Below are 72089 nucleotides of genomic sequence, written 5' to 3' on the forward strand. Positions count from 1 at the left end.
ATTTATTTAACGTTAGCAATTTATTTTGTTTTACTCATTGGTAGGTGTACCCGTGCTACAAAGTATTTTTATTCTTTTCCTCTGATAATCAAATGTTGACCAAGATGATTCAGCAAAAAAAGTAGATGGGGGAAACCCAAAACACATGGGCGGGTGTTCTGAGCTGTTACCCTATTATTAATCTTGCATAAAATGTTGGAATTGTTGGTCAGCTGGTCTGTATGCCAACTGGCTCCGTTAAAAAAATTGATAAGTTATTTATGGATAAAAATCAACCGGTACAATTGACCAGCTAACGGTCGAAATTTGTCAGCTAGCAACCACAAAAACACATAAAAAGCATAAAAAGCACCTGCTTGTGAACTCTGACCTTTCGCGTTTCACAACACCATTCCACAGTTGACCCCGGCAGACCTCGGCATACGACTGGGCGTTCGTGTGTATTTTCCTCTCCATGGCAACGTGGCAGAATTTTAGCGCGAATAGGAGCAGCCGGAAAACCGTCAGAGCTACTTTGAAAATTGTGACAGTAAGCGTCCTGCAAAAAGTGAATGGAGACTACACTTTTAGATTGGTCTTTAAGATAAGCAAAAACAGAATGTTTTCCTTGGCAACGGTTGAGATTCAAAAAAAAAAATGAGTGATAAAGAACAAAACACGTAAAGTTTTTTTGCGAGATACAGGCATTCTTGAAAATCGGGTTTGTGCCAAATATTCAAATTCTGCGCTCCTGTTGGTTCAGGAATTATCACGATTCCCATGAAAAAAGGTGTAACCAACAAACAAACACATTTCAAAGTGCACTTTGCACTTGCACACTTATGTTGTTTATATTTCTCAGTAGTATAGACAAACTATCAAATTTGAAGAACGATAATTCTTTGTCCTCCATGTCCTGTTTTTTGTTTGTTTGTTTGTTTGTTTGATTAATGAAGCATGAATTTTTCTCAAGGTACGCTTTAAATATTCTCAGGTATCTCCGTTATTTAATTGTAGCTATAGGAGTTTGCTGTCCACCCTAGACTGAAGGAGGGGCTTATTTCTTCTGACATTTTAAAACGTCGACCCTGGGAACTATAATCTCTGTGTTGGATCGATTAAATTCAATGTTTGGGATGTTTTGACGGTTACCTTGACAACATCAGATAATGCATTTTAATCCAAGATAATTCGTGACTGAGATGACGGTATCTGAATGACGTCATAAATTGTGACATGTCAAAGGTCATTTTGTAGGTATGTCGATTGCAGACACTTTATCGTGAAAGATTCTCACGCGAAAGAGCCTTGTACGAATTTTAACATATCTGAAGCCTGCAAAGGAACAGAGTTTTGCAGCAATTACAGTAGATATCCTTGAAATAAACGTTGTTATACAAGTTCGAACACAGAAACATGAACCTTACATGTGATCGCGCAGCGATATATTCAATCCTGATTCCTCTAACCTGTTCACCCCAAATTCCCTGTAAACAGGTCCACGATCACCAATGATAACGATGGGTTTTAGGCCAAACCACGGTGGTGAGAGGGTGAAACAAGTATAACGTGACCCAGGGACAAGCAGACAGACAGACACACAGACAGAGAGTTATTTCAGTGTGACTGTGCTGCCTTTAGTACGCTTGCTAAAATCGGAAATAATCATGCATAAGAAAAGAAAGTAGGAGGTTCATCGTCTGCTCATGCTACGCATCAGAAATCATAGATACTACTATATATAAAGCTCTCGATAAACGGGAAAATGACACGACACGTTCATATGCTGCGACACAGAAAAATTATCTCAGAGACGATTTTCCACTTCTGATTTTTTTTCATTAGTTTGTTTGTTCCAGGAGGGAGGTTTATTTTACTGAAATCTTTGTAAATATTCATATGTAATGTTTTTGTTTTTGTTTTTGCATTGAATCAAAAAAATATGTGATAGCCATTTTGAATGTCAAATATGAAGATGTTTGTTTCTCTTTGAAAATCATACAATTGTGCAATTGCCCATCTGTTTATCAACTTTGAGCGAGATAACGTACAAAGTTTGCCTAAGCGAAGAATTTACAAAAGCTGTCATTCGCGAGATGCTTGTTCTGTATAAACACCATGATATTTAAAATATGAAGAGTCCATTGACTATCGTGAAAGACTCTTCATTAACAACAGTGACCTTTGAAATATCTCAGTAGATTGACGAGGTTTAAAACAGGCACTGGCAGACATCGTAATCTCACAAATCACTTTGTTATCTCTAGTTGAAGAAACATAAATCAAAATTATCGATTTCATTCAACAAAATTGATAACACAAACACTTCAAAGACCAGCGTGCTTTATTTTTATACGATTAAAGTGTCATGCGGTTTTTAGTTTCGTTTGTTTGTTTTGTTTGGGGTTTATTTGGTAGTTTTGTGGGTGTTTTTGCAATTCCAATATTGTCGATGTGGCGTGGACTTGGCCCGACTCCCAACAACACATTCAAGCATTTTCAACTTTAATGTTTGATAACTGTCTGTTCGCGTTCCCGTTATGCTTTGTTGACCTGGATTCCATTCACTTCCATATTCATGCCTCGCGTCTCTTCGTAAGACAATGTGTATATTAGAAAGCGGAACTTACTCGACACAAAACAGGAAATGTAGAAATATCCAATTAATTATTGGAAACCAGTTCAATTGTAATGAACAGTGCTCATTGATTTTGTTCAAGAACATTGAGAATAGTATATATCTTTCCAGAAAGGTATTATAGTGTTTTCTCTTTTTGTTCACTGTGCTTTCTTACGGTCACAGTTGCTTTGCAAAGAGCCACTTTACTCATTATGCAGGAAGGGATAACTAGCAAAAAAGGTCACTGTCCTTGCTGACTCTCAAACATAGCCACGGACATAGTCACAGGTTTCTTACGAAGGAATTGACAGAGCACTATCTGGCTAATGGGGAGGACGTGTCAGTTAACTCACTCAATATGCCGTCGAATGTGTTGACTTAACTTGCCTCTTCAATGTTCAATAACAGCATTACAGAAAGGAACCCGGGTAAATGTCTTACACCAGAGCATATTTAGATATTTATACGGCAACGAGTTCGACCTCGAGCAGCCCTTGTGTATTGCAAGACAAACACATGTTGGAATTTATAGGATCAGTATGAGCTAGCCATGGGAATGACGTTGTGGTCCCGTCACAATTTAACGAAGTTCTGTACAAAACAAAGCATTCTTCAAGCAAAGGCAAACATATAGAGTAGCGCAGAGAGAACACAAAAGCACTTTCCTTTAAGTTTTGATTTTTATATTTATTTTTATATTTATTTATTTATTTCGAGAGCCAGTTCATACACCAAAAAATGTACAGAAAAAGGGGGACACAAACTATAAAAAAACTAATTCTAACGTACGACCGCAATAAAGTACATTCAACCATGCAGAAACGCGAATATTTTAAATGGGAATTACTGTGGGGTGTTTCAAGAGATAAAAACAGTCAATTCTGTTATTTTTAAAGCCTACCAGGCTAAAGTATGTGAAGCTAAAGGCACGTGATTCGTGGAGGAAGACGCCATTTTCAAAATTTACCGTTTGGTTAACCTTTGACCGTTCATTGTGAGGTGAGGTGAGGACGGCGGGCACACAGCGAAACGCGTTTAGTGGTATGATGACATTTCGTTTGCTTCCATGACAACATCACACTCACCTAGTCGGTCAGTGAACAACTGATATGCTTCAAACATTTTTTTCAACTTTATTCAGTCCATAAAAACATAGTCACTTATATAAATGTATGCATAAACTACAAAGGTGAGTCTTGCTGTCCTGAAGTTGTTGTAAAGCTCTTGTCGGCGTTGTGCTCAACGCAGTGGTAGCGAAAAGTTCATCACAGTACAGAATGAATATACAATTTCCTTTAAAGCAAAAACAGATTTTAGACTAATCAATAGTCTCCATGGAAAATGAGTCAATTAAAATTGGCAGATTCCCTAGACTTTGTTCATAAATTAATTAACTACATTCGAACTTTTCCTTGCCTGCTAGTACCCCCTCCCCCGTTTTCTGTACATCTTCTCAGTTGTCATTCTAAATCAATAATGATGGAATTTTGATTAGATTATAAATCGAATCTGCTTGACCAGAAACCAATCAATGAAAGCTTAGTTACCTTTGCAGATTCGACAGCGGATGCATGTTGCGACTTGTTACCATGGCAGCAAGCCAACAGATTTGGACGACCTGTAGGTGCATGCTCGAATTCTTAAAAATCCAACTGTCCTGTGCGCGACATTTATGGTATTCGGTTTTGATTCATATCAGGACAGAACCCGATGCGATACAACATTGAGCGTCGACTCGAATACGATTTGTTCTTTGGCAGAAGCACTGGCTTATTTTTAGCGATTAAATTGTGTCGATCAATACTTCGGGAAAATTTCAGCACATAATCAATACCATATAATCATAACGAAGTGATTAAAATACCTTTGCAAATGTGTTTAAGTGCGTGCTTTGTGTTTTTCTCAAAGGACACAAAAGCAGAACATATACATTTCGCATGTTGAGGCTTGTTCCTTGATTATATTTAAGCAATAAAGCACACCCAGCGATGGTATACCACGAGATTTTGACCAGTTCACGACATATATGCACGAGCGATAGCGAGTGCATATATAAAGTGAACTGGTCAAAATCGAGTATGCCAGCCGTGGTATATCGCCAATATACCACTGTTCTCTTCATGTCTCGACCAATCAGATCGCTGTATTTGCACCATCAATATACTGGTATGATGTAATATCGTTTATTTCACTCCCGCTGTTTTACAAAACGAGCATGAGATATGGTTTACTTCTTCATGCAGAAGTTATAGATTTAGAATTTGATTTACAAAGAGATTAAAATCCTGGTTAGCAAATTGTCAAAACTTGTTTTGGAAAAATCGCTATAGCTCGTGACAGTGTGGTCTGAAAAGTGGAGATTTCTCGACGACGAAGCAGGCGACCACTGGTGAGACCGTACGCGTTTTCACTACAATGACGTCTACATTTCATGGACCGTTAGGCTGACCTTTGTACCTCGAACGGACATAGCCAGGAACCTGCCCCGGGATCAAAGCGGTGTAGCATATTGATGGTTTCCATAGCAATTGCACACAGCTTTAGGTCAGTCAGCAGTCATACAACACCAGCTACAATCTGCCTGCGTATCAAGCTTTCGTCACCAACATGTATTTGGTTCAATTTTCTTACACACGTACGCAATTCTTTCTTTCGCCAAATTATAAAATTACAAGCGATCGCTGAGCGAGTTCCGCACTGTACAGATGGAATATTAGATATTCCTTAGATTTTTTATAGACTTTGACGTCGATGAGGTAATTGCCTTACGAAATTTTCACAACTTGTACAAAAGTTGTCGACATTTTATTGTCATCCTGTCTCAATCTTTTATGATTTAAAAAAATACCTGGTTTTCTGAGCTTTTCCTGGTTTGTATAATTCATTTCTGATTCCTTTAACAAAGGGTGGATAATGGCTTCCTTTATTCGTCAAAGCTGCACTACAATTTCAGAAAACTATACAGCATTGCGTAGATTTTAAAACAAATAACTTCTACTGCTTATAAACGCCAATAAAAACCATAAAAATAAAACGGTTTACGTATCGGGGATACAGGTAATTGTCGAAAAGTCAAAGCTTGTTTTCACGAAACCTCTGAGGCTTGCTGCTTTGCTTTGCAAGTAAAAGATGCGTGGTGTATTTAGGAAGACGCCATTTCAGACTTACCCTTCGGTTAACCTTTGACAATTCAGTATCAGATGGTAGACACCAGAAAGATATTTAAACTCTTTGAACTATATAAAAATAATAGAGTTAAGATTCTCGATGAAAAAATTAACTATTGGAAATAAAATATTTATTGGACTTCACTGTAAAGGACGTGTGAACCTTTCCTGTTAATCTGCGGCGCTTAATTTAAATATTCTCGATTGCCGTTTTTAAATCAAATATCATGCAATTTTTCACATCACAGCCCGAATGAATTCTGAACTGTTTGTGCAGAAACGACCCCATGGACAATCCTCGGCGATTTACGCCTGCGCATATTCTACAGCTGGTGCTTGTTGTAGCTTGTTTCTATGGCAGCAAGTCAACAGATTTGGTCAACCTTACGACGCATGCTCAAACGCCCCTGTATTCCAACTTTCCTGCGCGTGATACTTTCGCATGCCCTTTTTGAGGTAGCATAACTTTGTTATGTAAATTCAATGTAGAGAAATAAACATGGGCATATTAAAGACAATTGTTAAAACATTTTTCAGAACCAACGAATAATTCCCCTCGATCACATTGTTACTTGTTTGAAATTTATGAAAAAAAAATCAACACACAAGGAGGAAATCGTTATGAAATGACAAGATCTGCAGAAGTCACAGTTTGGCTGTGCAGCAACTTCCCTTTTAAAGTATTGCACATGAATTATGCTAATACTTACCTCAACGACAATATTGACCTGACATGTGCGTCGAGGCAGTAATGCTTGAGGTATTGCAAGATATTTTTTAAACGCAGTAGATAGTGTTTTGAATTGAAACAGAAAACAATATGCTCAAGAATATGGAGAAAGACGTCATGGGGTCTTGTAGGATATGTGGCAAGTTGCAGTTAGTGTCATGTGTGACCCTTGTTCGGATGCAGCAGCTAGTGCGTGTTGTTGTTACGGTGACCTGCTGTATATTCCAGTCAGGTCAAGCGTTATTGACGGAAGCAATAGTGTTTATTCAAGAAAAAAGACTTGATGAAAAAAGTAATAATTTTGCCAGTGTTCTAGAAACATGATATGTTATTTTGGAGGTGATTCGTCCGGTTTCATGACGTGCTAATTTTTCCATGTTTGATGTAATATGTTGGCAGTTTGCTAAATTGTGGGCAAACATGCTTCCAGCTTTCACAACATTACGCAAATACTCACAGACATTTTTAGATCTACACTCTAAGAGTCCCAAATGATACAAATTACAAATAGACAGCTGGCTCTTGTTTTTTGTGCAACCGGGTCAGTCTGTTGTCTACCTGTTCTACACCTCGGTGACAACAGTTTAGAGATGCAGGCTGTGATAAGATGATCTGTGATGTTTAAGTCATATCAATATGAAAGTGATACACTTCTCTAGCGATGCAATCATGCAAACTTCTGGCAATAAGTATGCTAGCTTATCTTGAGCTGACTCAACTTATGTTCTCATGGCATTGCACAGATTAAACTTATATTTGAACGTGGTTAGTTAGGAAGGAAGTACAGAAGCCCTTCCTTACACATATTTGGCGGTCAGACGGCCTAACATATATAGTTATTTTTTTCCATGGATATGCATTTTAAACTCGTGCTCCATATCTCCCTCTCCCTCGGCTTGGATGTTGACTCTCTCTCTCTCTCTCTCTCTCTCTCTCTCTCTCTCTCTCTCTCTCTCTCTCTCTCTCTCTCTCTCTCTCTCTCTCTCTCTCTCTCTCTCTCTCTCTCCTAAATAACGCTCTATCCTAAACACCATTTGTCGTTGAAATTTTGGAAAATGTATTTTAAAAAATACCATGACGGAGGAATGACTGCTTGTGTTTGAACCCTACCTGCGAACACCACTTGGTGATTATTCTATGGTAATTGAACCTTGAAAATACAAACTAGATTTTCATGAACATTTAAAGTACTGTTTATTTGGAGATAGAAATATTAACAAACAGCTAAAACCTTTTCAAACAAAACTACCGTGGCTGCTGGCTGTAAAATCTAGCGACGAATGGTATGAGGATGAAGACGACACTCTAAAACCGATCAGCCCGTGTCGACTAATACGTTATGTACTTGAGGCGATCACGTTAACTGTTTCATGACATTTGACCTTTACCACTTGAGGAGACACAGCCAGAAACACCGGCGTGGTCATAGGCCGGTAGACAGTAGACAATTTGAGCTGGTCTCTATGACAATACGATGCAGTCAGGTCATTCAGCTTCACAAACCGGACACTGTTACACCTGAATCCAAGTCAACAACATGTTGTGTTCATGTCTTTTCATGAAGTTGTATAAAACAGTCCTCGTCGATTGTTCCTCTCAATGGCAAAATGAAAACATATTCCTACCGTGCACCTTGTGGCAAGAGCCATAACACCCGCACTTAATACTACACATGATACTTTTCTTATGTAAGATAACTTCCATTTATATAAATTTATTTGTCTACAGGATTTTCGTTCGTCGGTGTAAATGAGACAAGCAAAAATCGATTATATAAAACATAAAAATTCATTTCATGCTTAAAGGGCCATTATTTGTAACTTTTGACCAATTTTTACGTCGGAAAATTCCATGTTGGAGGCTCATATTTGTTGCAAAATGTTGTTTTACGAAGAAACAAACATGATTAGTGATGTTATAGCCACATAAAACTGCTAATAGTCAAACGTGTTTGCCCTTCAGAGCTCGTTTGTTGACGTCTGGCATGCTCAGCGTGCAGTGGAGAACGCAGATATGGTGACGCCGCGATCACGCGAGATGTACAAGTTCACCTTTATTGCGGGATCAAAACAACATTTCGTCGTGGATTGACATCTGGCTACGCAACGTGTTCGGACAATGGACTACGACGTAAGTACCGGGCATAAGTAATGAATATTTATTTTTAAATTGCTGTAAATGGCTCGCGCAGGTGCAGAAGAATGCCTACGTTGGAATTCGCGTGTCAACAGAGTTTGTATTTCTGTCCGGACAAAAATTGAAATTTTCGTTGTAAAATCACATGTTATTTAGTTGTCGGGCACGTAATGTTTCCGAATAATATGCGATTCTCTGTTATTTGACAGACTCTTCAACATGAGCCAGTGATCATTTCAATCAAAACTAACGGAAAAATCGCCAGAAGATACAGCTAATGGAACTTTAAAATTTCATTCTCTCTCTGTCTCTGTCTCTCTGTTTCTCTGTCTCTCTCTCCATCTAAATAACGCATTATCCAAAATATCATTTGTCGTTGAACTTTTTGAAAATGTGATATTTCGCATTATCCAAAATATCATTTGTCGTTGAACTTTTTAAAAATGTGACATTTCGACTTTAGATGCTATTTGAATTTTCTTAAATATCTACTTCTTTTCTTTTTCTGTTAGCAAAGAATGAAAAAGTAATTTTCAGTTACAGATAATGGTTGCACGCAATTGCATTAAATCATGCTATACGGCAAAGACTTCGCGGTCTTCTTCACACTTGTTGGAGCCGAAATATTTGTCGCATATTCACAATTCATTTTGGTGAATCCGCTGCATCAAAATACCATTGATTTATGGTAACAACCATTCCGAAATTGACCAGGTTATGATCGAATAGTATTTACTGTACATTCATAGTGTGGGCATCTGTAATTGACCTAGAGGTCGACACTTGACCTGTGAGCCTGGAGCTTAGATAGGCAGACACCTGCAGGCTAACACCTGCAAATGTATACAATGTGGAATTACTTAGACCAGCAGAGACTCATAACAACGGTGTTTGTTGTGGCTTGTAGCTATAGAAACACGCAAACAAATTTGGCAGACCATAAGGCACAAGCTCAAACGCTCGATTCCGCCATTCAAACCATTCTGTCTGTTGTAATGTCATTATCTCTACATAAGTTAATTTAGGTGTTGAAGAATATTATAGCAAGGCGTTCCGTCGTCCATGCTGTAAAAAGGACAAGAAAACCTAAGATTTTCTAAGAAGGATGAAAATGATGTCACTTCATCTACTTCAAAAAAGTGGTCGCGAAAAATAAACAGATCAGGCTTAATTTGAAAAAAGACAATTGTCTGGGTTTATAGGAGAACTCGAAAGGTATTTGGAAGCGGTGTAGACAAAGAGTAGACAGGCTTACCCGTACTCTAGTCTTTAACCTCTCACGTTTTCTGAGATAATTTCAAACCGTCAGACCCCGCATGTCGCAAATCATCAGGTTGTTTGTGCTTGTTGGGGAAAACGACAAAACAGATGAAAACAACTATTCCCATGTATGCGATTAACACAAAGCGTCAAAGTTTGAAAAAAACATGTTGCTGTACTTCACTTATTGTCACATAGTTAAAACAAAAACATCATTATTTTCTTCCAGTCCGAGAATATCATAAATAAGGTGTGGTGGATGAAGCGATATGACTAAAATTACATAGACAAAATCTTATTTTGGCCATGTATTCCCTTGTTATCTATCTGCAAATGCTTTAGCACCCAAGTAAAATTTGGAAAACCGGAAAATTTATCATATGATAATTCACAGAGACACTGTAGTCGACGGGGCGCTGATCAGCAGCTAGCACACCATATGAAATCGAATCCCCAAAATATCGTGTCGTTTTGACCGCATTCACGGATTTTGTATCAATGAACGTTTGCAAACGTGACCCTAGATATCATCATTAAGTCAGTAGTTGAATGCGTGCCGTGAGTAAATTTAATATGTTGATAGGTTGGACAAATTATCACTGTCTTCAGAGACAAGTTGCACATACTGTAGCACTATGAATTTCGGCGAGGGGAGAATATACTTGGGGTCGGGAGTTCTCTTAACACTCATATGTTTACAATGGTTTTCACTGGTCCGATTAAGTAAACCCACACGAACAAACAAACATACAGGAAGGGATTTTGGGTGAGCAGTCCTCCAACTTGTACAGTGGTAGTCTAAATGGCTCCTGTGCTTTTCTGCTAGTCTTTATCCCACAACAGCAGCATTTGAAGTATGAGAGCTGATCACTGCATTCGGTCACGTTCTTCCACTTCAAATTATTTAAAGGAAGGTTTATTTACTCACACAGACGTTAATCGACAACTGGATAGCAACAGAACGTTTCTCTCGCGAATGAAAATGGTGACATCTAAAACTCAACAGATTATCAAAAGGAAACATCTAGAAAAAATATACAGGATGACGGTTATTTTTATCTAACAAACAAACAACACAATGGTAGTGAAACTTCATCTCAAAAAGACAACAATATGCTCATGAATATGGAGAAAGATTTCATGATGTCTTGTAGGATATGTGGCGAGTTGAAATTAGTGTCAAGTGTGACCCTTGCTCGTATGCAGCAGCCAGTGCGTGTTGTGGTGAAGTTGACACGTTTCGACAAGAGTCTATATATTTGCCATCTTTCCATTTAAGGTAGTATGCGCCTCGAAAGTGAAAGACTTAAACTTTTGCTCAAACTTTCCTCAAGGAATATTTCGAATATTTCATCGTACATTTGTAGAAAATCAAGCATGATGACCCCCGTCTTTTTTTCTCTAATATTTAACTATTCTCCATATGCCATAATTCAAAAATTCCCTGGGGACTGTTGCTCTCTAGCCTGATCTTGTGTACATGCATGTTTCACGGTCAATTGAGGGTCCTATGACCAAAACTCTTCTTCAACTACATCAGAGTCAGAGCTATCACTGTCACTGCCAGTATGCAGTGAAAGTGACACTACCCGTAGCAGTAGCGAGGCAGTAGCTATATTAACTTTGTATTTTTTGACAATATTTTTGCCAACACAGTCTGTGTATGTGAACCGTGCATTTGCATCATTGACAAATAATTTTCAGTCTGGACTCTAATTAAATTATCACCAATATCTAGATATATAGATATATAGGCTTTGTTCACAAACTGAATATTGTGTGTTTCAGCATGCTGTAGAGAGGCACCAAGAAGCTGATGCATTGCATAGAAATATTGAAAAAAAGTAATTGCAGCTTCTGCCCCTTACAAGGCAAACTTGTTGTTTTTTCGAAAAACACGATTTGAACCAATTAGGATAATTGGATAGGTAGAATTTCTCAGGAGTTTTAGAAATTTCTCTAATTTACACCATATTTGCTTACCATCTTTAAAATTTCATTCAAAATTTACGATGCTGTTGAAATGTTATGAGTAAGAATCAATGCATGATAGTATCTAATGCAATATTGTTCAAAACATATGAACAATATTCATATTTGAATGAAAATATGAGAGTTTGTCAGTAGTTTCTTCTTTACTGAAACACAAGTAATAATCTCAGTTTGTCATTTTTCCTCGACCAAAATGAAGCTTTTCGATTGATTTACAGTTAAGTCAGTCAGGGTCTTTTAAAATGTGCCCTGACTCAATTTAATGTTTATGAAGCCTTAAATTCATGAAAAAGTCAGGGACATTTCAAAAGTGCCCTGACACAAAAGTCGTCAATTAGAGGAATTTTAAGCATTTTGTCTCGTTTCTTCAGTACATTTACACAAAAATGAACTTATTTTCATTTAAATGAATCCGATGAAAGAGGTATGCAATAATCGTTGTGTTTTCGTTGTTTTGTCCGATGAGAACATATTTCAAATTTTACACTATTCTATCATTTTGTAAAATTTCAGCTGTAAAAATTTCGATTTCGTTACATTTTCCTAATAAGGAGATTGAAACCATGGCCGGGTGGTGGCCGTTGCCTGGCTTGATCTGCATCAACGTTTTATTATGACGTGTACAGTGTGGGTGATGTTCTTCCAGTTATCAAGCCCAGGCTTCACTACATCCTGTTATCAGCTCTTCTCAGTCTACTGCAGCTGCCCCCGACTTGGGACGGGCGGCGGTGGGTTGAGCGCTTTGGTCCCGGGAACCCTCCCTCTCCAGCTGCAGATACTGTCTTGGCATTCAAAAGGTGTTTAAATTACCATCTACAGGTTGACTTCATATATTTGTTTTGAAGCTAGGAACTGTTGGTGAGGTGTAGCAAACACCAACGTGCCAGATTAATGCCCCTACTTGTCATCTACAGTCTCTTGGAATGGAGACCATAGAGACGGTCTTGCAAGGTGGAACCCTTGAAGAAAGTGCAAGTACCATTCAGGGTAACTAATCGACACAGGAACCTAGACTTCAGATAATTACTATCATCCAATTTTCCCTAATTAGTTCCAATCGTGTTGAAAATATAATGGCATTCATAATTTTAAGAATGTTTTCGAGATGAAAGTCATAAAATGCGACAGAGCGGTTCTAGGTTTTGCCTAATTACAACTAACATTAGAACCATTGGAAGGCATCAAAGTTGGGAGCGAAAATATTTTCAGATCCCTTATAGGCAGAGCAAGGCTTTCGAGTCCCCCATCGACAACCCCAAAATTTTCGAATCCCCCTTGAATTCCTCCAGCACCCCTCACAAATTTTAACGCGGCCTTATATCACCTGGAAAATACAAACTACATATTCATAAAGCTTTAAAATACAGCTTACATAGAGATGTAAATATCAACAAACAGCAAAACCGCCTTAAGCAAAACTGCCATGGCTGCTAGCTGTAAATTCTAGGGACAAGTTGTATGTCGGTAAGGACGACACTCTATTAAAAACTGATCAGACCGTGTCGGCTAATATGTTGTGTACTTTGAGACCATCACAATACCTGTCTGATAACATCATGTCCTTTAACACTCGAGAAAGAACGGCCAGAAACGTCGGCGTGGTCATAGGCCGACGGACATTTTAGCTGGTCTCTATAGCAACACGATGTATTTAGGTCCTTCAGCTGCCCCGCTGCACAAACGGGACAGTCTTTCATTTGAATCCAAGTCAACGATACTATGTTCATGTCTTTCCATGAACTTGCATTCGCAGTCGTACGTCGTTGTGGATTGTTCCTCTTAATGGGAAAATGAAAACATATAATCTTACGACCTCATTGCAAAGGCTTTAACACCCGTACTTAATACGACACGCGAAACCATTCTGATATGAGATAACTTCTTTCGTCAGTGTAAATGACACAAGCAAAAAGTGATTGTAAATATAAGTTGAAAAATCCATCGCATGCTTAAAATTCCTCTCTCTCTCTCTCTCTCTCTCTCTCTCTCTCTCTCTCTCTCTCTCTCTCTCTCTCTCTCTCTCTCTCTCTCTCTCTCTTCCCCCTAAATATCGCTTTATCCAAAATAAAACTTGTCGTTTAAATTTTAGAAAATGTATGGATATTTCAACTTTAGATGCCATTTGCGTTTTCTTATCTGTCTACTTCTCTTCTTTTTCTGTCAGCAAAGAATTAGATAAGAGGTTACTTTAGGGTACAGATAATGGCTGCAAGGAATCACATGAAATCATGCTATGCGGTAAAGACTTCTGCTTCATATTTGTCAAACCTTCACAGTCCGCTTTGTTAAATCCGCGGCATCAAAATACCATTGATATATGGGTTAAGACGCCACCCGAAATTGACAGGTTGTGTGACCAGGCTGTGTTCGAAGAATATAATATTTACCCTACGCTGATAGCGTCGACATCGCCAAATCGACCGAGAGGTCAACCTTTGACCTTTTATCTTGTAGCTTTGATAGGGGCAGACACTGATTTTGTGTATTCGAGAATTGGGCACAGTATTTTGGTCACAGCAGATAGCGGACAGCGTGAGACACTTTTGACATTTAGATCTAAGCGAGCAACAACGTCACTTCCCGGCATTCTATGTAATGGTGTAATGGCAACGCGTTCTGTTGTGAAATTTCTGTCAGTTTGTCCATGTCATCAAGTTTAATTTCTGTGTACATTGGAATTGTTGATGGATACAACATTTTGCCGTACTTTATATCTGGCGAGAATAATGTCTTTTTAGTTCATAAAAATATCAAGTTAAAGATGTTGAATAAAGAAACAGTTTATGAATTACATACATTTTCTTGGTACTGACTTGACCGCTGTGGACACACAAGAATTGTCGCCACTCTATTGGTCATTTTTTCATGAAAAATCGCCGCTAACCAGATATTACAAATCTCAGATCAATTCAGATCAATACTTGTGAAGAAAGAATCTCGAATAAACTAACAAATGTATACGATTAGGAGTTATTTGGACCCGCAGTAACTCAAGACAACTGTGTTTGTTGTGGCTTGTAGCTATAGAAATACGCAAACAAATTTGGCCGACGTGCAGGCACAAACTCCAAAGTTCAACGCAGCCGTTCAAACTTTTCTTTTTGCGTATTGTCATTATCTCTCTACTTCACTTAATTTAGGGTTTGAAGAATATTATAGCAAGGCGTTTAGTCATCGATGCTGTAAAACGACAAGAGAAACCTACATTTTCAACAAAGAGTAAAAATGAATCAGAAGTAACTTCATCTCTTTCAAAAACGTAGGTAGCGAGCAATAAACAGATCAGGCTTAATTGAACTCAACAAATTGAAAAAAAGGCAGTTGTCTGGGTTTACAGGTGAAGTGAAAAGGTATTTGGAAGCGGTGTAGACAAAGAGTCGACAGGCTTACCCGTACTCTAGTCTTTGACCTCTCACGTTTTCTGAGATAATTTCAAACTGTAAGACTCAGCATGTCGCAAATCATCAGGTTGTTTTTTCTTAGCGGGGAAAACATCCAAACAGATTAAAACGGCGGTTCACATGTATGCGATTAACGCAAAAAATCGGTGTTATAAATTTGAAAGAAAATATGTTTCCAAAAGGTAGCTATATACACATCGTCAAGCTGACACACACACATACATACACACACATTTTTTGCAGTTTGAGAATATCATAAATAATTTGTGGTGGAAGGAGCGATGTGATTAAAAATACACGGACAATATGTTATTTGGGTCCTGCATTCCACTGTTATCCTTCTCCAATAATTATCTACAAAGCAAACATTTTCAAAACTGGATCACATTTACTTATAGAAATTCACGGAGACGCGGTTCTATGGAAGCGGACCAGCTGCTAGCAGTGTGTCCCAGAATTATCTTGTCATTGTGACTGCATTCACAGATTTTGCGTTTCAAAATATTCACCAGAGTTAATTATTAAGTTAGTGGTTAAATGTACACCGTGTGTGAATGTGTCGCTAGGGTTTGACAATTGTCACTGTTTTCAGAGGCAACATACACATATAGTAGCAGTCTAAATTTCGGCGAAGGAAAAAAGCACTGGGGTTGGGTTCTTTGTACACTCATATGTTAACAATACTTTGCTCGTCTGATTGAGTAAACCCACACAATCAAACAAACAAGCAAACAAAAACAGACGGGACTAGACATTCGGTCTTCTCTACTCCAACTTTTGCAGTGGTTGTTGAAACCCTACCCGTACTTCTGTACCAGCTTTAATTGCTCAATGACAGCATTTGAAATATGAGAGGTAGTTACTGCATTCAGTCACGTTGTTCCCTTCAAATTATTTGAAGGAAGGCTTCTGACCGACATTTTTCGACAACTGGGTAAAAACTGAATTTTCTGTCATGAATGAAAATGTTGGCATTTAGAATAAACATGCAGGATGACTGGCTTTTTTTCACATCGACAAGAGTCTGTGTATTTGCCATCTTCTCCATTTCATTTCGGTCTGTAATGACACAAAAACAAAAAGACAGCCGAAGAAAATCAACTTTTCCTTTTGGGAAGCATTGTCCATGCAAGCAAAATTGTATACTCATAAAGAAATTAGAAAGAGTCCAAATAAAATTTATCAAGTATCTTTGTTTCCGTTCATCGATGGCTTACTCAAGGGCTCTGTATAGTAACCTATGTTATGAATTTCGCCTTCCCACATTGGAGAACAGGCGAAAATTTTTAGACACTCTTTTTCTTTATAAAATCCTTCACTCAGTTTATAGTGTACCAGATGTTCTTGCACAGATTCATTTTAACGTTCCTGCTTTTACCTTGCGTCGTGCTGTTCTTTTTAGACCAGTGTCAGCACGTACAAATATCTTGAAACACTCATTTTTATCACGATCTCAGACATATTTTAATTCTATCTGTAACTAGCAAAATTTAGATATTTTTAATAATTTCAGTAATTTTCGTCATGGATTATGTAAGATCCTTTTTTCTGAATGATTACTTTTATCTGGATGTTTTTCTGTGTATCTTTCGCTGTGTTGCTGTTTTTTGGTTATTTCTAAAGTGAATTCTCCTGTCTGTTTGTTTACGTTGTAACTGTTATATATTTTTCGTTTTTGTATTATATTTTTATTTTCAAACGAACCTGTTATTGGGGCAACCTGTTGGTTCGAGATTAATAAAATAAAATAAAAATAAAGACGCCATCCCGAAATTGACAAGATTATGTTGGAATAGTATTTACTGTACGTTCATAGCGTGGCGTCAGTAAATTGACCAAGAGGCCGACCTTTGACATTTCAACCTGGAGCTTAGATAGGCAGACACCCACCTGCATATGATAAGAGTCTTGTTGACACTGATTTTGTTTCTTTAATAATTGAGCAGAGTATTTTCGTCAGCAGACAGAGGACACTGTGAGACACTTTTTTTATATTTAGATCTAAGCGAGCAACAACGTCACTTCCCGGCATTCTCTGTAATGGCAACGCGTTCTGTTTTTAAATTTCTCTCGATGTCATCAAGTTCGCTATGTACCTTAAAAATGCTGTTGAATATATCTTACAAGAATGGAGTGTCTTATTATTTCATAAAAATATCAAGTTAAAAGATGTTGAATGAGGAAATAATTTCATGAATTATACACAGTGCCTTGGTATTGACTTTGATCGCTATGGAGACATAGGAATTTTTGCCCCTAAATCGTTTACTTGACTCAGATTCAATAGCTTTTCTTATCAAGAAGAATCAACGCCAACCAATTGCAGATCCACTAAGATCAACGCTTTTAAAGTGAAATTCAAGAATAAACAAACAAATGTACACAACGTTAACGTGGAGTAATTTACACTCCGGGAGATTCAAAATCCCGAGGTGTGTCGTGGCTTTTCGATATGGAAACATGCAAAAGAATCTGGGCGACCTCAAGACACACACTCCAACTCTCGATGCTACCGTTATAATTTTTCTCAGTATTCTGTTTGTAGTATTGTTATTATCTATATTAAAGCTAATTTCGATTTTGAAAAAAAAATATCGCAAGACTCTCCGTTATCCACGCTGTAAATCAACCAGAAAACTTAGATTTTATTGCCTTCAAAAATGTGGTCGCAAATAATAAACAGACCAGGTTTAATTGAACTCAATGAATTAAAAAAGGCAGTTGTCTTGGTTTTCAGGTGAAGTGAAAAGGTATTTGGAAGCGGTGTAGACAAAGAGTCGACAGGCTTACCCGTACTCTAGTCTTTGACCTCTCACGTTTTCTGAGATAATTTCAAACTGTAAGACTCAGCATGTCGCAAATCATCAGGTTGTTTTTGCTTGGCGGGGAAAACATCAAAACGGATTAAAACAATGGTTAACATGTATGCGATTGATACAAGCGTTGATGTTCTAAATTTGAAAGAAAAAAAGTTCTTTTGAGGTAGCTATTGTCACATGGTCAAGCTGAAACAAAAGAATCGCAGTTTGAGAATATATTAATAAGGTGAAGTGGATGAAACGATATGTCTAAAATCACACACACAAATGTCAATAGGGCCCAGTATTCCCCTGTTATGTATCTCAAATGTTTAACCACCAAGCAAACATTTTCAAAACCCTAACCCGTTTACCCTAGTATAAATCATAGAGACGCTGTTCTATATTTGGCGCGGACCACTATGCAGATGTTAGTGTGTCCTAGAATTATCGTGACATTGCGACTGCATTCACAGATTTTGTATGAATGAATCGTTTGCAAATGTGACCCTAGATTTCACCATCAAGTCAATACTCGAATGTGTACCGAGTGTAAATGTATCGATAAGTTTGACAATTTCATGATTTCCTTTGGCAACTCGCATCAAGTAGCATTCTTAATTTCGGCGAACGGACAATGCACTTCGGGAAGGGAGTTTCTTGATACACTCAAATGTTTACAATACGTAGCTGGTCCGATTGAGTAAACCTACACGAACAAACAAACACTCAAGCGAGGCATTGGGTGTGCCCTACTCCAACGTGTGCAACGGTCATTTAAATGACACCTGTGCTGCTTTGTCAGTCTTAATCCCACAAAACCAACATTGGAAATATGACAACTGATCACTGCATTCGGTCACGTTCTTCCACTTCAAATTACTTAAAGGGAGTTTTTTTATTGACTCGGAAAGACATTAATCGACAACTCTCGTGAATGAAAAGGCTGAATCCCAATTTCAACAGATTATCAAAGGGAAATATCTGGGACAAAGTTTGACGAGCAAATTGCGAGATGACAGTATTTTTTTATTTAACAAAGGTAGAGAAAAATCGTTCCGACAGTCAAACGTAGGGATATTGGTACAGTGGAATGATAAGAAAGTATTTTTCTCTGAAATAAAATGCGGCTATGAACCGCTTTCTAGGCAATAGACGAAGGGTTATGTGTTAATTTCCTAATCACAGAGTACTTGCTTGAAAACCTTTGATTCAACATTTCACCCTTCGACCAACGAAACTGACAAGAAAAGAATATCTTTTTAACATGACACTAAATTGTAGATTCGTCGCTGCAGAAACAAACATTTCGATTTATCTCATTTTGTCGATGTTATTTTCACCTGTCGGATTCCTAAACGAGATGAAATTAAAACGTGTCATTTCTGTGAATTTAGGTAATTGTTCATTGCATTGGATAAGCATTGCACAAAACGACACAGCGTAATAGTGCAATATTCTGTAGTTCAGTGCGATTAGTTTTAATATGAAGAGTGTCACCGATAGTGTAATATAGTCAAGTATAATCGTATGTTAAAGCAAAAATCGTATTTTCAGCTTACTTGAATTAAAAACCTCGCAAAAAATAATGTGATGCCATGCAACGAACAAACAAACAACGAGTTCAGGCGCAAACAGGTCACTCTGCCAAAAGTTTATTGCCATGGTGACTAATCGTAGGTGTATGCATGGTACTTTGTGAAGAGCGGAAACGAAATCTGAGGTTTTTAAAACTTCGTATTTACGTAATCCTGCCATTAATCACCAGCCCCTTACTTCGAGTAAAGGCAGGGATGTACCAGACGCTGGACTGTATAATGAAATTTGTTGAATATAGACAAGCAGGCGCCAACAGCTTAAGCAAATGCACCTCGGAAAAAAGAATGCAAAAGTACCGAAAAATGTTTTAAGATGTCTTCTCCCAGGCTATATAGCACTTATACCAGTTGATCAATGCAGTATACACTGCAAAAACTATTAAGGTAATATGTCATTGAAATTTAAACATAAACTTTTGATCAAACTGTTCTCAGGGAAACTTTCTTCGATGCTCTTGCCAAATCAAGAATAAAAATACTTGGTCACAATGCAAGTTTTTTTGTACTAGATAAACTATTTACATGTCATTTACTGATATTTTGAATTTCAAGATGGCCGCCATCCCTGTGTTAACTCTGCCTGGTAAAAATACATTTTCGATTTTCACGAAACTCAAAATGTAAACACATTACTTTCTCTAAGAGTTTCGAGATGAGCCTCAAACAGCGGTAGATAAAAAAAATGGACAGTTCACCAATCTGATAATATTTCCAGGCGCATTTTACCTTTAACTAAGACATTGTCAAGCGTCACTTGCATCAATTCACGTACGAATTTGGTATTATTTTACATCGATTAAATTTACTCCACCTCGCCTGTATTTTCACTACGGTTGATATTTTAAGTGAGCGGCAAAACATTCGATCTTTTATTAACTGCATCAGCAAGCGTCACGTAAAGGGAAGCTCTCTGCTTGGTACATCAAAGCACGACGCGTTGATGTAGACAGGGCTAGGGGTTAGAGGTCATAAAGTCTTATCATAATACCATGGCAATTCATCCAAACATGTCAAAACAAATCAAACGAATGCAACAGACAATGACGTCACCTACATTTGTAAAAGGGTGGATCACTGTATCGGAAAGATTAAGGAAATCTAGGGATTAAGGAAATTGGGGAAACACGATTCTGTGCTTGCTCTTTCAAATCATGGTTAGATCAATGTTGACTTTGCACGAGTGTTGTTAGCAGGATATTGAAAATCGTCTGACTTTGATAAATTCGATTTAGGCCAATGTGATTATGTAAATCCATGCTTGTCAGTACAACGAAAAGCTGCTATTAATAATATCTCGAGTTTTTATTGCGGGAGCGAGATGCTCATTTAAAGGCATAGTGTATGCAAATGTTGTCTTGATTGTGTAAAGTTAACAACACTTGTTGCCTTATATCGTCATGCGTCTTCCGCTGGAAGTATATGCTGTTGCAGCCTTGCGATCAAATGAGGGGTCTAGCATTGTTCTATTTGCGTGTTTTAGCCTATTCCTTCTTTAAGGTAGATCGCGCCTCGGGACAGATATTCGGACTCTCAAACTTTTACAATTCTTTTCTGATCTACCACTTGTACGGGTTCATTTTAAAGCTCTTGGAGAAAGAACAATTCTCACCGTCTTAGTTTTACGAAAATCGAAAACGTAATTTTTTCCCATAGAGTTAACACTGGGATGGCGGTCATTTTGAATTTTAAAAATCGCCAAATGTTGGGTAATTTGTTTCGCATGTTCCAAACTTTGCAAGGTGACCTCTGATTTTTATTGTTGGTTTGGTAAGAGAATGATTAGAAGTTTCGTTTAAGAAAGTTTGAGCAAAAGTTTCAGTCTTTCACCATCGAGGCGCATACATTTAGAAAAGTTCCGTTAAACTTGATCATTCTCTTACAATAGGTTGATGTAAACATTATCTTCCAAGAGGAATCCCTGATCAAATTTTAATCATCACTCATAGGTTAGTTGACGTTCTACTTTAGTTCATTTAGTTTTTACATGGGACACACCTTTACCAATCATCTGGTGTCCCTTTAAATAATTTCTATGAATTTTAATTTTAAAGTACAGCAGCGACACTACTGCTATGTCACGCTTTAATGCTTCCACAGTAAGTAACATGTGGTTAAATGTTGTAATTGTAATGCCCTGTCTTGTAAACATTTTACCTCGAAGCGTTCCTAACGTGGCCAAGTTGTGATCCAAGTTGTGACCTCAACTCTTTTTCTCCAAACTATGAGCGCGATATAATTTATCGCATATTTTCACACTATCGGAAAGTGCAAACAAACCTAGTAGAGTAAAACTCTGTCGCGAAAATTATCTTTTTGATATATGAAGTAACATTTGCAAAGCCACCATCTCTTTTCTTTTTTCCACAACTCCGTGATTTTTATTTATTTTTACTATTAATCATATGCTCTTTGCATAGATATATTATGACAGAAAATACTCTGTGCTTATCTTTGTTTGATTGTAAACTTGTCATCCCGACAGACTTATGATAACGTTCGATTTGAACTCATTTCAAAGAGGTTAAGCAAGTCTTTTGAATCGACATATCGAGAGTTGCTATTATGAATCCTATTTTCTATGGTAGATATCTCTGCTGTAAATGTGTAGAGAAACTGGCATATCTTGTTGTTCAGTCATAGATGGCAAATTAAATCATCAGTTAGAGCCGCGCCCTCTACATTGTAAACAATATGGGCGCCATACTTTTGATAAGTTGACGTTTCGATCGAATGACAGGGAGGTAAATTGTAGCAGTGAATGACAAATAGAAACAGAACGATTTGACACCTTTTCCGATAACCAATCAGTGACGTTATTACCGAATATGTTAATTATATCCCAGCCAATCACAAGCGCCACGAGTGTATAAATAGTGGCGATGGTAGAGCTAACTCAATTCAACTGGAAAATCCACCAGTGAGAATGGCACGGTAAGAATATTTCCATTGAAAAATTCTAGTTTGACAAAACCAGTATAGGAAATACTGCACGTGGATTAGTAAATTGCAACGAATCATACTCGACGAATGACCAGTATCAAGAAGAGATGCTCTCTTTCGAAAATATCATTTTACAATACAATTTTAGGCGTTGCCCTCGTTTTTGTCACATTGTTCGCTAACCGTTCACTACGATATCTTAACGTGATATAACCGATTTGGTGTCTGTTCATGTTTTAGATTCGAGGCGTTCATTTTTGTATTGTCGGGAGTACTACTACTAACGGATCTTTGTCAAACGTCAGGTATTAATGTTTTATAAATATATATTACAGTTGTTTGACCGACAACATTATCCAATGTATAACTGCTAATTGTTAATGGTTTGCGATGCCAGCAAATATACCATGGAACGATTCCATCTGCGGTGTCTTTACTGTGAGACTCGCCTTTGTCATATTAATTTATTTCATTTTATTTTGAGACGTGGTTATGTTTAATTATGACTTCGGATTGTCAAAAAGGGAATTAAGCAAATTACTTCAAGTACAAAGAAATAGTAACCTTTTCTTCAGTTTCATGCATCTAAAAGTCAAAGTTTTCCTTAGGTCTGCACTCTAATCTCTCCCAATCATATAAATGAAAATGAAGCGATTGCGGGATAGTTATTTCATATCCTACCGTTTCGTCTAGTCGACTGATTAACTATGTTCAGTGGTTCAACGATACACAAACATTCAATAACAATGTTTTGAGTTCTTTGCAGATGTCACCTTAGACGGTTTCGAAATTACCAGTCCGACCGGGGAAAATGCAATCGTGTACAACATAGTGCAGGACATGTCGATTACATTCGATGTCACCGTGAAATCAGAAGGCGCTGCGGGAGATGTAACAAAAATTGAAGTTTTCTTTGAAAATGCAAATGGCAATACTGTTGGAACGCCTGTTGAGGTAGAAGGCTTAGTTACTACACCTGTAGGCGCTGGAGCTACAGTGAAAATTGACGGAAATGTTGTCGATTTGAAATTCGACGACAAGGACGACTGTGCTGCTGCTGAAACGTTGTGCGTGCAAATTACTGGGACAGGAGTGGACACAAACGACGATAAAGACTGCGAAGACCTTAAAGCTGGCGAGAAAAACTGTGCAGGTATAGTTCAAAATGTGAGATTGTGATAGAGTAGCCATTTGAAACCATGGTGTGCTCCATAAGAATCACCAGTATTTATATATTCAGTGTATACAAATTTCTCAAATCAACTTTGCAAGGCCAAATAGTAGCCGAAACCATACAAAGTCCATCTCGTTGTTCGTAAATTATGAAAACCTAAAAAAGTCTGAATAATATACTCAGCAAGACTCTGAATTAATCATTGGAATTAATCTCTGCCGCAACATTAAATTTCAGCCGTATATTTCGTAAACTAGTGAAATGACTATTCGAAAAAGCAAAATGTTATTTAATATGGATCGAAAAAAACTGCGTTTCTTTGGTTTACAAAACCAGAAACTAAAAGACATATTCTTCGTGACTTTATAAGAAATTAAACAACGTTACATTATTCATTTTCCCGTTTAAAAGAATCACTCTATGATTTCACGGTATGCTGAACGTGGTTTGTTGTTAGCGTGCACTTTCGATCTTACTGTTTTATATATTGAATTAAAAGTAGACTGTCCACTTGCGTTCTATCAACTTTTCGGAAGTTTCTTTGTATTTTTGTTGTTTTTTTTTCTGAATCCAGTACTTTAAAACACTAATAGCATGTACATTTTTTGTTTTCTAGTTGTCACAATCGCTGCGGATTCATTTAAGGTAACGGGACCACAAGGTATTCTCTACACGCGTACAGACGAGACGGAAATCGTGTTTACGTTGACAGCATCGCTATCAGATGTTGCTAACCCTGGACAAGTAGACGCTGTTAAGGTTTACTTCTCTAAGTCTGACGACGACACGAAGAAGAGCGAGCCCGTGTCCGGTACTTGGCAAGGCGAAGATCCAATCCCCGTTGCCGCTGAAACAACTCCATTAGGGGACATAACTGCCTCTCTCACAATGGACGCAGATTGCGTCCACTATGACCAACTCTGCGTGGAAATCTCAGATGGAATTATCGTATGGGATGACGATTGCATCGATCTCGGTACAGAAAAGGTCAGGCTGGCGAAAGTGACTGCTCTGGTAAGTGTGAGAACAGATATTGACCAGTTATCGCCTTGGTTTGTTACGCTCTACAAGCTACAATGGGTCGATGTTTTGATAATGGATTGGTCGATAGTTTTACCCACAGATTACTTAACAGATTAAATTGTGTATATTTTGCATCAAATGTAAATTATTAAGGAGTCACTGGAAACTGGAATTATCAGTCGGTAAACAAGACGCGCATAAGCTTATATTTCAATGTGTTTCAGACATATTAATAGTGCAGTAAGGACATAAATACTTCTTCTCTTCAATGAAGGGGTTTGACCTTATATGACCTTGCCCATATCGATGACCTTAAAGATAACAGAAGGATTGAATGAATTTCCTCGCATGTTGATGTTTTCGAAAGCACAGATAAATAGGCCTGTCACTGGCATGATCTCACTGAAGATAAATTGTTTGTTTATTATCTTTTATTAGTTGTGAGTATAGAGACGGGTTCTTTGGTTATCACCGAACCAAAGCCCTCAGAGATCACATACACCACACACGGGGATACCAAAATCATTAATCACACGACAAACGACGCCCACGCAGAAGTGAATTGCGTGACCATCTACTTCACAAACAACAAAAATGATGACACTAGAGTGGCATCAGAGCCTGCTGTCGTCGCTGAGGGCGATGCACCAACACCAGAGGACCCGGAAAAAATAGGTCATAATGACGATGATCCTACGGACATCACAGGTTGCGTGGCAACGCTGAAGTTGGACGAAGAGAGCTGCGCTGACTACACCCATCTCTGCGCATCACTGTCTGCCGTTGGTGGCGTCGAAGGAGAAGAGTGTATTGAATTCGGATCAGAAGACACTGAGGCTGGAGAAAAGGATTGTGGTAAGTCTTAAATGGCAATAATCTACATGGGTAGGGTCATTAAAATTCAAATTAAGGATATCATGGTTTTTTTGCATTGCTTTTACTATTTTCTGAAACACGATTGTTGCGTAAAACATCAGTCGTACAACAGCGAATTTGATATACAAAGTCTTACAAATTTTCCACCTGGGCAAATCGTTGATTAAATGTTCTGCTCCGAACATTTCGGTTGCTGACAACTCAATAAATAAAAAGAGCGCGAAAGTACTTGTAAGAATGATTGGTGTTGGCCAACAGTATTTAGGTCTGTCATACAAGTCTGCACGCGGATATATTTTGCCATAATGATCATTTAAGGTAGCATACGCCTCGGGGTTTCGGACTTTCAACTTTTCCAATTCTTTTCTTTTAAAGCTCTTGGTGTAAGAAATTTTTTTACCGGCATGGTTTCTCGAAAATCGAAAAATGTTTTTTTTTTCCTCATAGAGTTAACACAGGCATGATGGCCATTTAGAATTTCAAATGTCAGTAAATCTTTGGTCATTTGTTTCTCTGGTACCAAACTTTGTACGATGATCGCCTGATTTGTATTCTTGAATGTTGAAGAGAATGGTTGAAAGTTTCCTGGAGGAAAGTGTGAGAAAATGTTTATGTCTTTCACGTTCGAGGCGCGAACAACGGCGTAAAGTGAAACTACATGCAGACCTTTATAACATTCAAAATGTAACTGTAAATGAAATGAAAAACTTCGATATTATTACGTTTCTTGTCGATGCTTTCTAACTTTTTGGATTTAAAAGAGTTGTAATCGTTTATGGATTTTTGCGGTATATTCGTTTTATGATTATACATTTCGCTTGTTTCGGCAAAAGAGATTATAGTTGGACACAGACAGCGTTTTACGTTAATCTCCAATGATTCAGTGAAAAGTCAAGGGTAAAGTTAGAAGGTAGATATAGCTTTCAGGAAACTCTGTTTGTAATTTAAAGGTTTGTGTTCATTTATCCTGATCCTTGACCTTGTCACATTGCTTAGCTGTGGTTAGTCGTATAGAGACCTGCACTATTATGAGACAATGTAATACTACACATACATGTCACGTTGTCTGAATAGTTTACAGAAATAATCATTTTGTCTTCCTGTATGACAGAGAGCGCTGGTGTACGAGTTGCCATCGTTCACTACCACGTCCTTGCAGGCATGCTGGCTGTGTGTACCACTCGGCCTTGGTAAACTGGTAAGTAACCCTAAGTAATGTATTCTTGGCAAATGTGAATATTTCATGTAAAAAATTTGCCTACGGGGGATATCGGTGCTCTCAAAATATTAAAATAACATAGCATTTGTAAAGAGATTGTTATTATATTATCTATCTTTAAACTTGCTAAAGTGCAAATAATTCCTTGTCTTTAGTTTTGTTTGTTTTTTAATATATTTTCCCTAAAAGGTTGATAGGCAAAGATTTTGTGGCTATATTTTATTTTGAATTTTTGGTTAAAAAGACACGTTTGCTACCCTGAATCATAAAAATGCCCGGTGGCCTCATATTTATTCGCCATCACGAAAGGTAATTATTTAAATTTTCATTCATTGAATCCAGGCACTATCAAAATTTATATTTAAATTAAATACTTTACAATACTGGCATATCTATGACAGGGATTATGTGAAACTTTGCCAACAACAGCTGCATCTGGCTTTCTATGAAATGAATACTTTCAAAACTTATATGTAAGTAAAATGTCAAGAATTTCATTTCAGGTCTCGTTACATTGAATGAGCTGAAGGCACGCTGTTGGACCATCTTGACACGCGCAATATAAAAATCCCGCGTTACGTTGGCTTCTTGTAGCGTGGGGATTTGCTTATTATGTGATTTTCAAATTTTATGGCGTCTTTTGGTCTCTGTATGGATATCGGTGTTTACAGTTCCTGACTCAAAATTTTGTTTTCTTTCAGTCAATCTTTCCAGACACGGCAAGAAAGTAGCGATTTCATATCTACAGTGGCAAAATTCAACTTCTCCACGTTACAATTTCACAGTACTTACCGAATACAGGTGGCTTCACATTGGTCAACTTGAAACCGTGGCTATGGCTCATCATCCAGTGTTGAGATTGCACCTGCCAATCACTTAATCGATTACTCCAGCAACTCGACTAAGATTTTCATTAACTTAAATATCCAAAGAGTCTTTTCACTTGCCAAAAGAAGTAAATTTGTGATAGTGACAGTTTCTGACAAAACATTTTGGATCAAATCGAGGCTATGACCGTTTTTGTTGACCTCAGCGGTTTGCAAATGGCCAGTCTTACATGTGTTTCTTACGAAAATAAATGCTGCGCATGTGAATTCAAAGAACAGCACTAGCGAAAAGTTGCAACTTACTTGTCTGCAAAAAATTGTAAATGATCATACTCAGGATAAAAAGGCTGTTATCTTCAGTCGATCTGTGGTTTTCAAGCAGCGAACATTCACTGACGATATGCACTTAGGGTCACAGCCTCGATTTCGTAAAATATTCGGCAATATTTGCATGATTTCCTACACGTGCAGAGCTAGTTTGTCAGAACTATAACAACTATCTTCATGCAGACTGAGTTTCAATACTAATTAACAGTAGTCTTCAACCCACATTTGCAGTTAGCATGTCTAGAAATCCGTTCATTTCAGTCTTTGTGTATTCAAAGGATAGATGGCAGAAAGTCAGCTAAAACTGCTACAAAAATCCTAGCAGTGCTTTTGCCAGGTAATGAACATATTTACAAATTTCGCTCTAGTAAAACATTAAATCACTGCGCTCGTTTCCTTTTAACCGTTTGTGACGTTCAACTGATATAATTAGGTAAATGGAGACTTACCTTTGATGGCTTCTTGGAATTATTCACATCATCACCATGTTTTTGCCTGGAAAATCATGCAAAGTGTACTGCTGAAATTTGTATCTGGAAAAGACATAGTGTCCAGAGTGTCTTCTAGAATTATCTTTGTTCTAACTGTACCGACGAGTGATTTCTGTTGCCTCGTACGTTAGTCAGGATGACTTCTTTAATGCATATTACTTAGAAAACAAATAAATGCTATGTACCCATGACAACCGACGCGGAGCGGATGACGGTGCTATGGATGACATAGAAGAAGTCTGACGTCACGCCAGCTTCATTTCATGAACGACTCCGTACCTGACGCCCTCAACGGTTACAGCTACATAGGTTTAGCGCACTCCTCCGGCCATGCTATCATTAGTAACTGTCTATGTGTACTGTACATGTTCACATTTGACTACATTCTGACAGGCATGAGTTTTAGATAGTGCAGTCACCATATGAATTCATAAAAGCAAACAGGAAAATGTTCCATTATATTTCTGTATCATCAAGATATTTTTGTATATGAATAAAATCAGCGAAACAGAATCATTTCCTGTATTGATTACTTGATTAAGGTAGTTTGCGCCTCGAAAGTGAAAGACTTAAACTTTTGCTCAAACTTTCTTGAATGAAACATTCAACCTTTCTCTTATCAATCAGCAATAAAACTTCGGCATCACTGTGCAAAGTTTGGAACTAGCGAAACAAATTACCCAACATTTTGCGATATTTGTGATGTTCAAAAATTGGCCGCCATTCCTGTGTTAACTCTATGGCGGAAAAATTAAATTTGGATTTTCGAAACTAAGCCGATGAACTTATTTTCTTCAAGAGCTTTTAAATGAACCCCCACAAGTGGTAGATCAGAAAAGAACTGTAGAAATTGATAGTCCGACTATCTGTCCCTGACGTGTGTTCTACCTTAATGAATAACGCTGTCCTCAGAGGCGTTTGTTCCCCAATGTCACTTCTCTGAGAGTTCGATAATCGAAACATTCTTCTAATTTTCTACAGCATGCTATCGAATGCAGTGTCCAATCTCTGTTTTGGAAGGATTGTCGGGTACAAAAATTGAGCAATTATTAATTAAATGCAACGCTTCCTTTATGGCTGTTTAGTCAGATATCTCCATAGTGACCCCACAAACTTTTTCAATCACTCGTCCTTACATTATGAGCGTCAAAACTAGAATGGTCAAAATGCATATTAAGCGTATTTCGTTAAAAATCTGACTTACACCCAATAACTTCTTCTTTTTAATCCATGGTGCACTTAGTGACATATTTGGTGTTCCTTTAACTAGTGAATGCGACAACATTATTTGCCTGATTTTGCACAATTAGAAGTTTCGTAAACTTTGCTGGTATTAGGGACAAAGTGGTAAGTAGTTGCCAACTGTAGCGGCATCATGCGAAGCGAAACGCGAAAAGGTGTCAACGCACTTTTCCTGACCTGACCGGTTCATGCCAAGTAACGAACCTGAAGTTAATCCCGGGTCAGGAAAGGTCTCTCGACCCCTTCACGAAAGTCGGAGGTCTGTGGATCAGTGTGAATGTCCATTTTTTTAGTTTTGTTCCGTAACGGTTGCAGAAATTTTCTTTATCTTCAATTTTTTGTTAAAGGAAAGTTCACCAAATGTCAGCTTACCGGTAAGTAAGACAGAATGGTCAACCTGTGGTTATTAAGCCAGCTTTCTATTTCTTTGCAAGCCGGTGTTGTGTGTATATTCGAACTGATCGCGTCCCTAACACGTCGTACATGTACATCTTACATCACATGTTTTAAAACCAGAATTTAAGGCCGGGAAATATTTCATTATTGCAAAACTGTTGACCTATAAAAGTGTCCCATATTTTTAATTATGGATGAAAACAGTCGGAAGAAGGAAAATTGTTCTGTTGCTATTATCGATGAGCTTGTATTCAGATCGGAAACATATATTGACATTTCATGTTGACTAAGAACTTAGCATGAACTCGCAACTACATCTCCAAACTCTGTAGTGGCATCTGCACTCTGTACGCCATGCCGATACATTAAGTTGACCACTACCTTGTACAACTTTATTCAACGAAGTTATTGCATCATGGGAACTAGCAAGGCCGTAAGATCTCCCGTTCCTTTAAAGCGTACCCGCATATAAATTTGTTTGTTTTGTTCGTTGCGTGGCATATCATCCTGTTAATCATTAGTAGATCCTGCAAAGGCGAAAATACGGTATATTGCAAAACCTTTTAGCTACAATTCGTTAATCTAGATAGAACGATTATTTTTATTTGGATATGCGTAAAACACTAGCCACGAGTAAATATCGGCACATGGAACCTTTCAATATCAACAAAATCGATTAACTGGGGAACCTTGAGTTATCGAATTGAAATTCCCCCGACCCTGTTGACTCCTATAGGTTACTCCTTTCAAACTTAGGAACCTGAGCTAGATTTCGTTACCGCCTGTTTACAGGGAGCAATGAACGGGCCTACCGTCCTACACCATAGCAGTGAACTTTGTACAGAGTAGTCTATTCCCAACGCCACTCTGAATATCTAAGTAGTGGCAACGATATACTAGCGGTTGGAGTGTGTACTGACATTGGTTAAGTGTAAACAAACGCACGCCCACATGGCAGGCGCTCCTCGTTGAAGAAATTATGGCGTGTCTACAGGCACTCATCAGAAATGTCGCCCTCTGTAGCTTCATAATTTTCATACTACACAAAAGCCAGAAAGTTAAAGCTAGCAGTCGTTAATACTTTGCTTTTTCATGCGTTAATTATGCATGACCGCTTATCATGCCATTATTTTACATATTTAGTAGAAATTTCTGTTTTCACTATTTGCCTTGGTTCCTTTCCGAAATGTCACAAGAAAAAGTATTTCTTCTTTCGTGATCAGAAGAGGAAGCCGTGGTTTGCAGAATATATCTCATCCTGTTCCCAGCTTGCTCGGTCCAGTGACCTTTGGTAGTGAGTGCCTCTTCAGACACCAACCAATAATTATAGTATCACGTGATTTGTTTGTTTAAACATGGAAACAACCGACCAATCAGAAATTCTCTTTTCAGTGCTGAATCTATAAATTTCGGAACGACCGAGGAAATTTCTTAGTATCGCCGAAACCGGAGCACACCATCAAAATGACTCTGAGGTAAGTTGTGATAAGTTTTACGCTTCAGCACTGCCAAAAAACCTTAGTGAATATTTTTGTTTATGCAAAAGTTCAAGCCTTTCAGCTTCGAGGCGCGAAGAACCACTAAGCTTAATATCGAGCATAACACTTTCAACGCAGGGGCGGGATTTCCTACGAAGCCCTACCTGTGAAATATGGATAATCATATCCGATATGTTAAGTAACTTTAAAAAAAGACATCTAAGAACTAATTTGTTGAATGCATTCCTGATTTGCATTTAGGGGGATTGTGCTGTTTTTCACTGTGCTGGTGGTTGTCGCTGTAGGCAGTTCAAACGCAACGGCAGGTAAGCAACCGTTTATCGTCTATAGACAAGTCATCGTACTTTGCTTAGATTTCCTCCCAATATGTATGTCGTAACGACACTGAATTGAGTGATTCGCACCTAATATCATGTTATTAACTTCATTTAGTGATATCGCATGTGTCCCTTATATTCATTTGAAACTTTATCGTGCATCGAAATTTAGATAAATTTCGTCAGATTGAATACCCAGCTTATTTTGTTCAAATCTTTGTCTTATACACATATACTGAACTCTTGACATGAATATGAGATATCCGACTTTCGGGTGTTGTCAAGTGCATCCTTTTGTGTCATCGGATTGTTACAGGCGATCTATGATACACATACACACATATATCATACATGGCTCGAATCTTTATATCAACTACCGTGTCTGACCCTAATCCGTTTGTCATACTGAAATTTCGAGTATTCTTTTTGTCAACACAGCTTGTATGTGAGTAGTGATCATTGTTTATTGTTACAAACGAATTTTAGACTTGAATACAATTTTATACTCACATAGGTTGTGTTGATATGCTAAATACTTGGCATTAAATTACAGTATAGGGAATAATGCAGAAAGTGTAGGGAAACCCCAAAACAAAAGTTCTGAAAAAATAGCCAAAAGATACAGCTTATGGAGCTTTAAGCCCTGCTACAGTATGTCTAGTAGTATTGAGAAGGTCGTGGTCGTTGTCATGACGACTGTCAAAATTTGCGTTCAACTCTGAGTGAAACGAGTTGTCAATAGGTCACCAAACATTTGAGTATCACTGTTGTCTATTAGGCCAAAAGAGATCGTTTCTGGTCACCGCGTGCGTCATTTCAGAACCTGTGCGTCATGGCTTTTCTTTTTGGTTACATACTCATCAGTACAGCTATCTTTGATATCCCTGTTTGCGTAAAATAAAACGGAAGTATTATGCAGACGGTGATAAAAGACAATAACTGTTACATCAATAGTGCCAAACCAGCATAGTTAAGGGGACAAAGTAGAGTTTTTCAGGAATTTTGTTTGATACTATGTACTACTTATATTGTTTGACAAATTGAAAGATACTGAATAAATGGGTGACTATGCATATATTCCACCCCGGTTTTGGAACAATTAAATAAAACCATGATGAAAATGTACTAAGGTCATGACCATTAATACATTTTCACGATGGTTTCATGAATCGTGTATAAAACCGGGGTGGAATATATGCATGGTCGCTCATGCATCCAATATCTTTCAACATGTCAACAAAATAAGTAGTATCTCGTATCAAATGAAATCCATGAAAAACTCGACTTAGCCCCTGTAAGAATAAAAAAAGAGGAAAAAAACACGTCGCCGCATAACATTTGCTGATAAGGACCAGAAACATTTTTTTTTTTGGTTTTTTTTGGGGGGGTGGGGGTGGGGCTTTATGTATGTTTCCTTTGGGTGTTAGGTTAGCAAGTATTAACATCAAATGAATAGAAAATTCACTTCATGGGCAGAATCTTGAAAATTGCTTTTTCTTGTCTGGTTAATGAAAAACAATAACCTAAACTAAGATATGCATGGGCTAACAGCCATTGTCACTGGGCTACCAACTTCAGAAAATGGTAGCACAAGTGGACTACCAGGGAAAAAAGTTACTTTCGAGCCCACCAGGAAAAAAAAGTTAATTTCGAGGCCTGAATGTAGTACACGCCTCGAAACTGAAAGACTTAAACTTTTCTCAATATCCTTACTAAATAAAAAATAAAAATCAGAAGGCATCGTGCAAATGTAGTACTAGAGAAACAAGTCACCCTACATTTATTCATATTTGGAATCCAGAATGCCTCCAATACCCAAATTAATTCTGCGGGGGAAAACTAAATGATCAGTTTTCACAAACTAAGAAGCTAAAAACTTAACCTACTCAAATGATTCAATTGAGCTCCAATAAGCGGCAGATTAGAAATGTATTGTTCGAGTTTGAGTCTGAATATCTGTCCCCGAGGCGTAATATAACAAACACAAACGGTAGAAATTTCGAACAATGAATGCTTTACAATTAGTTAAATATCTCTAGTAGTTTAAATTATGCCCGCCCCTGAGTTTTGATGATCACGTGATCAATGAAGCCATTACACTTAAAGCGTTTAGATTCCAAATAGATTCCAAAGAGTATACACCAGTAGAAAAGTTACCAACTGATCAAATTTACCTTTATTTTGACCGTATGAATGTTTTAACAGTAGTCCCAACAATTAGTTAATTAATTGTTTGTCTCACCAGAAATTGAATTGGATAGCTATGAAATAACCGACCCGTCCAATCCCGCTGACATAGTGTATAACAGAGCCCAGGACACAACTATCACATTCACTGCCACTGTCAGGCATCTGCCGCTACTGGAACCGTGAATGGGATAAAGGTCTACTTCGCTAATTCTGGCGGCGCGAAGATCCCTGGCACAGAAAAAGATGCTGACGGGAACGCCCCTACCACAGAAAGTCCCCTACCCATCACAGACGACACCAATCCGACACCGATAATAGGGAATACTGTTGATCTGAAATTTACTTCTGCGGCGGATTGCACAGCAGCAACACAGTTGTGCGTATTGATCGAAGGAACAGAGGTGAAAACTGCTGACCTGAACAATGTCTCCCAGTCGGTACCAATCAGGGTCAAGCAGGCGATACAAATTGCGCAGGTACAAACCTTACTTATCGTCCTTCCAATGGAATTCTCTTCCCAGTATGATGTAAACCGTGCGGGTAAAAGTAATGCTTTCCGATAAAAGATCAGAAATATTACACATGTATATTTAATCATCGTGTTTCGTTCAAATAAATCGATATAAAATTCCATACTATTGAATATGCCAAGTAAGATCTCAATTATGAAATTGGTATAGACATTAATTTGACAAAATTGAGAATATCCATCTATGCAATAATCTTTCACTTCTTGAAGCTGTTATTTTGATAAATACAGTACAGATAAATACTGTTTTTGAGAACGACATTTATACTGACATAATTGAGATATAATTGTCCTTAATTCAACAACTAGCTTTATAGTGTTGAGAATAGATATGTTGGTAGAAGAAAGTATATAAAAATTCAATGCCATTTTGCCAAGATGGCAATTTTTGTAATTTGATTTTTGTTGTTCACAGAGCTCAAAATAGATGCGAATTCACTCACTATAAAGAGCCCGGCAGTTTCCGAATTCTGTACACCAGAACTGATCCGACGGACATCGTGGTTTACTATGACTGTATCGCCGACGGAAGTTGCCAACGACGGGCAGGTGGCGGCGGTCAATGTGTACTTCACCGATGGGAACACGAAAACCAGCAATCGCGTACCCGCTCCCTTGGCAGGTGGAACACCTGTACAGGTCAATTCAGCTGCAACTTCGTTGGGTGACGTTTCAGCTAGCATCACCATGGACGGCGATTGTGCCCACTACACTGACCTATGCGCAGAAATTCTGGACGGTATTATTGTTTGGGATTTCCAGTGTATAAAAATCGGCAGTGAAACTGGACAGGCAGGCGACAAGGATTGCAGTGGTGAGTTGATTTTTACAGTACAGATCTGTCGATTTCTGTTGTACAAGTTTAGGCCAAAGTAAGTAAATTCTTTGTTTTGCGTCCACTCAAAATCCTAAAAGGTACGCGGGTAAGCGGCTTAAAAACACACACAGAAAATTTAACACAAAATCTGTTTGCCTGAATTGGACAATTTTTCTCAAACCACATGAATACTCCTGTCACAGTGTGACACACTGTATGATCACTGTATGCATTTTCATAATGGATCAAAATAAACAGTCATTCTTTGACGTTTGCTTTTCTCTTATTAGTTTTAGATTTCTTTCTTGTGCATTCAAAGTGTCCACATGTCAATACTATTGCACAGCAACTTTACAGCCTTGGCAGTTTGAGGAATGGGTACACTATAACACAGTTTACAGTAGCAGTCTTTTGTTCTCAAGTTCTTGTACGTTTTTTTCAAGTTTCTTGTAATGCCTATTCTCTGATGGAATGTCATAGTTTTGCTGAAAGGTGTCTGTTGTGAAAGAAAACACCAAACAGAAATGGTAACTTGTAGCCTCTGCATTCAATTTTAGAAAGATGGGGCATCAGACAGAAGAAGAAATTGATGATATAATTGACAAAAGTATTCCCTGTAGCTTCCTCGGGACCAGCACCTTTCCTTTCCATCAAATAAAAGAAAGCATTTCGCAATTGTCAGTCTCCACACGTACACACAGACTCATCAGACCCAAATTTAGGTGGAAGCTTCACATCTATATTCCTTGCACTTTCAAAGTACCACATACCAGATTGATTGAAAAGATGAAGTATCATGGAAATATTCTACAGTGGGTCAAAGCATGATTGACAAATACAAAACAGCGAGTAGTCATAAATGGAGCATCATCTGAATGGAGAATACGTCACAAGTGGTGTCCCAAAGGGTTCAGTTCTTGGACCAATACTCTTTCTAATCTACATCAATCATACTGGCGGTGAAATTAGTTCTGAACTCAAAAAATTACTGACAATACCAAGACATGTCATCCCTTGCGAAATTGTAGTGATCCTGAAATTCTACAAGCTGATTTGGACAAGCTACAAAAAATGAGTGAACACTGGCGGACGCATATTGGCTACAACAACCCCTTCAATAAATACTCAATGTACAATATTTCACTGGGACGTACAACTGAAGAAAATGATCTACTTCATTCTACCTTAAAACCTTCAAGCAAATGTGATAAGTAAGGCAAACAGAATGTTGATCTCATCAAACGATCATTGTCGATCAAATCAAAAAAATGTCATTCTCCGTCTTTACAAGCAACTTGTGAGACCACAGCTCGAATATGCAGTACAAGCTTTGTCACCATGGCTACAAAAGGACATAAAAATCTTAGCACGGCAAATAATACCCAAACTCCAACACTACAATTATCAAAATAGACTTAAACAGCTTGGTTTAATGAAGAATTCGCGGCGACATGATTCAACGCTAGAATTAGTTATCAAAGGCCATGACCACTGTAACCTTTCACTTGAGTTAGGAGCCAACTCGAGAACTTGAAGACAGTGTCCCAAACTTCATAAACTATTCGTTCGACTTAACACAAGAAAGTACTTTTTTCAGCAAGAGTTGTGGACACCTGGAATAAATTACCAGCCGATGTCATTAATGCAGAAAGTGTGACCTCCTTCAAGAGCAGCTACGACCGCCTACTACAAGTTTGAACTTTCACAGAGGGATTCTAATATACTTTCCCATACCCAAACTGAACAAAAAAGTACCTAAAGGCCTTTCCTTGACAGGACTGATCACTGGTTTATTTTTTGTTTCAAGTTAAAACGAATTAACCAAATTTTTGGCAAATCTAAAAGACCAATTAACTAGGATAGGCCTCAACACTTTCCGATTTTTCCGTCTGCCAAACTCTCTGAGTCGTGGTACCCAAGTCCAATCGGCCGACTGAATCTCTCTCTGTTCAAGTCCCGATTGCTCGCAATGACCATGCCTTCAAGTTGCCGTGCAAAGTTTCCTGTATTTTAACTTCGATTATTTCCCTGCTTTCATCCATTTTTTATCGTGACGACAAAGCCACAACAGGCAAAGTCACAACAGACAGCGAGAACGTGAGGCCCCGGCGTGAGGCTGAGAGTATCGACAGGTGTAAATGTGTAGAAAATACTGTTTTACGTCACCGCATGGTCCATTAGTGAAATCTGACTGCCGTAAAGGAGTGTTTCGAGCGCCACGACTTGTTTTTGCGACAAAATAGCGCCACCAACGGCGAAATTTTGAAAGGAATGTTTGTGTTTTTTTTCCGAAAAATCTCCAAAAACCTAGGCGCGCGCGGACGCAAAACAAAGAATTTTCTTACTTTGGCCTTAGTGTCGTACACTCACTGTGTAGCGTGGTGGTTGGACTGTGGTACAACAGTGTGTCAGCGGTTAAAGTGTCGTCACTACTCTTGAGTTTATATGCTACATTTGCTTGTTTTCAATTTGATTTTTCCAGTTTAGGGCAGAATGCGCCTTTGGACATATAATCGGACTTTAAACTTTTACAATTCTTTTCTGATTTAACGTTTGTACGGTTTATTTTAAGGCTCTTGGAGTAAGAAACATTTTTCACTGTGCTAGTATTTTGAAAATCGACAATTTTATTTTCCCCATAGCGTTAAAAAATCATATGAATAGCGTTCATTTTGAATTTAAAGTGTCGGTATGTGCTAGGATACTTTTTCTATTAACCCAAAATTTGTAAGGTGACCTTTCCTTTTATACTTGATTTTGTAAGAGAATTGTTGAAAATTACACCGAGACAAGATTTTCTCTTTCGTGGGGCATATTAACTTAACCCTTTGAGTACCGTATGTTTTCCCACCAAAATTTTAGTGCAACATTTTACCATTTTTTATGAATTTTCCTGTATTTTTTTGATAATTTTGAACAAAATGGACATCACATTTCATTTGCTACAGTTTTTTATCAAAATTTTGGCAAAAAACTGAAAAAAATGGTTTGGATATATTTTGTAAAGGTGACAAAAATTGACTTTGGCGCTCAAAGGGTTAAGCAAACTGTTAGTGCATTTTTTATTGGCATTCCTTATTCAGTGGATTTTGATTAGAGGTGCGAATTCAGTCGAAGATCAAGTACAAGGGTAGCAAATATCGAATATTCTGTACACGAGTAATGGTTAGAATTTTCTAAAAACTCTTTATGCAAGCATGGAACTCCCTTACAATTAAAAGTACCGTGTGAAGGGTTTTCCTATCTTATGTATACGGAACACTAAAATCCTAAAAAAGTCTGTTAAAATGTGAAATTTGTCATCAAGGAACATCAGATTTACACTTTTCAACATAATAAGCTTTTATCATGTCAGTAATCGAATAATGCTTTCCAACAGACATAAGAAGATGCTTGATACCAAAATAAATATACATTTTAATGTTACACCATGAGAGAAAATGCCGAGAGAGTTTGACCGGTTGACCTCGCTGTTAATTTTATGCAGGAAATTACAATAACAATGCTTGGTCGAATGACGCAGTGCCTTGAGGGTGGGATCACCAGTGGTATATGGGGAGGAGTACCTTCCGATGGTGATAAGTGGTGCAGATTACCGTCGCCTAGGTGACTGGCGTATAAGCGTGCCAAAAGACACCTATGGTTGATTTCCTGTTGACCAGTCGGATGGCAGAGTTGCAAATACCTGGACTGAACCATTTGGTTTTTTGTAGGTGTCGGTGGTACTTTGACAATATAAGTAAAAATGCACATATATTGAGTTTATTGTCTTGTTTATGAGCGGCCAGTATTTCCAACAGCATAAATTATGTGCATTTGCCCTTGAAGGAATAAATAATTTTCGAATAAAACATCGCGAATGTAACTACATTCCTTAAGCTCGACGTACACTTAAGTGCCCCAAAGAACCATGAAATCGCCCGACTTTCGATTGAAGAGATGAGTTTTGCCAAACCGCGTATACAGAAAAGTGGCAGATGACTTTATTTTTAGAATCATAGACAGTATAGCGAGATGTAAAAAATGTGAAACAGGCTCCCCACCTAACTATCCTAAATGTTTTTGTGTCGAGTTTGTGTTTGATTCGTTTCGAAAATGTGTTCCTACATTCTTATCCGATTGTTTGTGTTAATGAAATGTTTGTTTCGCTTTGGATATTTGTAGAGAAGTTTGGATTAGTGTGTACGGTAATGTTTTGTTTGTGTGGGGAAAGCTTATGGCGAGACGCAGCCGGACCTATGTTGTTACAAAAGTTGATAGAGTCGCCCTTTGACGCTTGCGTTTCGAAACCCGAGTGTGGTTTCTCATCAGTCGCAGTGTAGATTCTTTCCTTAGTTTGTGTTTGTGAAAATTTATTTTAATGCATTTTAGTGGTCTTGCTTTCCGATTAGCGAGGCAAGTATATTAATTTTGGTCACGTTGTGAGTCCGTTTGGTGGTTCGGTTTGTTTGTTCTATATTTCTTTACTTCGGTAAATTTTGTTTTGACTGGTGTGTCTTAGATTTTGTGTTTTAGATTTTTGCGGAGGTTTGTGAATTTTTAGGCAATAAGTACCACTGCGGGGTACGGATTTTATGTTTATTGGATCAAGATACTTACAAGTATCCTGGTTGATGTGCTTGTTCTCGTACATTTTAATTAATAGTTCATTTACTTTGTTTACTGTTTGTTCTGGCTTGTTGTGTATATACTGAGTGTTACGTAATTGCCTTTCGCATTCGAGTACGTAATCGTTTGTGTTGACAATAACGAAAAACCGACCCTTGTCGAAGGGTTATTTTCCCAAAATTTGTCCAATGTTTGCAAGCTGGTTTATCGCGATTCTTTTGGCACGCGACATGTTTTGTTTCCTTGTTTGAAAGGGTATCTCTAGAAGTGCGAGTTTAGCAGCTTCAGATAGCTTTCAAGTTTTTGTTTTTTTGTTGTTCGTGGAGTCCAATTTGACTTTTCTTTGAATTGGTGTTGTTGCGATTGTTTGTGTCTCACGATGTAGCGTAGTCACATTATACGACTTTATTTGTTGAAATCCTGAGGTGGTTTTATTCTGTTTGGTTTTGTTGGTGTCCGAATGAATTTTAAGGCTTTTGCCTAGTACTATTTTTCGGAGTTTCATAGTTTGAGCGATGATCGGTTGTTGTTGAATTTCATGTTGTTGTCGGCTTTTCTTTGGAAATAGCTGATTTATTTCCACGGCCATGTTTTCTGTTACGTTACTGTGATTGTTTATTTTGTATTTAATGTTGTGTTTCAGTTGTTTGTTATGTGTACGATTTTTGTGTGTTCTATGTCATCTTATCGTATTTTTTGGTAGTTCCCTTTTTGGAGTATTTGGTGGCCCTGAAAAGGGCCGCTTGGTATGGGTTTTTGTTAGCGCTTGGCGAGTTTGTTTTGGCGATAAGCCTAGCTTTTTATGCTTCTTTTCGCCGATTCGATGTGCTTGGTGAGTAGGTGTTTGCCGCCTTCTTGTCACTGTGTGTGCTTACATGGACAGTCTGCATAGCCCTTGAATGTGGTCTCGATTTTGATCAAACTTACAATTTAGGAGTATATATCAAAACTGATAAATGATTTATGTGATTACTGTAGCTATAGATAGGCTACATTCAGGACGGGCAGCGACGGGCAGTAATTAGTAGGCAAAACAGGTGGTTTTCACCGTGGGCAGAACTCGGTGCAATGATACTGAACATTAATAGTAAGCCTGTCACCTTGAAGGTAATGCTGTAGGTGAAACAAGGACACACGATGGTACAAACAACACCACAAGTGAAACGTACACACAGAAATACACGCGTTCCTACGTTGTGCCCACCCGGGCCACGCGATTAAAATATGACTGATACTGCTGGATAGTGTTAATTGGGTCGGTAAACAGTCAATTAGTAGTTTAATTGACTACCTGGGTGATTGGCAGGTCGTGTCCAACGACGCATATGCAAAGCAGGCCAAAAGACAAAAGCCCCCAAAATTATTGACAGCTGGCCAGGGGTCACCATGAATACGTAATGAAGCTTCACTACGCAGAAACTGCGTAGTCAAGCCCTTCTTAACCGGTCAAACTCTCTCGGCATTTTCCGGCATGCATAAAAGGTAATTGATGTTGAAATCTGCTATCGATCGTAAAGGTGCAGAATTGCCAGCATTTTGATTGGTTTGTCTGTAGCATCCTTTTCACTCAAGAGTTCATTTTAACTTCATATCGCCCTGTAAAAAGGGAAATATGGTGATGCGAAATATAGTGAAGTTTATTTAAAAAACAGTGGTATTGGCTGTAAAATGGATGTGAAAGGCTCAAAACTTTTTTTATCTTTATCAAAGACCGCAAAGCAATATTGGATATACAAAGTTTTCTAAACGAATAGTTTCCATCACATTTTTTGCGCTTTTTTCTTTGTTGTAGTGTTGACAATCGATGACGGTTCCCTTAAAATCACCGAGCCTCCCCTTTCGGACATCACCTACACTACAGCGAAAGAAACGTCGATTACCTTGGAGATGACAATATCGCCCGCCACCGGCCTAACTGGGCAAGTAGAAACGGTGAATGTATACTTTTCTGACAAGGATGAAACTCAAACCGATCCTGTCGCTGGTACATTTGACGGCACACCACTCCAGGTTACCACCGCAAATACAAAACTGGACGGCGTGGTGGCGTCTGTCATCCTTGACGAGAACTGTGCCAAGTACACCCACCTGTGTGTGCAGATTTTGGACGGGACTGTCATTGAAGATGAGGACTGCCTGGAGACTGGTACAGAAGAAGGCCAAGCCGGTGACGTGGACTGTTCTGGTAAATACCATCAAGTCTATGATAAAATTTCGTTTTGGTTTTAAGGATTAACCATCCTAGCTTGGGGGTTCATCAAAATCAGTAAACACATCGGCAGAGTGAAAATTGTTCATTTTATCAGAAGCAATGCTATTCCAACACATGCATGACTACTGACAAAAGAATTTATTTTCCGATGTGAGGCAAGCTATGCCTGCTCACAGTAGGTGAAAGTATGTTCACTTGTTACCTGAAACATTAAATATAGTACGCACATCAAGGCACTTCGACTGGTCATCGAAAGCTATGAACTGATGATTATTACTAGTGTCAAACACAATGCAAGGCTTTGATTGTGAACAAAATATTTCAAATCTTCAATTTGCAGGGAGTTCCGGCTTACTCAATGCTGTCGGAAGATTTAGCATCCTCACCGGCGTATTGGTTGTCATGACCATTCGATGGATGTAGACTTATGGTAGGTTCTCTGCTGTCTATGGTTATAGATGATAGCATTGCTGATTTTTATTAACATAAATTATCATACGTCCAGATGATCCAAATGGAAAGAGTCAGAGGATTGAATTGTATTTATTTGTTAATGTTTTCTTCTGTTTATTCATTCATTTATTCATTCATTCATTCATTCATTCATTCATTCATTCATTCATTCATTCATTCATTTATATATAATTTATTTATTTATTTATTTATTTATTTATTTACTTATTTATTTATTCATTCATGCTCTCATTCATTCATTCATTCATTCATTCACTCATTCATTCATTCATTCATTCGTTCGTTCGTTCGTTCTTTCATTTATTCATTCATTCATTCAATTATTCCAGTAGCTTGCATTCTATTAACACTTGGTTTTTATATTTCGTGAACTATGCAACTTGAAATAATGATCTTAAAAAGTATGAGAAGTCATATTTTGAGGTGTTTGTCAGCGTAAATTTACCAGAGTTCCGCTGTAGTGCCTACCCGCTATGCCGAATACAATAAACTTTGAAGTGTGGGAAGTGAAGAAGAGCGAAATATGTGCTGATCATTTCCCAACACGGCTTGTTCTGATCATCCCCTTGATGTAGTTAATGTGCTCGCTGACTGTATACCGACATTCCATTGGTGCTGTCTCTTTTGTTAGTTGGTCTTCTGTAGGGACTTCGGTGTCCACATTTGACAGAGCCTGATTTTTCTTACTTGTTCAAACTCAGTTTTTCGTTTACAAGGTTAGAATAATACTCATGATATATCCACTGTGGCGATACCATTTTGAGCAACTTCTCCTTGTGATGTCTTCACAGAACTGACGGAATATCTACAGCTGCCTGCTGATTGGCTATCTTGAAACCGTGAAGTAGGTCATCATCCGGGTGTTGATGTCACACTTGCAAAACATTAATCAATAAGTCTAGCAACGTAATGAAGACGACGATTTACCTTCATCATAAGCGACTAGAATATCCCAAGACTCTTTGCTCGTACCAAAAGAAGTAACTTTGTTCAAGTGGCGGGTGTTGAATACATTTGCGTCAAAACGAGGCTATGACCTCACTGTTGACCTCAGTACTTTATAACAAAAGAACGTAAGCCAGTCATACATAAGATTATTAAAAGAATTAGAAAGATTATGGCCCGAGAGTTCTTCAGAGCTCGACAGCGTGTGAAAACAAAATAAAGGAAGGCAGTACAGGAAATATTTAATTGACTTTTATACAAAAATGTTTTAACAAATCAAATTCAAGAAACAAAAGTTATTGTCTTCGACGCCTTCAACTTTACTGGTCGATGTTTCCTGGCGATGGGTCTTTGTTAAGATTCTCCTTACAGTTAAGGTCACAGCCTCGGTTTCGATAAAAGTTAAATGCGTACTCCCAACAGTGGTTAAACCTGATATTTGTACAAAGTATGTAACTTTCAAGATGAGGAGAATTTCTCAACTGTCGCGCCATTTTTATGTTGACTGGAAAGTGCTGGAAAAAAGATCTTATACAGCATTCCCTGTGCTTAGCAACAGGTATCTGTTAAGAATACTGTATTCCTGGATACAGGACAGAAATGTTCCTACCAACAGTGAAGACTGGTTTTGCCATCGTTTGGACAGATTTGAACTCTGTTACTGTGTATTTAATCCCCTCATCTGATTGATTTGAAAGAGCAAAAATTGGATCATGGCAAAAGTCAGGGAAATTGCCCAGGGCAAGTAGCTTGCACTGTTGAAACATCCATGACATGACGCTCAGTACTTATAAAAGAACTTAAAATTTTGCATCACATGATTCTTCTTGATTCTCAACCATTGGATAGTAATTTTGTCTTTTATACACAATTACTAGCCGATAAAAACACCGCTAAGTTATTTTCTTCGTAACTATACTCGTTTTCTTTTACCATATGTGACGTTCAACTGATAAAATTTGGTATAAGGAAACTTACATTTGATATTTTCTTGGAACTATTAGCATCATCACCTGTTTCACGTAAGATGTGTTACGGAATTTTTGTTTCTGGAGCAGGCAGAGCTATAGAATTAACTTTGTTTTTGTTTGCATCAATAAGCGTGTTTTTGTTGTATGGTGCTTTCAAAGGTTATGTAACCTTGACAACCGACGCAGTGCGGATGACGGTACTATGGATGACATAGAAGAGGCCTGACATCACACACAAGCTTCATTTTATGAACGACTCCGTGCCTGACGCCCTCGACGGTCAGAATTGTAATGATGGTGTGTACTCCCACATACCATGCTGTAATTTGGAATCGCAAGTGTACTTCACTGACAGGTTTACTCATGTTGACCAGACTGGCATAGGTTTTCGACGAGATACCGTTTTAGCCACACTACGCATGGCATAAAGGATGCATCGACTTTCCCATCATGTTTATGTAGCACATAGATATTATATATTTTAGAAATACAATGTATGAAATGTTATTATGTGTCTGTTTTGCTTTGTTTTAATTGAGTGAGGCACGAGCAACAGTGTTCCTTCTACAAGGTCACCCCTGTCCAAGAACAAGGTGATGAAAAAGCTTTTCGTCATGCTTTAAAAAATGTATAGAATAATATCGAAGCTGTTGTCATTGCTAAGTCATATTTTCCAAAATGATGCTTGCGATGTTTCTTATATCTTCAAGATTGGTTTCCAAGATTCAGAATCTCCATTGTATTCCAATGAAATCGTCTTCTACCTTCCCAACACTAGCACATTTTGCGGACCTTCGACTCAAAGGAATTTATCATACGTCAGCATTTATTGAAACCATTCAACACGAAACTTTTCCAAAATTTGCATAATTAGTTACATTTAATAATCAAACTAAATCCCTTCTCAAAATCAATGGCAAAGTGTATGTATGTATGTATGTATGTATGTATGTATGTATGTATGTATGTATGTATGTATGTATGTATGTATGTATGTGTGTGTGTGTGTGTGTGTGTGTGTGCGTGTGTGTGTGTGTGTGTGTGTATGTATGTATGTATGTATGTATGTATGTATGTATGTATGTATGTATGTATGTATGTATGTATGTATGTATGTATGTATGTATGTATGTATGTATGTGTAAGTGTGGATGGATGGAAGCATGGATGAATGGATGGATGAATGGATGGATGGATCGATTGATCGATCGATGGATGAATAAATGGATGGAGAGATGGATAGCTGGAAGGAAGGATGAATGGATGGAGAGATGGATAGCTGGAAGAAAAGATAGATGGATGGCTGGATGGATGGATGGAAGGATGGATGGATGGAAGATGGATGGATGGATGGATGGATGGATGGATGGATGAGTGGACGGATGGGTGGGAGGGTGGATGGATGGATGTAGGGTTGGAGGACCTGAGGGAGGAAGGAAGGGAGGGAGGGAGGTATTGTCTCGTACACTTAAGGTATCTTGTAATGAAACCAAAGTTCTGTTTTCGTTGCGAAGCAAATGTGATTATTTTTCGTGAATGGTTACCATGTCCAGAACTCTTTCCATTCGCTATTATGATCCAAGCAAAGTGAACGGGCTCACTGGTTCTCGTATAGCGCAACATATAACGTCTTTTTCTCAGGATCCAATTGACAATTTAACCTAAATTTTATCTCATATCATATCAACTGGCATGGGTAGTTTGAAGTGTTCAAAACGTTTTGCCATTTTGCATTTGATTTGACCATAAGCCTACACATCCTTTTCCCGTTCATTAAATTTTGCCTACATCATCATCAGTGCAAGTACTTTTGAGTCTGCGAAAGGCCTTTCAATTGGTCACGTGACGTGTCGCTACCATGTTGCCATTCACGAAAAACCTTGCTATGATAATCATGAAATAAAATTCAAAAATGTTATTCTCTACTTCAACTGTATGTCATGAGTACTTTGAAGTGTTTGGTTTCGCAGCAACACACCATTGGAGATGAAACAGTTCCCTTATCACTATTAGTATGAGTACCTGCAAGTTTTCCAAATGCATTTCCGCGGGGCTCGTAGTTTTGTAGCCATATGAGTCACCCAGCTTTCAAGACAGACTGTATTTTGTATGTAGGTGTCTGCAAAGAATTAATTCCTTGTGTGCTTCCGAATTAGCACAGGCAATTTTATCTTTAAAAAGGTAAACACCTATATGTTCAATGCACCTAATTAATGATGTGCATACCTAATAAAAAGTCAACAAAAAAGATAATTTTTATAGTCGTGACTATATGTTATCTTCAGCTTTTGTTAATATGGCATTGTAACTACAATAGAAAACATTTCTTTGATTCATTTTGTTTGTAAGCTGGAGATGTATTAAGTTAAACCATTTAAGAACCTTTCATTATTTGTGAATTTCCCAAATGGCATATCGTTCACGCAATGGGTCATGTAAAGGTCAGAAGCACATTTTGGCATTTTCCTGTTTTATGCATATGTGAAGGACAATGCGGACAAATGAATTTCTTCCTAATTCTTGGCTTTTTTAATTAACCACATAAAAATTTTGTCAAACTTCCATCCTTCCTCCACAACTTATCAAGCAACACTCATCCTGTGAACTTGTTAAAGAAGATTGTCACCGCCGAAGCTGTAAAAGTTCACATAACGATAAGTAACAGAATCACCAAGCTCGACTTCCAGCACAATATACATAACATATGAAGATTCGAAACATTTCTTTTGAACACTTAAATTTATTGTTATTAATATCGTATATTTTAACATCACATTAACAGAACATAAAGTTAAATAATGATATTAATTTTGTGTTAATATTCGGACGATTATTACACAGACTTTTGCAAACTATCCATCTCCAACTGGCACTATAGGAGCTAGGCATAGGGAATATGGCATCAAAAGTAGATCTGCCAATAATATAAGCTAATTAATTTACCAGGTCCAAGAAACAAATATAATATGGCAATAACAACAGGGTCATATTGAACCAGTGCTTTATGGTGGTACCAGGTCCTGACAAGCTACTTCCTTCATATTTTGATACCACATCTCCGAATCTACCAAAGAACATCATTAAATATTTACTTTCAGAGAATCACTGTCTCACTAGTTTTTATGCTAATAAGCTGTGACTTGCTTGCAAATCTTCATATAAGATACATGCTCTGATGGTTACACACACGCTATTATTGATAGAAACACGTAGAATCGATTGTCAAGTTGGTATATGTCGAGGACTTCAGTATTCTAGAACCCTCCATTGTACTTTTAAAATTAAGAATACAAAGATGACTATCAAGTATTATATAATTAAGGAAATAAGTTTTCATTCCCTAAAAAATAGTATATAGACATATATAATATATAGACGAAAGAGTATATATATCATACTTTTAAGTTCGACAGGGGAACATATCTAAGCATACTACAGTACACTACACTACAGTACAGTACACTACACTACACTGGACTACACTACACTACACAACACTACACTACACTAAAATTAACTACACTACACTAAACTAAACTAAACTAAACTAAACTACACTACACTCACTACACTACACTACACTACACTACACTACACTACACTACACTACACTACACTACACTACACTACACTACACTACACTACACTACACTACACAACACTAACCTACACTAAACTACACTACTCTACACTAAACTACACTAAACTACACTACACTACACTAAACTACACTAAACTACCACTACACTACACTACACTACACTACACTACACTACACTAAACTAAACTAAACTACACTAAACTACACTACACTACACTACACTACACTACACTACACTAAACTAAACTACACTACACTACACTACACTACACTACACTACACTACACTACACTACACTACACTACACTACACTACACTACACTACACTACACTACACTACACTACACTACACTACACTACACTACACTACAATAAACTAAACTACACTACACTACACTACACTACACTACACTACACTACACTACACTACACTACACTACACTACACTACACTACACTACACTACACTACACTAAACTACACTACACTTTCAGTACACTACGCTACACTACACTACGCTACACTACACTACACTACACTAAACTACTCAACAGTGAAGTGCCCTGCACTGCACCATACTACACTATAAAATTTGACCAGACAAGTGCTTCTGTTATACTACAAATACTCCCAAAAGCTAACGGTATGAATCTTCGGGGAAAAGATCACACTTTGTAAAATGGTTAATAGCATTTTTTTTCCACTGCGCAATTGTGCAAATTGCGCACTTCGAGTCATTGTCTGTTCTGACGATAAAGTTAATGATAGCGCGGAAATCGCGCACAAAACACAGCAAGCAAAGATGTCCATACATATAAGGGTGACCCATGCCACTTCTGGGGAGTGACCGTGCCCATAGTTTACTGACATAGTGTACTGACCTGTGAATTTGCTTTTGGTTTTAGTCTTAATACTCCCTCCGAAAAGACAAAATATCGCCTGTCATGCAGCTTTTGTGGCGTGCATGACGTGGAGTGTACGCATCCAAACGAAAAGACAATGACCTGGCTGGTTCAGTCTCCATGGATAATAGTGCAATTTTATGTTCTTGTTTTATGATACCGGTTAAGTTTGAAAGCAGAACTTGAAACACTGTGTCAATAACAGAATGGGAAATTCAAGCCTTAGCATTGTATAGGTATGCTTCACTAACGATCTCGATCAATCGTTTGATAACCGCATATTTGCATGGACTTAAACCTTCAAATTCGCACCAAATCGTTTCCAGGGGAACAGATACGTCAAATCCTGAGTCGGGAATCCTGTGGGTGACAAATTGACAGAAGATGGAGAGCAGCTGAGCACATCACAAGCGGACACCACTATGATGTCTATGATAGTATATAAATGTAGATGCTGACGACCGTAATGATATTTTCGAACCGCTTCCTAAGAGGGCAAAACCAACATAAACACTGCCCCTAAATGCCCCCTAATTTTGATGAAGGGGGCACAAAGTGCCCCTTTCAATGAACATGAAGAGAAAACACTGAGGTAATGTGTCCTTCTTTGAATTAAATCACAATAAAGTTTACCATGTTGCGTATTATATTACACCAGCAAATTGTGGCGCAAATACAGCGATCTGATTGGTGGGGATGAGAAAGATACTGTGGTATATTCGCAGTACAGCAGGGTTGGAACAGGCGCGAGCTCTCAGCTAGAGAAAACATTCTTTGTTTTACATTCACACATTTAATACTATGATATCATAGCGATAAACCACCTCAGCAATGGGTATACCACATGATTTTGACCAGTGCACTTCAGTGACATTTCGATCACCTTTTGGTTGGTGACGGGAGACAGAATCGAGTCATCTATTCCTGGCGGGAAACCCATTGTCTCAGTATAATTTGCATTGCAAATCACCATGCCAAGCCAAAAGAAAGACTCAAAGGCAAGAGAAGCTGTTCTTCCAGCAACGCCAGCAGTGCCAGTTGACGTTGAACAGAAAATCAAAGATAAGTACATAGCCAAAGTAAATCAGTTGACACCGAGACAACTTGAATCCTTCTGTAAATGGCCACTCGTCGAAGAAATGAGCGTTGAAATGAAGAGCATGTTACCGAACGTTCCTGCGGAAAACATCAAAACAGCTTGTCACTACATCGGCAACGCTTTGAACAACCGAGCGTTGGCTCGCCTGAACGAACTTAGCAGTGGCTCTTCATCACCGACAAATTCCATTATTGAAGTGATAACATCACCTTTTAAGTCACTGATAAAGGGCTTTAGTAACTCAGATTCTGATCACTCAGACCATGATTCCAATCCAACTGAGGCTACACCGACTCCTGAACGTCTCAGACTGTCAAAAAGGCTCGCAAATCAAAGAAAAAGAAGAAGCATACATCCCAACCCAACTCAAAATCTCCTAATACCGATGAACTGCACTGCGTTGAAGCCTGTGAATTCAACAGATCTGGAGAAGGGGACATGATACGTTGCAGCCTTTGCTGTAAATGGTTTCATTTAACATGTTTGCGCGTCGACAGTGATGAATCTAATCGCTTTTTTTGGCCATGCAATGAGTGCAGACAGCTTTCCAGGAATATAGTCGCTCTCAAGAATGAAGTTGCTGAGATTCGTGAGACTAATGCCAATCTTCTGAGTTTGTACTCAAAGTCTATTCAGGAAAATACCACACTAATAGAAGTCTCCTGGTAATGATGAGCTCTCCTCAAAATTTCTGAAGATTGGTGCGTCGTGTATTGCTGATTGTGTTACCAGGCTGAGTATTTTTAATATGTCAATAACAAATGGGGTCTTCCCTACTCGTTATAAATGTGCCCGTGTTGTTCCCATTCACAAGGGTGGTTCGAAAAGTGATGTGTCGCAATGTTGCGCGAGGAGAACAATGAGCTGAAAGGATGAAAAACAACTATAGGCCAATTTCGATTTTGCCCTTCCTCTCTAAAATCCTGGAAAAGCATGTTTACATTAGCCTTTTTAACTATTTGCATATGAATCATTTGATTGTTGAGTCCCAATCTGGCTTCAGAGAACATCACTCATGTCACACTGCTCTGATTAACCTGACGGATCATCTATTTTCGAACATTGATTCTGGTCTCTTCAATGGTTTATTATTTTTCGATCTACGTAAGGCCTTTGATCTGGTTGACCATGATATTCTCATTGATAAACTTGCTATTTATGGTGTTTCCGGGTCATCCCTCCGTTGGTTTCGCTCGTACCTGACAGACAGAACTCAGCTTGTTCAGTATCTTGGATTAGGGTGGCCAAGCCATTTTTTTCTCTTGTTTATACACACAGTTTAAATGGATTTTTAGCAAGAATGGGGTAAAAGAAGAAAAATAAAAAAAATTATGCAAATAGCTGTATCCAATCAAAAGTTATGAATTTTTAAAGCAATAACAATAAAATGCCATTTTTTCGCGGACAATTTTCGGCAAATTTTAAAATTATTTCAATGAATGCCGATTCCTTCAAGTTTGGCAACCCATAATTTTTTATTTACTTCACATGGAATCATTAAACTAGTGTCGTGTGCACAGATTTACCCAATATTACGGAAAAATCAAGATTTGACTGATGCACAGTCTTGGATTTTGAAACTGTGAGTGTTGAAAATTGAAAATATTTTGTCTGACTTAGTCAAAATTGCGGCGGCACCGTACCATCGAAAAATGGATGGATTTTTATGTTTTTTATGAATTTTGAATTCACATAACTGAAAAATTAGAGCTCACAATACAATGAAATTTTGTCACAATGTTATTTAATAACACTCAATTCTAACAAATCAATTTAAACTGCCAATTGTCTTTTAATGCAGTTCATTTTCAGCCATGAAATTGTAAGAAATAGCTGTCCCTAACTTCAGCCTCAGGCAGGCTGTCAATGGTGTGTCAGTGTGACTGCCTTCCGCCGCCATCTTGAGTCACACTGTACTGAGGTCTATGAATGAACACGATTTTGTTTTTATGATTCGTACTTGTGCTCGTGGACAGATTTTCGTCATATTTCACAGAAATGTTGGAATGATGTTTAAAAAGAGCATGCTACAAGTTTTATGGCAAAAATATGTATCTAAATGGGAAAAATCTACACCGAATTTAACGTACTCACTTTACCTTGTGTTTGCTGGCTAAAATTCCCAGAATATGACAAAAACTCACCACTACATGTAAATGGGATGGTCTGCCACTTCCTGGCCAAGTTTCACAGTTCTATGACAGCGTGCACAGGGCCCGAAAGCAGTTCCGTTGCGAAATAGGTATTGACTGGATTCAGAAGTGCGTGCCATGAGCGGCGACCGCTCGAGCGCTGTGGCCGGTCAGTACAAAGTGGCATTTTTGGAGAGGAAAAACACTATTTTTCTATCGTTTTTTCTTCAGTTTTTTAATGAACCTGCCTCATACATCGATTTTAATTGGAAATATCCATTTTTTCAGTAACTGAGCTACTTATTTTCAGAAAAAATGGCGTTTAAAATTTCACGAAAATCAAATTTCACTTTCAGTGTGCGTGAGTTGCGTATAATGTCGCAACATTTTAGCTTAACTTTGGCCACCCTACTTGGATGTGAGTCTGAGGTCTTGCCAATTGTTAGTGGCGTCCCTCAAGGGTCTATTCTCGGCCCTCTGCTTTTTTTGATTTTCATCAACGACCTTCCCCTTTGCCTTAACACGGGTGAGTTAGATATGTTCGCTGACGACCAGACTTTGTGTGTTTCAGGTAATAGCGTCGATGAAATTACTTCTCGTATGAACGATAATGTTGTCCCAATCTCATCGTGGGTTTCTAATAATGCTATGGTTGTCAACACGGAGAAAACTAAAAGTATGGTTATTGCTTCTTGCCCTAAAATTAGACATGTTACTAACACTGAGGCCTCTATTTGTGTCACAATACAAGAAATAATTATCTCTAATGTCTCTTCTCACATCCTTTTAGGCGTTTCAATTGATTCAACTTTAAGTTGGGATGTTCACGTTGATAACCTGTGTAAGAAACTTTCTACCAGAATTGGTATCCTTCGCAAACTACGTCAATTTGCCACTACGAGTACTCTTTTGGTTGTGTACAATGCACTTTTCCTTTCTTTAATTGATTATTGTTGCACTGTTTGGGGTAATACTTCGAAGTCAAATCTTCACCGTATTTACAAACTCCAGAAGAGGGCTGGAAGAGTAATTTTAGGGGTTGACATTAGTGTTCCCTCACGAACTATCTTTTTAACTTTGCACTGGTTGCCGATTGACCTTCGTATTATCTATTTCACCGCATTATTGACATTCAAATCATTGAATGGCCTTGCACCCTCTTATTTGAGTGACGTTTTTCATCGAATTTCATCAAACACCCGTAATGCCAGTCATGGAAATTTGTGTGTTCCAAAATTTAAGACTACCACAGGTCAAAAGTCTTTCTCTTTTCGTGCTGCAAGTACTTGGAATACAATTCCCCCTGCGATTAGAAATACCTCAACTTTAGCCACTTTCAAAGTAAAGTTGCGAGATTATCTTATGACGAAGTTTACAAATGGGGTTCAGATTTAGATTAATTTATTTCTTTTTGTTGCAATGAAGATGTTACTCATCCATTTTTGAACACTTGCTGTATTTACATGTACATTGTATTTGCTATTTATACGCATGTACTTTTTTTCGAGCTCACAGAGGGCTCTGATGTAAATTACAATTGTTTTGTAACTCAGATTACCCTCTTTAAATAAAGTCTAATAATAATAATACTAATAATATATTGACTCGCTATCGCTTGTGCACATCATATGTCGTGAACTGGTCAAATATAGCTGCATACCGTCGCTCTGTATGGTTTATTACTTAAATATTTATTGGCCTACTGTAATTAATCATAGATATTACTGATGAAGCAAATCTGACAGAAAAGAGTTTATAATGAATGAATGGTCTTTTTACTGCCTTCGCACTTTCTCTGATGAACAACGAGGTAAGTTTAAAGTTTAACAATTTTACCTTTAAAGCAGGCAGAATGTTAGCACAAGCTTCATAATCACTCACAATTCAGTGCCTTTTTTATTTTTAAGAACGGAAACACTTCCTGTACAGTTTCTCAAGATGGAAAGCAGCAAAAACAAATACCCCCTGCAGAGAACTTATAACATTGAATATGACACTGAGGATATAGTTTTCCAAGAATGTCTCGGCCAGGGCTAAACCCCAAACACAGCCAGCAATGATGAATATTTTAACACACACGCCTAAATAACGCATCCATCCGTTGTGATTGCCCTGCAGAGAGCCACGTCTCACATAGTAAATAGTAAGGATGAAACAGACCGTGTTGAAGACTACCATTGCCAAAACGGGAAAGATGAAAAATATGTAGAGAGCCAGGGGTTGACGTATCCAGCAGATGCTGTCCTGGGCATAGCCAGCGCGAAAGTTTGTGACTTCAGTGATATCAAGGACGATGCAAACTGCCACAACAAGAGCTGGTAACAGCCAACCACAGATACAGTAAAAGACTAAGCGTTTGACACTTTGAGTTGCGTGCAGAGTTTTATTTATCGATCGAAACGCCCGACAGATATCAAAGCTCACCGCCGCCATCCAAGAGAAACTCGCCAACCACGAATAGTGCAACAAAACTGCGACAGGAAAGCACAATTCTTGCACTTCGCTCAGACCCATGCTGGACAGAAACATCAGCTGGGCACAAAGCATCGATATCACCATATTGACAACCAACTTGCCGGGGAAAGTATGCATTGAAGAATCCCTACCGTAAATAATCAAATGCAACGCCAGACACAGGACGGAAAGAACTGAAAACGAAATCGTTATCCAAATAAGATAGTAATCAGAGGGGACTAAGGTGAGCAAACACACAAATGCCTTTGTTCCTTCGGCGTATACTTCAAATATATCGCTTTCAAACGTATTACCATTCAACTTCAACATTAAAGTGCTTTCATTAACAAAGAAATGGGAATCATTGATCGATAACCAATCAGCAGATATCGGACATCTCTGACGAAATCTGGTAAATGCATCAATATAAGACAGGTTGCCATTTGGCGTTGGAGCATCTGTCATGTTGCTTGCAGAAGTGTCATTGGCATAACGTTGAAAGGATGTCATATCATCTTTGCCCTGTTTAAGATATTGGTGTGATAAACAAGTTTGTGACCTCGGGTCAAAAACCTGACCTTCTGAACACTGAAAATCGCGGGAAAAACTCATATCCCCTTCGTGTGGTGATTTATATTCAATTTTTATATGCCCATGTGGATTAACGTCAAACAAGAGACTGTAAGTGTGACTGTGTCTTTCTGATAAAGACAAATCTATACCACACCGAAGAAAACGCATTTTATCGTTGCATATGGCACATTGGGTATTTCTATAGGCAATGCCGGTAGTAGACAATGCGTGACTAACAACTGAGAAGTACGACTTGCACAACCGCTGCATATTTTGAAGTTCTGTATTGTTATCGTATATTGACGCTTGGCATGTATCTACTATATCGTAGATACAAAATCGCAAAAAAACATCAGGAGTACTCTCCAACCAGATTTCAGAGCCTGGTGCATCAAGTCTTCCACGGCTAATGTTCACTATCTTCCCGATCAGATCACTGTTTTCACTTGAGTCTTGTAATCCTTCAATCCCGTAAAATAATGTCATTGAAACATTCCACATAACTAATTCGGTTTGCTTTACACCATTGCACAGTGCACAATAGATATTGGCGAAGACTTCACTCCCACTTGGCCAAGTCACAGGAATGCTTCTTAGTGACAAATCTACCAAAAGAGCGAAAAAACGGTTACAGGATTAGTAGGACTTCATCATAAGGCGTAGAGCAAGATTTCACATCCTTCGAAAATGGAACATTAACGAATCTTATTCTATATGGTCGTTATTTTAGATAAAAGAACAATCTGAATACAGATGACGTATTTTCTTTCTCATTTCTCTTCTTCCCGAGAAAGTTTGTCCGCTTAAAATTCAAACGCATTAACAAGTCACCAATCCGTTAATCCAATTGGCTATGGCAGTGCATACCTTCTCGCCGATACGGTACAAGACCTAATACATAGAAGGAAAATTTTACCAAACAGAACGGCAGTATCTCTCCCGAACCAGTATAAATGTACAAAATCACAAGTCATGAATGACGTATACTTTAAAATAAAATACTCGAATAAAAATGATAACACATTAAGTATATTTGGAACAATTACTCGAGTTTCTGGCATTCATGTTAGCGTAAAATAGGAAGAGTTTATCGTCTGAAATATTCGTCAGGCGCTTAAATATAAGCGGGATAAAAACCTTTGTGGTGATTGGTTGTATGGAAATTTGACGATTAAAAATTGCTTCCGTGTTGGCACTTGGAGATCAGTCCAGAACGTTTGTAAAACAGGTTTGACTTATCTACGATTACGAATACATTCGCTATCAAACAACGATTGCATTTCTTTGACACGTCGGAGTGATGCTGGCTTTTGACAGGATTGCCAATAACATCTTAAATGGTTTGTTCAAGATATCCTAAGTGTCGACTGGATTCCAATCGCAGCAATTGTCCGTGATACCACCTTAACAGTACACTTGGCTAATTTCGTGCTCTTGCGTTTCAACTGGGCATATGAAAACAAGATATCAAAATTTATCAAATTTACAAGAAAAAAAACAAGAAAAACTCAATTTTACAGGTCTTTTATTATCTATCCCTATGACAAATACGTTGCACCTGGAACTAGGAAATTTAAATCTTTGCTTTTTTTCAGAAAAGCAACAAAAACCTAATGCTGGTAAATACACACAGCTACATAGAAACTCTCACTTGGTATCAAATATCGTCACCAAACAAGTAGTATTTTTTTTGAATCTCTAAAAAACTCGGAGGCGAAGGAAAAAACTGCGATCTGGTCTGATTTGGTCTGTAACTACTTTCAAACCTTTGGTATATCTGTGTAATGATTGTGATTAGCATAATGGGGTAAACAAAATGACGTACCTAGTTGTGTGATATTCTCACAGTGTTCACGGATGACGTCACTCTGCCAAGATGGGGGACATTTTCGTACCATCCAGTAACCGGTTCCAGAATCAGACCGGACCCGAGTACACACATGCGGAAACCACTCATAATTTTCCTCAGTTTTGCTGCTATCATCGATATGATGGACATCAGACCCATTCTGACATGCCTCGACGTAGTCAAAACAGCAGTCTCCAAACTGTGTACACCTCGGATCACAGTTACAAAACCATGTGTACTCTTGCCCCTTGGGAATATCGTACAAGTTCGCCACTGAACTGCACCTCGGTCCAAATGGCGACTCATTGAAGCAGGAATCCAGTCGACGTGAAGTGTCACGCTCGATGCAGACATTAGACATATGCACTGCAATGACACTGACTAGGAGGAGGAAAGGACCAAACATTGTGACGTTTCTCCCTGTAAAGATGAAAAATAAATACATATATGAAATGGAAGTCAACGGTATTGAACTTCTGTGTTCATTGTGGACAGATTTCTAGATGGAATAACACGTAGTTAGACACTGCCTCATATACACCCATTCCGGACACCTAGTAACACCACTTGACTAGTGGTACCAGATTGGACTATTGATTTTGTCAGAGTTTTGTTGTTGTTTGTTTGTTTGTTTGTTTTTTTGACCTGGTGATTAACTTGTATCGAACGATAAAATTTGCTGGCATTGATTTGATGTCATATTACTACGTAATTCTCGTTCCTGTCGTTACTGAACCATATACAACCATTTCAGTAATAGAGCGCGAAGCCATTGCAGTTAACTGCAATAAAACTGCTTACACTAAATTCTCTGTAGGAGTGCCATCATTGGATAAATACGACTAAAATTAACTTCGTGTCTTTGATAAGTTTGCGCCACTAAGCTGATATTTCTTATACGTGATTTTGAATTGATGTAAAGCAGCGGGCGGGATATATTACGCCGCAGCTTGCCATATTCACAATAAAATCAAAAGCATTTCTTGTTTGTTTGTGTGCGTGTGCGCGCGCGTGTGTGTATCTTTTTTTGATCGTTTTATTGAGAAAAGGCAAATGGAAAGTGAAAATGGATGTGGCTAAAGAAACTACATTACATGACTCGGTCATTTGGAAAAGAGCAAAAGTTAATAACTGTAACAAGAATAATTTAAATTCGTCTAATGGATCATGGTCAATTTTCTTTATACAAAATCACATGTAAAAGAAATACATGCATTGTCATCATCCTACGATCCAGAAAACTTCGAAATTATGGAGTACTGTGTGTAAGGTCTACCCTCAAAACTTAAAAGGACAATCTTTACAGCGGAGCCTTCTAAGATATATATTTAACAACTTTGAGGCATCTACCGAAAGCGTTGTGCTTTATGCTCCCTGAAACAGTTATTGTTTAGTGAACGTAGGGTGATATGCTTTTTGATGCTTTTTGTATGTCTTCAACACACTCGATACTTGTTGCGCATATGTTAGTAGTGTGCGCCACAGTGAAGTGATCATATGATGAATAAAATCGATGGGAAAACTGAGTTATATCATAAAGTCGTCGATGATAAATAGTTCGGTAGACAACAAGAAGAAGTTAAAAAACACTGTTTAAGAACATAAATGATTTGAACCATAGCCACATCATATTATGGGAGACTTAAATTATCCCGCTATAGTTTGGTCAGATGGCACATCATTTTGTGGACACTGACATTTATAAATTGAATCTCTTTAAGATGGCTTTCTCTATCAACATGTAACTCATCCTACCGTTGTAGGTATGGGAGCACATCACACGTTCTCGACCTCATCCTGACAAATAATGAAGATATGACTGAAGATCAGGAAGTACCGTCGCCACACGCTAAAAGTGACCACGCCTTTCTGAATTTACTTGTAACTGTTATGCAAATGTTGTAAACTAAGACACTCGTCGATATCGCTACGACAAAGGTGATTTTCAAGCCATGAAAAAACATCTGAACATTGATTGGGAAGTTGACTTTCATATTTGCCAATTGGACGTTGAAATGCAGGGAACAGACCTTTGTGAAAGAATTCAGAGCTTAGCAGATAAATATGTTCCGGTCTTGAAACCTAAGACAACGCCAACAAATAACAATCATGTGATTTATCTTGATAAGAAAAGTTTCGCATCGGTAAATAAGAAACGCGGATGCTGGCAAAGATACACGGAAACATGAAACAATGACAAATATCGGAAATATGAGTAATCAAGTAAGAAGTTAAGAAGTATGTCAAGAAAAATTAGGAGACACCTGAAAAAACACATTTCAAAACAAGGTAGACCTAACCCAAGAATTTCTGGCAATGTGAAAAATCCTCGATAAAACGTGGTATTCTAGACCTTGAGAAAAGTGCTCGATTTGAACAAAACGATTTCGCGAAGACAGAGTCTGAGAAAGCTGCAGTTTTGGCTAACATTGTTACCAGTGTTTTCAACACGGAAGACAATAGTTGAGAAATACCAAAATTACACCCTTTGTACGTTGACAGTAGACCTGAGAGCAATGTCTTTACACCGAATTTGATTGCAGAGGAGTTAAAGAAATTCAAAACATCACAAACACCAGGGCCAGAATGCTTCATCCAAGATTTTTGCATGAACTGGATGATATCGTTTGTGAACAACTAGCAATGATTTTCCGGGCGTCGTCGCTTCATACCGGTCAAATACCCAGCCAATGGAAGCAAGCAAATGTCACAGCTATCTTTAAGAAAGGTAAAAGAAGCATACAAGGAAAAAACAGACCAGTCAGTCTTACAAGTATTATTCACAAATCGGTGGAATCAGTTATCAGAGACAATATCATGAACTACTTCAAACTCAATCAACTCTTTTCACCTAAGCAGTTTGGATTTATCAGCGGTCGATCAGTTCTTGACACTCGGACAAAAACTCTGGATGAAAGGGGCTTTGCCGATTTCATTTATATGGATTTCGCAAAGGCATTTGACAAAGTACCCATGGCAGGCTACTAGGAAAACTCAAAAGCTACGGAATACCAAATCAAACACTTCAATAGATCAGATCGTTCTTGTTGTACAGAACACAGAGAGATTTATCTCAATAGGAAAACGCAATGAATGGGATACCCCGAGGAAGTGTGCTTTACTCTCTACTATTCGTCATATACATTCAATGAGCTCAGCTGTGTACTTATTTGGAAATGACACTAAACTATCCGGAGACGTTTCAAAAGATAGAGAACATCTACAGATTGTTTCGATCAGCGTAAAAGCCAGTAAAAGCATCAAGTACCAGTATACTATGGGCTCTGCTGATACAATTGGTTTACTCCGAAACAGTGACAGTGAAAAGGACATTTGAGCATTCATTGATCAAGACTTACCCTTTGAAAAACACATCTACGAGAAAGTTAACAAAGCTAATAGAATCATGGGAATCATCAGAAGAACCTACACACACTGAGAGCTAGAAAACCTTGTTTCTTTACAACTATTTTGTTCGGCCGCACCTGGAATATTGCAGCTCAGTCTGGCATCTACGATTAAAAGGACGTTGAAGCCATTGAAAATGTATAGTAGAGAGCTACACGCCAGCTGCTAAGGACTACCGTATACTGATAAAAATTACATAACTACCTAACAAGAGGAATAAGTGGCAGCAAGTGAGAATCGATACAATAAAATACTGGGGGAGAGTAAACACTTGTTAAAATGGAGAGGATATAAAAGCATGAACATTTTGGGGTTCACCCCTTCATCAGCACTAAAACATGTAGGAGAAACGTGAAAATACAAGAGCTGAAAACAATCAAATTAAGTGAGGGATACATCAAAGCATTGATTTGCAAATTCATCAGAGCCGCTGCTAGAGTATCAAGTTTGAAGATTGTAGCCTGTTCGTGTTTGTGGCGGGTAGAGTCGTTGGAGGAAATAATTGTAGAAACTGCAATATCGGACCGACCACTATTGGGTGGTGTGCAGAAATGTTTGGACATGGGGTATGTGAGTTTTTGTCGGCCAGAGTTCGGAGATTTTCGATAAACCTGTCGCTTAGACGACGCTTTGTTTCGCCAATGTATAGCATGCTGCACCGTTTGCATTTAATACAATAGACAATATTGGCCGACGTGCAAGTAAACACGCAGGTAACATTGAATCACCCATGAGGGCCCTGAATGAAATTAGTCGTGAAAGTGTAAGGGCAGATGCTACTAACTCGAAGGCCACATGATAATGTGCCAGTTGCGTGGTCGAGGTTGGGCAAACTAGAACAAACGAGCCGGTCTTTGATGTTGCCGTGATGTGGGATTCCGCCGAAATGTGGCGGGAATGGAGAAGTTTGTTAAAATTGAAAACTACTCAAAATTGATTTTGTGAATATCATAGTTAAAAGGGTGGTAGTTTAAGACTACAGCGATGCGATCGTATTTGGAAGGGATGGTTGACCTCAATGCATCCTCTTGTGTCAGTGGTTTGATGTACGGCTTGGCTTTGTCAACTACAGAGCAAGGAAAACCTCCAGTCGCGAACCAAAGTGCTTATGGTATCTAGCTGTTTCTCAAAGTCCTTTTGATCAGAGCAAATGCGTCGAACGCTTAAAATTGTGATAACGGAATGGATTCCTTGCAGCATCGGGGTGAGATGAACTGAATAGAACGTACGCAAGGGAGTCTGTAGGTTTATCATGTATGTAGGTAGACAACGAATCGCCATCGATTGAGATTAATATATCAACAAATGCTGAAATAGTGGAAGTAAATTCCAGTGCAGGGTGAAAATGTGAAAATATTCGATAAAATTGTCCAGTTCAGTGCGAGAATAAGGCACAGACTCAAACAGTCCTCAATATACCGTTTAAAAAGCCCGGGAATGTGACCAGTATATATGAATGTATAATCTCTCTTTCGATAAAACCAACAAATAAGCAAGCATAAGAAGTTCCCATCCGTTTACCTATGGCAACCCCGTGAACTTTAGTGTAAAATTCATAATTGAAGGTGAAGCAATTTAAAGTCAGAACTGGTTCAGGCAAGTGAATGAAAACGTTTGTGGATGGATCCATAATGTCGAGGCGGTCGAGAAAATACTTGAGTGCATGTAGGCCGTCCTGATAAGGAATGGTAATACAGAGGACCTTTACATCAAGTGTAAATAAATGACGATGGCTACAGTGTGCGAAATTTCCGTCGGCCCGACGGTCCGAGACCAACAATTTCTGGTCGGGCGGCTGGGTACTTGTGAACTTAAAATTGTTGAAGATTTTGATGGCATGGGACGTGTCTTTGACAAATTTTGGATTCACGATGCCAGTAAAATGTTGCCTAGAAATGTTGAGATAAGTTCGATAGGACATGATAATGCACAGACAATGGGGCGGCCAGATTGCCAGTTTTATGAATTTGGGTAATATGTAAAAACGAGATGTGCGTGGATATGGGGCGATCCAGGGATTTGCACTAGGTGACTGATAGTACTTTTGACAATATTGTTGATTGTATTAGTATCGTTAGCGTGGAAATGTTTATAAAGGATATGTCAGAGAGCCGCCGCAACGCACAAATATTCACGCCATACTACCACTACACCGCCCTTGTCCGCATGTTTAATAACAACGTTTTCGTTGCGAGGTAAATCACGCAGAGCCTTGTATTCAGCTTTAGAGATTTTATGTGTTCTGGATTTAGTGTCATGCATCAAGCGGTCAATTCTGTGTTGACAAATGTTAATAAAAATCAAGTGTCGGGTTACTTCCGGAAGGCAGTGTCCAAAAGGACTCACGTTGATGTTGGTGAAGTATGGGTGGAGTCCGGCATCCGAAGCATTGCTGTATCATCTTAAGTGTCTGGTTGACGTTCATGTGGCCTGTTCTGTGGAATGGTAACGACAGGTGTGATTTGCGATGAATCTTGTTATTGTTTGAGTAGGCTAAGTTTGGAATTTTGTAAACCAAATTTTGCATCTTTTTACCATTTGAGATGTTAAGAACTTTAAAAGGGACTCCCTTTACTTTCGTATGTATGGAATGATATTTTTGTATGTGGTGAGTGCTACAAGAGAAAAAAGAGTGCGTTTTGTTTAATCAATAAAAGTTGTAAAAAATGAAACCCGTTGATGCATATGACTAAGAGTAACTCTAAAATACTGCAAAGCAAATTTCTTGGACGGAAACGGGATACGTTGTTGATAGCGAGAATCGCCTGGTGTGAAAATGGATGTGCGTGAATATTGAAACTAGTGGACAAGAAATGGTTATGATAGCAGGAAGAAAGAAAGGAGACATGACTACAAAAAGGGTTTTAACAAATACGTATTTGGCCAATCTGAAGCCATGACAACTGACGTCAGAGTGTAAGGTGTATAAAAATGTCTTCACAGATGACAAAGACCAAGTTGCAGTTTGTTTGAAAGACGGCATAGTAGCAGCAAAACGCGTTCACGGAAAAAGGACAGCGGAAAGGCACGCGCGCAGAGACGTCGACGTGAAATGATTGGGAACAAAACGCGTAGAACAGCTGAGACTGTAGGCAACGTGGAAAAAACCACAGCGCAAGACGAATGAAGCGCATACAACAAAAAAACGAAAGGCAAAAAGGAAAGTAACACCTGCCCTTACACTATCACGACTAATTTTATTCAGGGACCTCTTGGATGATTGAATGTTTCCCGCGTGTTTACTTGCACGTTGGCCAACATTGTCTATTGTATTAAATGCAAACGGTGCAGCATTCTATACATTGGCGAAACAAAACGTTGTCTAGGCGACAGATTTGTCGAAACTCTCCGAACTCTGACCGACAAAAAACTCGCATACCCGGTGTCCAAACATTTCTGCACATCACCCCACCGCGGTTAGTCCAATATGGCAGTTTCTGCAATCATTTCCACAAACGACTCTACCCTCCAACGAACAATTTTTAAACTTGATACTCTAGCACCAGCTGGGAAGAATGTACAACGCAATGCTTTGATGTATCCCTCACTTGATTGGTTGTTTTTAGCTCTTGTATTTTCACGTTTGTCCTACATGTTTAGTGCTGACAAGGGTTGAACCGGAAATCTTCATGTTCTTATCCTATCGATTTTTCAAAGTGTATCATCTCCCACGGGGCGGTCAGCATTTTATTTTATGTTTTCACTTGTTGCACTTTTTAATTTTTTCTACATTTTTTCTTGTATTTTATCTCCTGCTGGTCGGCTAGTATTTTACTGTACCATATACTGAGAGACTTGTCAAAGTCAATCTACCTACACTTGCGTACATAGTGGATAGTGGAAATTTGGATTGAGATTGTCGAAAATCCTGAACCACCGCCATGGTAATGCAGATGCATACATTTTAACATGGAATACGTCAGATAGAACCCTGGGACATTCTTTGAAACTTCTCAAACATCGCTGTGAAATTCCTTGTCAAACTATGTTGTAAGCACTGTCAGTCCAAACATTTGAACAGCACCTGGACAGGTGCTGGACAACCCAGCCGATCAAGTTCAACTACAAAGAAAAGAAAAACCTTACAAACATGCCAGTACAACAAAATACTAAAAATTGCATCTGGACATATAGGCTCGACGCCTGCGCCCAGTACACAACCTAAGTAAACCTAGGTCAGTAAAGTCACATGGTGGTGATAGTAAAAGCATTGCCAGATAATGAAACTTTCTGCATTTGAGAGTCATTTGATTGCATATCAAAATGTCTGGGAAATTTGAGTTTTTATTTCATACACTTAGCGTGAATATAAATACAGAATTTTCAAGGATTCGACATAGTTAAAGTGGCCTATTGTTTTGGTGCGGGATTATGGGCCCTATTCAATTCCACAGACTTCAGTAGAACACAGTTAATTATCAGTTTAGACATGTTCGTATTCATTTATCGAATTATATGCCCTTACGTCTCACACATTATCTATAATCGGTCAATTTCAAAATTACTTTCACAACTGTTTTTTCCATTATACACCTTAGAATTATTATCTATTGGTGTTGTAGATGCTCTAGGTTGATAAAGCGTGAAATTTATTGCAATATCGGAATCTGTAAGCTTATGATTCGTAATTATCGAGAAATATGTTATTTAATGGTACGCAAGGAAGTAATTAATATTCAGAGGCGGGTTGTGATTACATTGAACATAAAGTGATGATGGTAATTTAAAGGTCATTTGTCCAATCAAATTGGTCTTATATAGTTTATCTGCCGAAGATGAATTTTAGGTGACTGACGATGAATGTCCGGCAAACTTTCGAAACACTACTTTCAAAACATAGCTTTAAAGTGAAAGCACCATGGGGCACTGATTAGGGTACCAGACTCACTATCGGAGGTTGGTGAGTCCGAGACTCAATAGGTCCAGAGAATTGACTCACAGTCAGAGAATGGTAGGTTCGATACTCTAACTTGGTGTCTTGCCCTTGAGCAAGGAAACATTTCTTCCCTGCTAGGTGACTGGATGCCGTATGTTGTGAGTTATTGTGAGTATATTGTGGGGAAAAGTAAAATTAAGGATCTTGAAGATACAGTAAAACTATTGGAAAATATCTACTCTGTTACTCCAAATAATGAAAATTTTAAGTTATTAGAAGATGCTAAAACTCAAGTAGAGAAGGAGTATGATTATATTACAGAGGGATCCATTACCCGCTCTAGAGCAAGATGGTATGAAAAAGGAGAAAAGAATAATAAGTATTTTCTTAGTTTAGAAAAGATTAATAAGAAGAATTCAACCATTAAATTCTTAAAGAAAAATGACGATGTTATTTTAAAGAATGCACAAGAGATTAAAAATGAAATTAAATCTTTTTATGTTAATTTATACAGTAAAGAGAAGTGGATAATAGAGATGTGGATTATTTTTTGAATGAAGGGCTAACACAGTTGCTTCCAGACCAGAAACTCATTTGTGAAGGCCCGTTAACCCCGACTGAAGTATTTAAAGTTTTAAATGCCCTTCCTAAGAATAAAAGCCCAGGCAATGATGGCCTTACAAAGGAATTTTATGTTGCCTTTTGGCCAGTGATAGGTGATATAGTCATTGACGCTTTAAACCTAGGTTATACTCAAGGTAAGTTCTCAAATTCACAGAGACAAAGTGTTATTACCTTAATTGACAAACCAGGGAGGGATAAACAATTCTTAAAAAATTGGAGGCCGATTTCGTTGATTAATTTTGATATGAAACTGGCTTCAAAGTGTTTAGCGCGTCGATTAGAACAGTGCCTTCCCTGGCTTATTGGCAAAACACAGTCAGCCTTTGTTAAAGGTAGAAACACAGGGGGCTGTCTAAATGTCCGTCCCCAGGGGTGGGTAGGTGTTTCGTTGTATTGCTAATAAAGATATATTCTACCACCTTTGGTGTTTTGGTCTTAAACTTAGCACTGCCCTTGACAATCTTGCGTTAACGTTTTATCAACATGCTGTATCTATTATCTGATGAGTTTGAGTGCCTAATTGGCCAAAGTAAGCAAGGATAAATTACTAAGCTGTGGACGCTGTCACCAGATTATCACCGGATTAAATTTGACAAAGTCAACAACGAACGCGCCAGTAAGGTATAACACAAGACTGGCGCGTTCGTTGTTGACTTTGTCAAATTTAATCCGGTGATAATCTGGTGAGAGCGTCCACAGATTAGTAATTTACCCTTGATTACTTTGGCTAATTGGGCACTCAACTCATCAGATAATAGACGCAGCATGTTGATAAAACGTATACGCAAGATTGTCAAGGGCAGTGCTAAGTTAAGACCGAAACACCAAAGGTTGGTAGAATACTTTATTAGCGATACAACGAAACACCTACCCACCCCTGGGGACGGACATGTAGACAGCCCCCTGTGGTAGAAATATTAGCGATTACATACGTTTCATTGATGAAATGTTCCATTATACCTCAAAAAATTCTATTCCAGCAATTTTGTTAGCAATTGACTTTGAAAAAGCCTTTGACACTGTGAGTTGGGAATTTCTTTTTAAAGTTCTGAGTCATTTTAATTTTGGCGATTCCTTTATAAAATGGATCAAGGCTCTTTATTGTAACATTGAGTGCACTGTTATGAACAATGGTTACAACACAGGTTATTTCAATTTAGAACGAGGAGTTCGTCAAGGAGATCCTCTGTCTCCTATGCTTTTTATTTTGGTTCTTGAAACACTTTTATTTTCTTTCATAAAATCAAATACAGATATAAAAGGTGTAAATATTCCAGGCACGGAAGCAACAGAATCTGCTTTTGCAGATGATATGACCTGTTTTTAGGGTCTATGGACTCTGTTTCAGTTCTTTTTGATATCCTTAAAAAATTTCATAGTAGTTCGGGTCTGAAGATTAATACTGAGAAATGTGAAGCAATTTGGCTGGGGAAATGGCGAGATAGAAGGGACAGGCCGTTCGGGGTCACATGGCCCACCTCCACCATCAAAATCGTTGGGATTCATTTTTCATATAATTCTGTTTTTGCTCAAGAAAAAAACTTTTGTAAGCCAATAGAAAATTTAAAAAATGTGCTTAAGATTTGGAAAACTAGAAAATTGAGTCTTATTGGTAAAATTCATGTGCTTAAGACGTTAGCCTTATCCAAACTTACTTACGTAATTTTAAACTCTCCGGTGTCCAATGATTTGATTAAGGAGATACATAAAATCGCTTACAATTTCCTTTGGGAGGGTCAAGACAGAGTTGCAAGGAAGACAATGATTGGGGAGGTGGGCCAAGGGGGGCTCAAAATGCCAGATCTTTTTATCATGAAAAGGGTTCAAAGAATACTTACAATTAAACATTACTTTTCAGTAATTCGCAACACCCATGGAAAAGGCTTGTACTTGATAACCTTAAAAGAGTTGGTGGTTCATTGTTATTTCAGTGTAACTACAGTAAGAAATCACTGCCATCACATGTACACACTTTATTGGTGAGTGTTTGGATGCATGGTCAGAGGTCAAATCAGATAACAGGGGATAAAGACCAGTTAATTTGGAACAAACTACAAGTATTTACGAGTTACGTCGTGAATCTCACCCATTCATGAATTTCGAGCGTCTATATATTTTAGATAATTTGATTCTGCAGTTGCAAGTCTGTTTGATAACCCCTGATTCTTAATATCGATTGTTGAAGAGAATGTCTAATGTGAAGGGTCACTGGCGGCATTATCTTAACTGATCATGAAACGACTAAATTTGTGATAGCAGGCAGGATGTTATTAAATATAAGCGCGTATGTTTTACAAATTGGCGGTAGCGGTGGGAGAAAGGCGCTGATGTTGTTCATCAGGCTCTGTTTCATGGGCTGAAGTAACGGTAAGACATCACAAAGATTGATAGTATAAATTATGCGCTTTGATATGAATTTCGTGACTTAAAAGTCAGTGCTTGCCTAAAAAGAGACTGGACATGAGTCATCAGCATGGTAATAATAACTAGAAGAATAAAAACCTACCGTAATCAGGAATATGGAGTAGTCACACCTGCCAACGTTTCTTCAGACGCTTATTCTGCTGCTGTATTAACGAACAGAGAGGAACTATTGCCCATACATCAAAAAAGATGCGACTTGACAGTTTCAGATGTGTTGCATGTCTCGACCATCTTACATTCTAACTCCTACACTTCAATAACAAATCGTCTTCTAATGATACGATAAAAGTACCTGAAATTTGTCGGCACCTTCACAAATTGAAACGTCGGCGTTCACAAGTGTCATTCAGGCAGTCCTTTTCACCAATGTGTGGGAACTGTGGATCGAGTAGCTGCAGATGCCTCAGCGTTATTCTCTTTCGTACAGACTTAGGCGGTACTTATTTTGTTTCGTTTATGATTGTTTGACTTCGATAGAAAAAATGACCTCGGTGCTGATAAAAAGAGTAGGATGAAACGAGATATTGTGAAATGTATGAAGTTGAGTGATTGCAGACAGAGAGTAAGTAGTCTGGAGAGAAGTTAAATTATTATGGTAGTCTGTGCCTCGAAATTGAAAGACAAACTTTCGCTCAAATTCAAGTTTCACTGTGGAAACTTTAAATCATTTTCTTCAGAAACGATGGGGAAGAAGGACAGTACATCTGCTTTTCCCTGCGGATGGTGGCAGGGGTGCGTGAAATATATTGACGCAGGCAGGCACAACTTGACTGAACGAAAGCATCGAGACATATTTTTACTGCATTCTAGGGGCCCAAGCCAGCATCAGGAGCACCATCGTTTGGTGGGACGGAAGGTGCATAACGTGCGCGGGAAGAGTTTAGTGTTATCCTTGAAGATAAGATCACCTACCCTTACAAAGTCGCCAGCTACCAAAGGTAGAAAGACATATTGACGTCGCCAAAGTGAAGCTTGACATGATTGTTTCACTGGCTCTGCTGCTGATGCCAAGCAAGATACTGATAATTAATGGAAGCGTTCCGACTGCGAAAATTGTATTTTTCCCCATTGACTTAAGACAGGGATGGCGGCCATTTTGAATTTCATGTTAGGCCATTTGCTTCTCGAGATATTTTCATCTTTATAGAGGCACAGCTCGCCATCAAAAGGATACCTGGCTATTTGTAGTCGGTGAGAAACATTGTATTCAATATTGAGGAAAGCTACTGACAACGACTTATGAAAAAAGTTAGCTTATCACCAGTCTAATCGACTTCGATTATCATTTGTAAGGCCGAATGGAAGAGGAAAGATAAGTTTTCACTTTTGTGTCTACAAATTGTTGACATCATCACGCACCGGCCTGAAAGCTTGCAAATTTGTCTAGTCGAATTTTATCAATCGAGACTGAGACTATTTATAATGACCAACTGTAAAACTTTGCAGTGTTTTCACAGTGTAGTATACTTCTTGTTGATTATTAATTTCCTTGTTGTGTTCCTAAACATGTTTTGATTTTTAGCTGACAAGATCTGATTTTCTATCACGTTTTACATAACATTGAATGCTAGGTTGGATTAACGGAATTGATGTAAAGGATGTGTAACCATGACAACTGACGAGGTGTGAATTATTGTGTAATGAATAGCAACGTGTAAACCGCTTGTGGTAGGTTCTAACCGGATTATAAGGAAGATAAATAAATTGCTATTAACAATCCCAGGTGTATTTATTGCGCAGGAATGATCCTGGGGAACGGGGGTACGGGCAAGATAGCTGATTTGAGAGAGCCACAATAAACTTGTTTGTAGCTCTGCATAGTGGCATGCTGATGAATTTTACAATACTAAATTTTACGTATAAGGCCGGCCAGTGAGTGATTGTGTGCAGTGTCTCGGAAGCTTTAAGTCGATTGATGGCTGAAAGTCGTTGTTCTTATCGAATTATTTCCCAGCAGCCTATCGGTTACACGATAGCCCTAGTTTCAGACTCCTTAAGTTGCTGACAATAATGACTGATCTGCTGCACACTGCCGGGGAATCTATGCAGGAGGTAAAAGATCCCGCTATGATTTTACCGAATATGTTTGGGATGGGTAAAGTCTGACGTAATCAATGCGTCACTCACACATGATTCTGCCCAACGCCTTTTATGGTATCAATTATGTTTATGGGCCTTCCTACTATCAATCATGCTGTTATTCGTAATGTCACGCACGTGTACTGGCAATGTGCAGCAGCCTAGAACCATTATTTACAACAAACCAAGGAGTCTTAAACTTGGGGTATTGTCCAGCTTACTGGATTTTGGAGAAATAATTCGATAGCAACAATGAGATTCAGCCAAGACGCTGCACTGTTACGTGTACTCTGAAATGAATATCAAATTTGACTTTCTCGTTTATATGTACCTCACGGACAAGATTAGTTTTTGACAACTTAGACTTTCACGGCTTGGAGCAGGGAACCGAATAAAACACTTCCATTATTATCCCATGGAAACACAATTTTTTTTCCGATTATCAGGTACTTCTAACAAACCGCTTATTAATTTCCAACTGTAGCTACTCCCAGCTGGCGGTAGCATGAACAAGGGAAAGACAATCTTTTCTTGATCTGACAAAGACATATTTGCAAATGTACTTAAAGCATTATCACTCACTAGAAAATGTTATTGCCCCTTTACGATTGCCTACGCAGTGGATCAGGTTGAAAATAAGTGCTTCATCGAAAAACTACTGCATGCTCAGATACATGGTCAGTTTGTTCATATAGTCATTTGCAAATTACTTTAAAGATTGTACGCACCTCAATAGTAAAATATCTTAAAATTTTGCTCAAACTTTCCCCATTGAAACTTTCAACCATTCTTTGACTAACTCGAGGGTTAAAATCAGTGGTCAGCGCACAGGGAAGCTGGGAAAAAACAAGCATACAAACAAACAAAAAATTAACAAACAGTGGTCAGCGCACTGGGAAGCTGGGAAAAAAAAGCATACAAACAAACAAAAAAATTAACAAACATACAAACAAGCATACAACTGCAAAAATAAATAATAACAAACACAGACAAAATAACAAATGGATTAATTTACAAACAAACATACAATATCATAGAATGTTTATAAATAAATTAATATACATACTAATAAACAAATGTATACACATACGCACATATAAAGATATAATATATATATATATATATATATATATATATATATATATATATATATATATATATATATATATATATATTGAAAAAAGATTGAAATGATTGACTGAACAGCTCGTTCAACATATCATCATGCGACGGCAGTACCACTATTCACTATACTTCCCAAAGGGATATAACATAATGGCAGCCCACGCCATGACATGGCCGGTGATATAA

The 72089-nt window shown here is 38.2% G+C and overlaps 1 protein-coding gene and 1 long non-coding RNA gene across 2 annotated transcripts; both read left to right on the forward strand.

Annotated features, from left to right (window-relative positions):
- The first annotated feature begins 22573 nt into the window (after nucleotides 1-22573).
- LOC139123416 (uncharacterized) lies at nucleotides 22574-23769 on the forward strand. The gene is made up of 3 exons (XR_011549654.1): nucleotides 22574-22612; nucleotides 22862-22926; nucleotides 23388-23769. It is a non-coding gene; the product is annotated as an uncharacterized lncRNA (long non-coding RNA).
- A 7845-nt stretch (nucleotides 23770-31614) lies between these two features.
- On the forward strand, nucleotides 31615-45265 carry LOC139123417 (uncharacterized). Its single transcript, XM_070689557.1, has 7 exons — nucleotides 31615-31671; nucleotides 31936-32000; nucleotides 34258-34678; nucleotides 35147-35545; nucleotides 41949-42341; nucleotides 42709-42798; nucleotides 43634-45265. The coding sequence occupies exons 4-6, from the start codon at nucleotides 35242-35244 to the stop codon at nucleotides 42789-42791; spliced, it is 780 nt and encodes a 259-aa protein (XP_070545658.1). The 5' UTR covers nucleotides 31615-31671; nucleotides 31936-32000; nucleotides 34258-34678; nucleotides 35147-35241; the 3' UTR covers nucleotides 42792-42798; nucleotides 43634-45265.
- The last annotated feature ends 26824 nt before the right edge of the window (nucleotides 45266-72089 follow it).

Source organism: Ptychodera flava (genome assembly GCF_041260155.1).
Source record: "Ptychodera flava strain L36383 chromosome 23 unlocalized genomic scaffold, AS_Pfla_20210202 Scaffold_23__1_contigs__length_28996876_pilon, whole genome shotgun sequence".
NCBI classification, from domain to species: domain Eukaryota; kingdom Metazoa; phylum Hemichordata; class Enteropneusta; family Ptychoderidae; genus Ptychodera; species Ptychodera flava.

Excerpts from the sequence above, each read along its gene's own strand:
- LOC139123417 (XM_070689557.1), top strand. The coding sequence starts at position 35,242 with ATGACTGTATCGCCGACGGAAGTTGCCAACGACGGGCAGGTGGCGGCG. Across the intron at positions 35,546-41,948 it reads AGGCGACAAGGATTGCAGTG|TGTTGACAATCGATGACGGT; the intron begins GTGAGTTGATTT and ends TCTTTGTTGTAG. Across the intron at positions 42,342-42,708 it reads CGGTGACGTGGACTGTTCTG|GGAGTTCCGGCTTACTCAAT; the intron begins GTAAATACCATC and ends TTCAATTTGCAG.